Source organism: Monodon monoceros, unplaced genomic scaffold (genome assembly GCF_005190385.1).
Source record: "Monodon monoceros isolate NGI ecotype Baffin Bay Population unplaced genomic scaffold, NGI_Narwhal_1 Super_Scaffold_1, whole genome shotgun sequence".
Lineage (NCBI taxonomy): Eukaryota > Metazoa > Chordata > Mammalia > Artiodactyla > Monodontidae > Monodon > Monodon monoceros.
In genome coordinates, this window is record NW_021703765.1 from 72,405,166 (window position 1) to 72,474,898 (window position 69,733).

The 69,733-nt window shown below is 49.9% G+C and overlaps 3 protein-coding genes and 1 non-coding gene across 6 annotated transcripts in view; 2 read left to right on the forward strand and 2 right to left on the reverse strand.

Annotated features, from left to right (window-relative positions):
- The first annotated feature begins 12,611 nt into the window (after nt 1-12,611).
- On the forward strand, nt 12,612-43,879 carry PLBD2 (phospholipase B domain containing 2). 2 transcript variants are annotated; one of them, XM_029226507.1, is made up of 12 exons: nt 12,612-12,951; nt 24,026-24,119; nt 26,231-26,389; nt 28,171-28,271; nt 28,491-28,705; nt 34,585-34,682; nt 37,369-37,529; nt 38,125-38,220; nt 38,478-38,549; nt 39,212-39,367; nt 39,965-40,127; nt 40,231-43,879. In XM_029226507.1, the coding sequence occupies exons 1-12, from the start codon at nt 12,662-12,664 to the stop codon at nt 40,396-40,398; spliced, it is 1,773 nt and encodes a 590-aa protein (XP_029082340.1). In that variant the 5' UTR covers nt 12,612-12,661; the 3' UTR covers nt 40,399-43,879. The 2 variants fall into 2 exon arrangements, with proteins under 2 accessions (XP_029082340.1, XP_029082346.1); XM_029226513.1 differs by having other exon boundaries at nt 12,613-12,951; nt 39,215-39,367.
- A 157-nt stretch (nt 43,880-44,036) lies between these two features.
- SDS (serine dehydratase) lies at nt 44,037-48,362 on the reverse strand. Its single transcript, XM_029227983.1, has 7 exons — nt 48,210-48,362; nt 47,874-47,913; nt 47,538-47,677; nt 47,348-47,439; nt 46,361-46,588; nt 45,435-45,559; nt 44,037-44,723 (listed from the first exon to the last, which is right to left on the reverse strand). Exons 1-7 carry the CDS (start codon nt 48,360-48,362, stop codon nt 44,515-44,517), a joined length of 987 nt encoding a protein of 328 aa, XP_029083816.1. The 3' UTR covers nt 44,037-44,514.
- A 13,214-nt stretch (nt 48,363-61,576) lies between these two features.
- LOC114902487 lies at nt 61,577-61,708 on the reverse strand. The gene has a single exon (XR_003795510.1). It is a non-coding gene; the product is annotated as a small nucleolar RNA SNORA70 (small nucleolar RNA).
- A 1,846-nt stretch (nt 61,709-63,554) lies between these two features.
- SDSL (serine dehydratase like) overlaps nt 63,555-69,733 on the forward strand; it is a 12,237-nt gene continuing 6,058 nt past the window's right edge. For both annotated transcript variants that reach the window (XM_029233065.1, XM_029233070.1), the window contains exons 1-5: nt 63,555-63,619; nt 66,660-66,739; nt 67,083-67,277; nt 67,449-67,488; nt 68,772-68,911. In XM_029233065.1, coding sequence (XP_029088898.1) covers nt 67,104-67,277; nt 67,449-67,488; nt 68,772-68,911 — 354 coding nt within the window. In that variant the 5' untranslated portion in view covers nt 63,555-63,619; nt 66,660-66,739; nt 67,083-67,103. The remainder of the gene's footprint in view (nt 63,620-66,659; nt 66,740-67,082; nt 67,278-67,448; nt 67,489-68,771; nt 68,912-69,733) is intronic.

Genomic DNA, 69,733 nt, shown 5'->3' on the forward strand with positions numbered 1-69,733 from the left:
GCTTGAATCTTAGTCATCTTTACATTCTAGTTGCCCAGTCCAGGGCCTGGTACAGAATAGATGCTCAATAAATTCTTGAACGAATGGAATACGATCCAGAGATTGTTTAAAGAAAGATCTTAAAGCGTTCTAGGGTAGGCTTCTTTTCTCCTTCCACTATTCTGGGGGAGGGGAGTGAGGAGGGGCTGGCAGAGGGAATGATAGAATCTGAAGTGTAAGTATGGGACAACTGAGGCCCATAGAGGGTAAGAAATAGGCCCAGGATCACACCGCAGCTTGGGGCAGTGCCCAGACAGCACCCAGCACTGATTCTCCTTCCAGTACCCAATTAGCCAGCCAAGAGCCCACTTCCCCAAGGCAACAAACCCACTCCAGGTAAGTGTGATGGCAACAACATCTTGCCTCCAGGAGGGTGGGGTGGACCTAGGCCAGAAGGCAGAGACCTTGGAGGAAGGTAAGGGTAGGCCCTCCGTCATCTCATTAAGGGATGCCTGCAAACAACAGGTGCTTGATAAATGCTCGGTGAGGGTTGGCTGGATGGAAAAGGAGGCAGGTGGTAGCAGCCGCTCAAGTGTTAATGGGATGACCAGCCCTCCCTCCTCTGGCAGGCTGAATGCAACTGAGAACGCACAGCATCTTGGAGGGGGATGGACCACCCGGGGCCTGCGGGTGTTTAGATTAGGGAAGATGAAGGATGCTTCCGGGAACTCCAGCCTGGGTGGCAGACGGAGGTCAGCGGCCTGTTTGGGAGTCTGTCCAGAGCAGCCCACGCTCCTCTTCCTCTCCAGGGCAGCTGGTGATAAACTAGGCAAGGTCAGGGGCAGATTGCTCAGGGGAGCTTTCCCAGAACCGAGTTCTGGCTCCCCAGACAGCTGGAGGGATCTCCCCCCCGACACTGCACCCCGGGGCCCCTGCTACCTCCTGCTGTCCAGGGCCTTTTCCCGGTTGGGCATGATTCTGTTTGCTTCTGCCTGCTGCAGGCTAAAGACAGAGGCTCTGTATAGAGCCAGCTCTGCAGTGCTACCGCTCCAACAGGATGGCTGAGCTCTGGGATTTTAGCCTAGGGTTCACCGATGGCTTTGCAGGGGTCCACGAGCCCTGTCCTCCCATTTACAGGCAAACTTATATGTCTGTGCATTTTTTCTAGAAGGGCTGTGGCTTTCATCAGATTTTTCTCAAAGGAGGCTGTGACCCAAAAGATTTGGAGCTGATGCTGAACAACCTTACGTTACAGAAGGGGATCTGGACCTCAGGGTAGAGAAGAAACTGGCTCAAGGTCACGTGGAAATTTAGCAGCAAGTTGGAAAGAAGAAGCCAAGACTCCAGACTGTATAATGCTATTTAAGGTCTGACTAAATGTCGCCTCCTCCAGGAAACCTTCTCTGAACTCATCGCATCTTCCTCTGTGTTCCTTTGCACATACCTTGATGTGACGCCCTGTGTCACACCTAACCGCTTCAGTGGAATCTGTCCCTGCTAGAGTGAGATATCCATGAGATCAGAGACTGCGTCTTATTCATCTTTGTGTGCTGTGGCTGGTGTTTATTACATAAGCATTGTCGTTTATTGAGTGCCTATTGTGTACCAAGGCACTTACGTAATGCTCACCCCTCTTCACAGTTGTCCTGCAGGGTAGGTAATATTGTCCTCATTTTACAGGTAGAAAAAATCTGGAGCTCAAAGGGGTTAGGTGGCTTGCCCAAGTTCCCACAGGGAGTGAGTGGCAGAGCTGGGATTTGAATCCCAAACCCTTTTGCACCACCCACATCACCGTACTGCCATGGTGTCTGTTCAGCGACGAATGAATGGCAACCACCTGAGGATGTGGTGCAGCGTGGCCCTAATGGCCCCTCTCAACTAGATTGTGGAGCATCTGGAAGTACAAAGCCCTGCTCCCCAGGCATCCTGGGAGAAAGGGATTCCAAGGAGGGGAAAGGAATCTGGCCTTCAAGGAGCTCACAATCCACTGGGGAGATACTCAGACACCAGTGGGGAAGCCAACAGAGGAAAAGCAATCCATCATGAACTCTTTTAAAAATGTATTGTATGTATGTATGACATCCCTAGTAGAAGAATCCCAGGATTTTGTCTCCTGTGTGTTTCTGTCTTGCTTCCTTGAGGCCATGGTACTAGCTGAGGTCATCAGTACAGTGAGTTGGGAAAAGATGACTCTGCCACTTTTCCAGATCTTTGAGTGACACGTCAAATCCGAGGCTGATCCCACTTATTTAACCTGTGTGTGAGTTTCACACGGACTTTCTTGCTCTGTGATCATCAGTGATTTCAAATTTGCTGATGTAGACATGCTTCACCATCACAATTAGAAACCAGACGATGACTCTGGAGCATGACCTAAAGGAACTTGGAGTTTTTCTTTCTTCTCAGCATTGTTGATGCTCTTAAGAGCACTGGCCAGGATGTTCATGTGCACCATTATAGCAGCATGGGAGTACGGCAGAAAGAGATGACTCACTTTTTGTTCTCCTGTCCATCCATCTGTCCACCCAACCATCCAGCCATCCATCCATCCCTTCACCTGTACATTCAACTGTACAAGTACCCTCCCTCCCTCCCTTTCTCCTACCTACCCATCCCTCCATCCATCTATCCACTCATCTATCTGTCCATCTATCCATCCAAAAAATACCAGACCCAGCCCATGAGCCAGGCACTAGGCTATCTAACCCAAATAGCATGTTTCTTGCTCCCCTGTTTCTCAGAGTCTAGTCGGAGAGTGAGCTGTGAATCAAAAAATCACATAAAATATGATTAAAATTTTGCAAGAGCCATGAAGAAGTTCAGGATATCATGAGGGCCTCTACCAGGGGTCCTACCAGGTCTAGGGAGTCAGGGAGGGCTTCTCAGAGGAGGTGACATTTCAGCTACTCCCTGAAGGATCCATAGTCTTAATGTGGCTAAGCCAGTGGGAGGAGGAGCAGGAATGTGCGAAGGCCCAGAGATGGGAAAGAGCTTGGTGTGTTAAAGCAACAGAGAGGAGGCTGGAGTGGCCACTGAGAATGGATCACGGCTGAGCGTGGGGCAAATCGAGGTGGGCAGGGCCACCATGCAGAGCCTAGCATGGGTTTGGGATTTTTATCCTGAGAGCCATGGGGAGTTACTGAAGGGGATTTAATGCAATCTGAGTTGTGTCTGAAAGAGCCTGACAGTAACTAGACTTTACTGAGCACCTACTGTATGCCCAGTGCTGGGCTAAGTGCCCCAGAGGGGGAAGTGAAGATGTGGGAACCGTTTTCTCTGGGACACAGAACCGGATGTGTGACCCTGAAGACCATACCAAGGTCATGTATAATCGGGGCATGAGTCCTGGGAGGCAGATGTCACCCCTGCCCTGCACCCCGAAGGACCAAGTGAGTTCAGACTTTTCCGAATTCTTCTCTCCAGCTCCCTACATCCTGGTGCGTGGACCAGCTGTGACCTTTCCTACAGCAGCGGGGGGAAAGTTTAAGTGGGAAATAAGAAACAGAGCAAGAAAGATTGTTTGGGTGTCTTGGGGACTGAAACAGGGCCCCTGGAGCTCAGAGCGTTCTGCTGAAAACAGGGGACTTCCTCCGGCTTGCAGGATGCAGGTGGGGTGGCGAGTGGTACAAGGTCATTTGCTGCCAGCCGAGAACTGGTGGTGGAATTAGAGAAACCCCAGAATGGTAACATACACAGCTGGCCCTGGTGGGCGAGGAGCGTCCACGGGCACAGCGGCCAGGGTGGGAGCTGCTCTGATGGCCGCACGTCCAGGTCGTGGGGTTGCTGCCAGGTGAACACAGATCCCTGAGCCTCACCCTAACATTTGGATCCAGCGGGACTTGTGTGGGGCTTGAGTATCTCTGAGTGAGACAAATGGCTTACCTTAGAGCTCTGGGCCTCACCCCGGATGCACAGGAGAATCTCCTGGGGAGTGGTTAAAAACTATCCATGTCCCAAGCCCCACCCTCAGGAACTCTGATTTAGTTGGACTGGGGGTCCTGGCATCAGTAGTTTTTGGCCAGTGGTCCTTTCCTGGATTGTGGCGATTGAAACTGAGAGAGGGTTAAATCAGCCCAGGTAATTGGGCCGATAATACATAGTATGAGCTCTCAGCTCTCGTTTTGGGCCATCCGCTTGTTCGTCCAATCAGAAGATGTTTATCGAGCATCTACTATGTGCCACACACTGATCTAGGCACTGGGAATACAATAATGAACAAAAGAGTCAAAAACCTCTGCCCTCCTGGTGCTGACATTCTAGTGGGGTGGAGGGCAGAGATAGACAGTAAACAAAGACATAAGTAAAATACATAGTATATCAGAAAGCGTTAAGTGCTGTGGAGAAAAATAAAGCCTTCTTAACATTGCTGGTGGGGATGTGAATTGGTGCTACCATGTTGGAGAACAGTCTGGCTTTATCTCCTAAAGCTGAGCATGTACGTATCCTACGACCCAGCAATTCTACTCCGAAGTATGCACCGTGGGGAAATGCTGGCCCATCTACACCAGGAATCACATGGAAGAATATTCATAGGGGCGCTGTCCACTAAGTGTCCAAAATTGGGAAACACCCACATGCCCATCTATGGGAGAGCAAATGAATAAATTCCCATGATGAAATATTACTCGGCAGTCAAAACACAGGAACTATAGCCACACATTGCAATGTGGATGGATCTCTGAGATAGAATATCCAATGAAAAATGTCCCATTACATAAACACGATACCCTTCCTATCAAGTTAAAAGCAACTAAAAGCATACACACACATATGCAATAATAAACTATAAAGAGGAAACAAGGGAAGTATCACTATAGGATTCAGGATGAAGATTATGGTGAGGGGATTACCATGGGGCGGGGGGAACCATCTGGTTAGATGCAGGTTCTTGTCAAGGCTATAGTTTTTGTTTCGAGTGGTGGTTTCACAGGTGTTTATTATATTATTAAATTTAATAATTAAATGCTGATGAGAGTAGGCTGTGAATCAAGGGTTATGATTACCCCCTCTTTATTTTTTGTGAACTTGGGTTAAAGAAAAAAAAGCAAGCAAGCAGGAGGGGCTAGAGCACGCTGCTGGTGGGAGGTGGATTGCAATTTTCTTTCTTTTTTTGGCATGTGGGATCTTAGTTCCCCAACCAGGGATCGAACCCGCGCCCCTTACCGTGGAGCCCCTTGCAGTGGAAGTGCAGAATCTTAACCACTGGACCGTCAGGGAAGTCCCAGTTTGCAATTTTCAATCAGTTAATCAAGGAAGGCGCCACAGGGGTGACATCTGAGCCGAGACTTGAAGGAGGGGGTAGTGAACCACAGGAGAGATGTAGGGAAGGGTGTCCTAGGCAGAGGACAAAGCAGGTGCAAACGCCCTGAGGTGGGAGTGTGCTTGGCATGCTCTAGGCATGGCAGCAGGGTCCGTGGGCTGGAGGGAGGGAGTGTGGGCACTTGTCCTGCATGGAGGAGAGAATAAAGCAGGCTTCGGGGAGGGGACAGGGAGCACGGTCCAGGGTTCCCCGAAGAGCCCAGATCCTGGATCTGCTCTTCTCAGCAATTTGCTGTTCGATTTTTTTTCTTGGATTCCATGAGACACTTCAGTTTCCTTGAGGTAGTTTAACTGAGTTTCTATTACTTGCAACCCAGTGAGTCCTACTTGGTTAAATCACTGACACCCTGTCTGGTCCAGAAGACCGTGGTGCGGGTTACTTCGGGAGAGGTTTCTCAAGAGATAAGTGCAAACTCGAGAGTGGATGCTGTGTAGTAGAAAACCACCCGGAGATGGGAGGAGACCCAGGCCAGCATCAGATACAGGGCATGGAATGGTGATTAGCCCATCCACTGAGTGCTTTTTAAGCATCAGGGATTTTATTAACTTCTTTCCAGCCTCCAGAACTTCTTTCCAGCCTCCAGGGTATTAATATAGATTTTACAGGTGAGGAGACTGAGACCCAGGGAGGTTATGACATGCAAAGTGAGCAGCCGAGTGGGAAAACCCCATGTCTGGTTGACGGTGAAGCCCCTGCACCTGGGATACGAGGTCTGTGACTCATTTCCATTGGTGTGTCCCCTCATCTTTGGGTAACTTGGGGGCAGGTGAGTCCTTGTCACTTCTCCCTCTTCTCCAGCCCCTGGGCAATCTGGAGGCCCGCGTGCAGCTGTGGTGGGCGCACTCCATCCCAGGACCCGCTGTGATCTCCAGCATGGAGGGAAGGGACCCAGAGAAAGAACGGAGTTCAGACTCGGCTGTGGCGGGCATGTGGCAGGGATGCGGTGCAGCTCTGGGGTTTATGCAAAGCTGGTCCATCTGAGGAAGGCGGAGAGCAGAGAGGAGCTCTGACTTTCTCCAGGACCCTAGTGCATTTTTTCCCCCTCTAGAAACCGCCAGTTTCGTCCAGGGGAGGGAAGGGCGGGGAGAGCTGCGAATTGAAATGGAAGCATAGCGCCCCCTGGTGGCCTATTTTGGGTCATTGCTCTAATGCTGGAGGGATTTCCAGGTAATTCATTTTATTTTTGTTGTGGTAAAAACGCATAACATAAAATTTATCGTCTTAACCACTTGTAAGCATACAGCTCAGTAGTGTTAAGCATATTCAAATGGTTGTTCAACCAATCTTCAGAACGTTTTCATCTCATAAAACTGAAATTCTATACCCATTAAACACTCTATGAATTTGACTGCTCTAGGGACCTCCTATAAATGGCCTCATACAGTATTTGTCTTTCTGTGATTGGCTTATTTCACTTAGCATAATTTCCCCAGGATTCTTTCATACTGTAGCCTGTGTCAGAATCTCCTTCCTTTTTAAGGCTGAGTAATATTCCACTGTATGTACACACCACATTTTGTTTGCTTCCACCTCTTGGTTATTGTAAATAGTACTGCTATGAACATGTGTGTGCAAATATCTGAGATCAAACTTTCAATTCTTTCCAATCTATACCCGGAAGTGGAATTGCTGGATCATATGTGCTATGGACTGACTTGTATCTCCTCCCCCTCCCCCAATGCATTTGTTGAAGCCCTAACCCCACAATATTTGGAGACATGGCTTTTAGGAGGTAATTAAGGTTGAACAAGGTCATATTGGGGTCCTGATCTGATAGGACTGGTGGCCTTATAAAAAGAGGAAGAGACAGAGTTCTCTCTCTCTTTTCCCGGTCTTCATTCACACATTGAGGAAAGGCCACGAGGCCACAACGAGAAAGCGGTCTTTTTTTTTTTTTTTTTTTTTTTTGCGGTACGCGGGCCTCTCACTGTTGTGGCCTCTCCCGTTGCGGCGCACAGGCTCCGGACGCGCAGGCTCAGCGGCCATGGCTCACGGGCCCAGCCGCTCCGCGGCATGTGGGATCTTCCCAGACCGGGGCACGAACCTGCGTCCCCTGCATCGGCAGGCGGACTCTCAACCACTGCGCCACCAGGGAAAGCGGTCATTGACCAGCCAGGAAGAGAGCTCTCACCAGAACCTCACCAAACTGGCACCCTGACCTTAGACTTCTGGGCATAAATTTCTGTTGTTTAAGCCCCCCAGTCTATGGTACTTTGTTATGGCAGCCTGGACTGACTATTACAGTTTGGTAAATCTACTTTCAGTTTTTGAGGAACCGCTGTATTGTTTTCCACCTCAGCTGCACCATTTTACACTTCCACCAACAGTGCAAAAGGGTTCCAATTTCTCTGCATCCTCCCCAACACTTGTTATTTCCTATTTTGTTGATAGTAACCATCCTCATGGGTGTTCCAGGTAATTTTCCTCCTGACCATTCAGTGAAGGCTTATGTGTGCCCAGTACCGGACTAAGTGGGTTCCATGTTTGCCGTCATTTAATCCTCATGTTAGCAAGTGAAAGTGTTAGCATCATCCACATTTACAGATGAGGAAACTGAGGCAGAGAGGTTGGAGGGACAAGTAACTAACTTTAATGTCACCAGCCAGTAATATTTACATCAAGGGCTCAAACTTAGTTGTGTGTCTCTCTACAGCCCAGGATCTTGACAGCAATCCTTTTAATCTTGGGTGGTGATGATGACAGCTAGTGGTCACAGAGCATTATGCCTGTGCCAGGCGCTGTCCTCCACTTTTTAACATATATTTTAACCCATTTAAGTTTTACAACAATGCTGTGAGATATAATATTACTATCCCCATTTAACAGATGGTGAAACGGAAGCACAGAAAACTCAAGTTGCATGCTCGATGTCAGATGGCCACTAAATAGTGGCCAGGATTTGAAGCCAGTGTTTTATGAAACAGTCATTTATGAAAATCCAAATCCTCCCAAAGTAAAAATGAGGGAGGGAGTATTTGCTGTAATAAAAGCATCACTACCACAACTCTCCCTCCCGGTGTGTATGTGATGCTGTACAGTTTGCAAAGGATTCTCACGGCTCAGAGGGATTAACCCTCATGCCACCTTTGTTGAAAAAGGACTGGTTTTGAGTATGAAAGGGCCCATGACTGACCTGAGATCATCTCTGGGTTTCTGGGAGCTGGTACTCCAACCCTGGGCTCCCAAGGAAAGCTCAGGCATTTGTATCAAAAATATCAAGTTTGTACCTGGCTCCCTTTTTCTTTTTTGTTTAAATTTTTATTTTAAATTCATTTTGGGGGTCTTCCCTGGTGGCACGGTGGTTAAGAATCCACCTGAAAATGCAGGGGACACGGGTTCGAGCCCTGGTCCGGGAAGATCCCACATGCCGCGGAGCAACTAAGCCCGTGCGCCACAACTACTGAGCCTGCGCTCTACAGCCCGTGAGCCACAGCTACTGAGCCCGTGTGCCACAACTACTGAAGCCCGCACGCCTAGAGCCTGTGCTCTGCAACAAGAGAAGCCACCGCAATAAGAAGCCCACGCACTGCAACGAAGAGTAGCCCTTGCTCACCGCAACTAGAGAAAGCCCATGTGCAGCAACGAAGACCCAATGCAGCCAAAAATAAATAAATAAATAAATAAATAATAAATAGATAAAAAGAAAATTATTCAAAAAAATTCATTTTGGACTTAAAGAGAAGTTGCAAAGAATTCAATGAATTAGTGTATATCCTTCACTCAGAGTCTTCAAATATTACCATTTTACCGTATTTGCTTTCTTTATCTCTCTCTCTCCAGTTGATTGGATGAGGCCCACCCTCATTACGGAAAGTAATCTGCTTTACTCAAAGTCTTCCAATTTAAATGCTAATCACATCTAAAAATACCTTCACAGCAACATCTCAACTGGTGTATAACCAAACATGTGGGCACTATAGCCAGGCCAAGGGAACACATAAAATTACCCATCCCAGCTATCAAGGTTCTTTCATCCTTCTGCTTTTCTGTCCTAGATGTGTTGACATTTCAGCCTTAGCATTGTCACCTCAAGTTTACAAGATGGCTGCTGAACTCCAGAAATCACAATCTCAGACAACAATACTGTCCAGAGCAGTGGAAGTCTTTTCTTTGCCCATCTCTCTCTTAATAGACAGTCTGGGAATAGACTGGAAGACAGTCTTCCCAGAATCCCTTAGCAGACTTCTCTTTATGTTTAATTGGACCGAATAAGGTCACATGTCCACCTCTAGACCAATCACTGGAAAGGGCACACAGGATGCCAGAATTGGCTTAGACCAATCAAGACTCATCCCCTGGGACCAGGTGGATGAATTTGGGTAGCAAGGGAAAATAGAGGAATTACTGCTGGGTAGGCAACCAACAGTGCTGGTGTGTACTTGATGCTCATAAACGCTAAGGAGTGAACCAATGGATGACTTAAACTTGGTAGAGGCAAGAGTCCGATAAAGGAAACCAACTGTGTAGAGAGTTGGCTTGGGTCTCCTTTGCAAGCTTAACTTTCGTGGCTTGCCCAGTGCCCTTGACGATGAACAGGCTGTCCGGGAGACCCTAGCTGGTCAGGTAGACAGGGCAGCCCAGTTGCAGAGGAAGAAGGGGCCACCACCAGCCTTTGTCCTCTCTGATGTGACAATCTGGTTCCGTCCCATGGCCTCCCAGCCTGGGCTCTGGCCAACCCTCTGACACCGGGACAGCCATCTGCTGTTCTAGAAGCTGACTCTGCAGGCGGGAGACCGTGGAGATTTCCCCAGCAGGGAGTAGGGGTGGAAGGAGAGAGGGAAGAGGGGGAGCTCTCAACCCCAAAGCTAACAGCCAGTAAGAGAGGTCAAGGGTGGGGACACGGCTCGGGTCCAGGGCTCAGGGGACACGGGTTCGTGCCCCGGTCCGGGAAGGTCCCACATGCCGCGGAGCGGCTGGGCCCGTGAGCCGTGGCCGCTGAGCCTGCGCATCCGGAGCCTGTGCTCCTCAACGGGAGAGGCCACAGCAGTAGAAAAAAAAGAGAGGTCAAGGGTATCCTGAAACGGGTTGGAAAATTCAATCCTCATTTATAGGATACTCTCCAAGCCTTTTCACATTTATCGTCTTAAGTATCCCCACAGGCAAGGGAGACAGATATCATTCTTCTCATTATATGGATGAGGTTCTGGAGGTCCAGAAAGTCAAAAAGCCTTGCCCAAGGCCACTATATGCATTTCCTATTGCTGCTGTAACAAATGACCACAGACTTAGTGGCTTTAAACAATACAAATTTATTATCTTACAGTTCAGGAGGTCAGAAATCCTAAAGTCAAGGTGTTGGCAGGACTGCGTTCATTCTGAAGGCTTCAAGGGAGAGTCTGTTTCTGTACCTTTTTCGGCTTCTAAAGGCCACTGTGTTCCTTGGCTTGTGGCCCCTTCCTCCATCTTCAAGGCCAGCAGTGTGGCATCTTCCAATCACGCCGCCTTTCCTCGCTCTGACCTCCTGCCTCCCTCTTCTAAGGACGCTTGCGATTACATTGGGCCCACCATCTGGATAATCCAGGGCAATCTCCTCGTGTCAATCACATCTGCAGAGTTCTTTTTGCCTTGTGCGCTAACATATTTGTCACTTGTGGGGATCAGGATGTGTACATCTTTGGAAAGACATTATTCAACCTATCGTGGTTACCCAGCTGAGGAGAGACTGAGAACTTCTGAGCCCCTACATTGCTCCTTTGCCCTTCTCCTCAGCAGTTTCACTGTGGCTGCTGTCACTGACAGATCCTGTTTGTGCCTTGCACACCCCAGTGACAGCATTTCAGTGGATCCTGCATTTGCCTTTTTTTTTTTTTTTTTTCGGTACGCGGGCCTCTCACTGCCTTGGCCCCTCCCGTTGCGGAGCACAGGCTCCGGATGCGCAGGCTCAACGGCCATGGCTCACGGGCCCAGCTGCTCCGCAGCATGTGGGATCTTCCCAGACTGGGGCACGAACCCGCGTCCCCTGCATCGGCAGGCGGACTCTCAACCACTGCGCCACCAGGGAAACCCCTAAAGATCATTTTAACATCTTTATTCATGAATTGTCTGTTCACAGTTTTCGTCCATTTTTCTTTCTGGTTTTCACATTTTCCCCTCAAATTTAAAGGGTTATTCATATATTAGTGAGAATGGCCCTTTATCCATGATACATGTTATAAATATCTTCTCCTAGTTTGTCACTTGTCTTTTGACTTCGCTTATGGTGTTTTCGACATGCAAAAGTTATGAAAGTTTTATGTAGTCAAATGTACTAATCTTTTATTGCATTTGGATTTTGAGTAATAGTTTGAGGCCTTTTTTTTCCACACACAAGTTATGGAGGAATTCACCCATACATATACATCTAGGAATTGCAGTTTCATTTTTTACACCTAGATGCTCATCATTTAGGAGTTTATTCTTTTTTTAAAAATAAATTTATTTATTTATTTTTGGCTGCGTTGGGTCTTCGTTGCTGCACGCGGGCTTTCTCTAGTTGCGGCAAGTGGGGACTATTCTTCGTTGTGGTGCTTGGGCTTCTCATTGCGGTGGCTTCTCTTGCTGTGGAGCACGGGCTCTATGTGCATGGGCTTCGGTAGTTGTGGCTCGCAGGCTCTAGAGCACAGGCTCAGTAGCTGTGGCGCACGGGCTTAAGTTGCTCCGTGGCACGTGGGATCTTCCCGGACTAGGGCTCGAACCCATGTCCCCTGCATTGGCAGGCGGATTCTTAACCACTGCACCACCCAGGGAAGTCCCAGGAGTTTGTTCTTGTGTGTTGTGTGAGGAGTGGAGACTGGGTCAAAAGAAAAGAAAAACAGAGAAAGCATTTTTGGGACAACTGGTAAAATTCGAATAAAGACCCTGTATTAGACAATAGTATTAAGTAAATGGTAAATGTCCTGAGTGTTATAATGGTACTGTGGTTATGAAGGATAATGTCTTTTCTCTTATATGACCACCTGCAGTTTTTAGGGTTGATGCGTCACTGTCTTCAATTAACTCTCAAATGGTTGAGCAAAATTACATATAAGTATGAAGAGACACTTAATAAAATGTGACAAAATATTAGCGATTGATGACAGGCATATGGATATTTATTATCCTTTACTATTCTTGCAACTTTTCTTGAGGTTCAAACTTTTGAAAAATAAAAAGCCAGGAGGAAGCGTGCCACTGCAAGGTTTGAGTAGGCTGACGAGGGCGCCGGGCCCCTTTAAGATGGCCCCGTCCCTTACGTCCCGCCCCCGGGCCCCGCCCACCCGGAAGGGCTCGGCCCAAGTCCCGCCCCTCCACCGCCTACCTCCTTTTCCAGCCAGCCCCGGCCCGGCCCTCCGCTGCGGAGTGTAGTCACGTGAGCCTGGCTGCGGCGCCCCGCTCCGCACCGTCATGGTGGACCCGATGTATGGATGCCCGGGCGGCCGCCTGGCCCGGGCGCTGACGCGGGCACTGCCGCTGGCCCTGGTGCTGGCCCTGCTGGTCGGGCTGTTCCTGAGCGGCCTGACCGGCGCGATCCCGACCCCGAGGGGTCACCGGGGACCGGGGAGGCCGGTCCCACCCGCCTCGCGCTGCCGTTCGGTGCTCCTGGACCCTGAGACGGGCCAGCTGCGCCTGGTAGATGGCCGCCACCCTGACGCCGTGGCCTGGGCCAACCTTACCAACGCCATCCGCGAGACCGGGTAAGGGTTGGCCCGATCTCGCGCGGACCAGCCGGGGGAGGGAGTTGCGTGGGCGCCGGACCTCGCCTGCCCCTAGGACCAGCCTCTTGCCGGTGACAGAGTCCCATCCTCGTCTCCCTGGGGGTCAGTGTCCCACCTCGGAGGCTGCTGCACCGTAGTTGGGTGGGGCTGATGCAGCATCCCTCAGCTCATGGGGACCAGTCCTTTGCCTTCAGCCAGGGATGACAGTACCTCTGTTTCCCTAGTGATACAGTAACACTTATCCCCACGTAGGCTGGCACTCTCCCCCTCAACCCTCATCTCACCCCCATGACCAGAGGGGTGGTAATGGCTCTCCAGGAGAGATTCTCACTTCCTTGGTTTTAGCTTACCCCATGGGTGCCAGCCCCCCTGCCTTCTTTCCAGAACCAGAGCAGCAGGACTGAGCTTGGATTCCAGGCCAGTCTGAAAACAGAGGGTCCCTAAATTCACAAAGACCCAGACTGTATCATTGCTTGGCCTCTGCTCCTTGCTTCCCTCCTCTCTCCTGGTCCAGGGGAAAGTCGCTTGGCCAGATACTTAGTATGGAGTCAAGCACTCCATCTTTGGCAGTCACCGTCTCTATCCTTATCACCGGGACCCAGGCTGTCATTCTGTTGTATGGCTCTTACCTAACTGCTCTGCCTGTCTGGGCTCTCATTTCCCCATCTGTGGCTTGGATTTTGATGATGTGCTCTGGCTGGGAAGTTGGGTGGTGCCCCTCTCAGGCCTCGTACCAGGGCTGGTGCCCATTCATTCATTCACTCACCTGGTGCTCTTGGCTATGGGGACACAGAGCTGAGGGGGTCCCCATTCAGTCAGGGAGACAGTGCCAGGAGGGAAAATCCTGGGAGTGGGGAACATCTGCCTCAAAGCCTTGTCAGCAAGGCCCAGACCCTGGATCCACGCTGTGTTGGGGAATCTTGGGGAACCCTGTGTCCCCCCACCCCTCCCCCACCTGCACTATCCCATCCTGGGGTCATCCCAGTGCTTAGAATACGTTACCCCCTCCAGCAGGCAGGGCTTCTCCCACTGCTGCCCCCATCCATTTGGCTGGCTTGCATTCATTTCTGCAGGTGTTGGGGTGACATAGGACACTGTGGACACCCCCGTTCTGGTGCTTTGTGGCACTTGGGAGTATAGTAGATAGACAGACCAGAGATTGTGGGGAGAGGATTTGCTGCAGACACAGGAGCTGGGTGCGGCTAATTTGGGAAGGCTCCCGGGGAGAGGAAACCACAGAGTGGGCTGGCGTCTGTGGCGGGAATCAGAACTCTGTGGCGACGTGACTCTGGAATCTGGTGACCCAGTCTCTGCTGACTCATATGTTTTGGGCCCCCGCTTAGCAGAGCTAAGAGAGATGACAGTCTCTGGATGCTAGGGAGGAGGCACAGAGGTAAGGCTCAGCATGGGGAGGGGCTTTGGCCCCAGCACTTTCCCGCTAGGCTGTGTTGCTGTCAATTATGGAAAACAGAGAAGTGGGGAGAGGGCTCCCCTGCTTGTGCTGGATGGAAAGTTCTTCCAGGCTCAGCTCTGGCGCTGTGTGACCTTGGGCAAATCACTTCATCTCTCTGAGCCTGTTTCCTTCCTGAAGGTGGGGCTCGAAGTGAAATTCGGGGGATCACAGAAAGCACCTCTGTTTATTTACTAAAGGAAGGAGTGAATGAAAGAGAAAGGAGCGCATGTCTTCTGCCCCCATTTTGCAAGTGGGGAAACTGAGAAGTGAGCCCTGGTCTCTTCCACACTTCTTGCTCTCACTTCACTGTTCCAGCATCTTTTCTGTCCAGTCTGCCCCTTTCCCTGTGGGTTTGACAGCATTTGGGACTATGATGTAGGGAAAACTGTATGGGAAGCCCCCATTTTATAAGCAGGGGTACGGAGGCCCTCAAAGACACCCTCTTGAGAACTCAGGAGTGAGATGTAAGAAAGAAATCTGGGGTGTCCTGGCATCCGAGCAACAAAATCGCTGATTTGCAGGTGACTGTCTTATTTTTTGGAGGGTGGAAATCATGGTTTGACTCTTCTGTTCACCTAGAATTGGGATCCTTCCTCCTTTCTGGCTCCCAGATTTCACCAGATCCTGGGAGTGTCAGGATAACTTGCACGTCTCCTTCCCCCATAATCTTTCCTCTTACTTGTGCTGTATCTGACTCTGGACTGACACTCCCCATGGAGCCTGAAACATTTAGGATTTAATGCTAGGGGATCAGAGATGCACCCAGAGGCAGCGCCTGCGCCAGCCTGGCTCTGGTCTTGGTCCTGGGGAGGCCGAACCCTCCAACCTTACCTTTTCCTCCTTTTCTGACCTGATGCCCCCCAACAAGCTGATTGACCTAAATAGCCTTCGAGTTGGGAGAGGAAGTGAATACCAATAAGAGGGAACTAACCTATTAGGAAACTGGGAAACAACCCAAATCTACCACCCAACAGGCAGAAGCCCAGCCCAGTAAAATGGATAAATACCACCCAACCGTTTCTTTATCTGTTTTTTTGTATTTTATTTAATTTATTTTTTATACAGCAGGTTCTTATTAGTCATCCATTTTATACACATCAGCGTATACATGTCAATCCCAATCTCCCAGTTCATCCCCCACCCCCCCACACCCCGCCGCTTTCCCCCCTTGGTGTCCATACGTTTCTTCTCTACATCTGTGTCTCAATTTCTGCCCTGCAAACCAGTTCATCTGTACCATTTTTCTAGGTTCCACATATATGCATTAATATACGATATTTGTTTTTCTCTTTCTGACTTACTTCACTCTGCATGACAGTCTCTAGATCCATCCATGTCTCTACAAGTGACCCAATTTCATTTCTTTTTATGGCTGAGTAATATTCCATTGTATATATGTACCACAACTGCTTTATCCATTTATCTGTCGGTGGGTATTTAGGTTGCTTCCATGACCTGGCTGTTGTAAATAGTGCTGCAGTGAACATTGGGGTGCATGTGTCTTTTTGAATTATGGTTTTCTCTGGGTATATGCCCAGTTGTGGGATTGCTGGGTCATATGGTAGTTCTATTTTTAGTTTTTTAAGGAACCTCCATACTCTTCTCCATAGTGGCTGTATCAATTTATATTCCCACCAACAGTGCAAGAGGGATCCCTTTTCTCCACACCCTCTCCAGCATTTGTTGTTTGTAGATTTTCTGATGATGCCAGTTCTAACTGGTGTGAGGTGATACCTCATTGTAGTTTTGATTTGCATTTCTCTAATAATTAGAGATGTTGAGCAGCTTTTCATGTGCTTCTTGGCCATCTGTATGTCTTCTTTGGAGAAATGTCTATTTAGGTCTTCTGCCCATTTTTGGATTGGGTTGTTTGTTTTTTTAATACTGAGCTGCATGAGCTGTTTTTATATTTTGGAGATTAATCCTTTGTCTGTTGATTCGTTTGCAAATATTTTCTCCCATTCTGAGGGTTGTCTTTTCGTCTTGTTTATGGTTTCCTTTGCTATGCAAAAGGTTTGAAGTTTCATTAGGTCCCGTTTGTTTATTTTTGTTTCTATTTCCATTACTCTAGGAGGTGGATCAAAAAAAGATCTTGCTGTGATTTATGTCAAAGAGTGTTCTTCCTATGTTTTCCTCTAAGAGTTTTATAGTGTCCGGTCTTACATTTAGGTCTCTAGTCCATTTTGAGTTTATTTTTGTGTATGGTGTTAGGGAGTGTTCTAATTTCATTCTTTTGCATGTAGCTGTCCAGTTTTCCCAGCACCATTTATTAAAGAGACTGTCTTTTCTCCATTCTATATCTTTGCCTCCTTTGTCATAGACTAGTTGACCATAGGTGTGTGGGTTTATCTCTTGGCTTTCTATCTTGTTCCACTGATCTATATTTCTGTTTTTGTGCCAGTACCATATTGTTTTGATGACTGTAGCTTTGTAGTATAGTCTGAAGTCAGGGAGTCTGATTCCTCCAGCTCTGCTTTTTCCCCTCCAGACTGCTTTGGCTATTCAGCGTCTTTTGTGTCTCCATACGAATTTTAGGATTTTTTTGTTCTAGTTCTGTAAAAAATGCCATTGGTAATTTGATAGGGATTGCATTGAATCTGTAGATTGCTTTGGGTAGTATAGTCATTTTCACAATATTGATTCTTCTAATCCAAGAACATGGTATATCTCTGCATCTGTTGGTATCATCTTTAATTTCTTTCATCAGTGTCTTATAGTTTTCTGCAGACAGGTCTTTTGTCTCCCTAGGTAGGTTTATTCCTAGGTATTTTATTCTTTTTGTTGCAATGGTAAATGGGAGTGTTTCCTTAATTTCTCTTTCAGATTTTTCATCATTAGTATATAGGAATGCAGGAGATTTCTTTTGTATCCTGCAACTTTACCAGATTCATTGATTAACTCTAGTAGTTTTCTGGTGGCATCTTTAGCATTCTCTGTGTATAGTATCATGTCATCTGCAAACAGTGACAGTTTTAGTTCTTCTTTTCCAATTTGTATTCCTTTATTTCTTTTTCTTCTCTGATTGCCATGGCTAGGACTTCCAAAATTATGTTGAATAATAGTGGTGAGAGTGGACATCCTTGTCTTGTTCCTGATCTTAAAGGAAATGCTTTCAGTTTTTCACCATTGAGAATGATGTTTGCTGTGGGTTTGTCATATATGGCCTTTATTATGTTGAGGTAGGTTCCCTGTATACCCACTTTCTGGAGAGTTTTTATCATAAATGGGTGTTGAATTTTGTCAAAAGCTTTTTCTGCACCTATTGAGATAATCATATTGTTTTTATTCTTCAGTTTGTTAATACCATGTATCACATTGATTGATTTGCGTATATTGAAGAATCCTTGCATTCCTGGGATAAATCCCACTTGATCATGGTGTATGATCGATCCTTTTAATGTGTTGTTGGAGTCTGTTTGCTAGTATTTTGTTGGGGATTTTTGCATCTATATTCATCAGTGATATTGGTCTGTAATTTTCTTTTTTTCTAGTATCTTTGTCTGGATTTGGAATCAGGGTGACGGTGGCCTCATAGAATGAGTTTGGGAATGTTCCTTCCTCTGCAATTTTTTGGAAGAGTTTGAGAAGGATGGGTGTTAGCTCTTCTCTTCTCTCTTTAATTTTTTAAAAAAAATTTTATTGGAGTATAGCTGATTTACAATTTTGTATTAGTTTCAGGTGTACAGCAAAGTGAATCAGTTATACATATATCTACATTTTTTTTTTTTTTTAGATTCTTCTCCCATGTAGCCCATTACAGAGTATTGGGTAGAGTTCCCTGTGCTATACAGCAGGTTCTTATTAGTTATCCAACTGTTTCTTTGAAAAGTCACAAAAGATAAACTTACACCATCAAGAATGGAAAAGGAGTGATAGCCACAGATGAGGTGGTACATCCCGCATAGTAGCGGGTGTCCAGGGCACACTATACACTGAAGGGACAATGATGGTGAGGGGAGATTTGTGACCCCTTGCTCATCTCACAAGAATGGTCTGGCTTTTCCCAAATGTGGCCTCTTCATTAGATCCTGGAGTCATCTCAGAGGTATTAGCTGTCCCTGACATAAAACCACAGTGTGGCCCATACACTTTCCAGAAAAAGAAAAAAAAAAGTTTGGGGAAATAGATTCAGTGCAGCTGACTTTTTATTTTTGCCAAGCAAGTGCATTAAAAACAAACCAGAACATTATTTATTTATTTATTTATTTTTAACATCTTTATTGGGGTATAATTGTTTTACAATGGTGTGTTAGTTTCTGCTTTATAACAAAGTGAATCAGTTATACATATACATATGTTCCCATATGTCTTCCCTCTTGCGTCTCCCTCCCTCCCACCCTCCCTATCCCACCCCTCCAGGCAGTCACAAAGCACCGAGCTGATCTCCCTGTGCCATGTGGCTGCTTCCCACTAGCTATCTACCTTACTACGTTTGTTAGTGTGTATATGTCCATGCCACTCTCTCGCCCTGTCACAGCTCACCCTTCCCCCTCCCCATATCCTCAAGTCCGTTCTCCAGTAGGTCTGCGTCTTTATTCCTGTCTTACCCCTAGGTTCTTCATGATATTTTTTTTTCTTAAATTCCATATATATATGTGTTAGAACAATATTTATTGATCTCTGCCCATTTCATCTAATAAAAGATGAGCTATTTTAGAACCACACAAGCAGGAAGGACATGATCTCTGAATCAAGAGCCGTCAAATGGGGACATTTTGCTTTAGAAACACATTCTTTCCAGTGGTTTGTTTTTTTGTTTTGTTTTGGCCAGGGACTGGGGTAGAGTCTCCCAAAGTTGTCAGCCACCACAGCAGTGAGGGATTCCAGAAGCCATTTGCTGATGTCCAAGCCTTCCCGTTTTACAGATGGGGAAGCTGAGGCTGGGAGAGCGTGGAGATGTGGTATGAGGCAGGGTTTCAGGTTTAACATCAGAGAGATCTAGGTTCAGATCTCTGCCTGGACACTTCCTACAGGTGGCTGTCAGCAACTGCCTCACCCCAACGAGATGAGGATGGCGCCAGCCTTGCAGGGGCCTGGAAGAAAATCTTTTGATGAGGGCTTAGGGCCTGAGGCAACAGAGGGATCTTCAGAGATCAGCCAGAGGGGCTCTAGCACTGAAATTCCCTCATGAATGGGAATCTCTCTCTCTCCAAGGTATTCTGGAAGGATAGGCAGACACCTACATAGCCAGGTTTTCTGAGAACTCGAGCAAAGTGCACAAACTCCATCCAAACTGAATCACCCCAATCGCCCTTTGGAATAAGGCGGTTCAGAGAGGAATGCAGAAGGCACTCTCTCCAACAAGGGCAGTGACTAATTCCATATTTACCATACTGTGGCCTGGCTGGGGGGGGTCGGGGGGGGCATTGTCACTCTCCACTCATCCTTTTCCTTTCTGTCCAGCTTGAAAGAGTCACACTGCTCTCTTTTAAATCTTTGTAATTATTACACAAGTGCTTAACTTTCCATGGTAAAAAAGTTTAGAAAGGTGAGGTAGAATGTGGGAGGTAAACTGCGCTCCCCACTCTTTCTTTTTATATATAACCACTGTTCTTTCTTCTAGAATTTTCTATGCATAAACAGGCCTAAACATACATACATACATACATGTGTATACGTACTGGTATGTGAGTGCGTGTAATGTTTTTGTACATGGGGTTATCCTGAATCCACCGTTTGTCCTTCTCTAATCTTATGTTTTTTAAAAAAACTTTGTGTCTGACATCTCATCAGCACATGGTGGTCAGCCACATGGTTCTAGAAGCCCACCGCATATATGGATAGATTATTGTATCAGGCCCCTAACACTGGATATTTTGGGAGGGTCCTGTTTTCCTCAGCTCTAGTCAAAAATGCTGCTGTGAGCTCTATTTACAATAGCCAGGACACGGAAGCAAGCGAAGTGTCCATCAACAGATGAATGGATAAAGAAGATGTGGCACATATATACAATGGAATATTACTCAGCCATAAAAAGGAATGAAACTGAGTTATTTGTAGTGAGGTGGATGGACCTAGAGGCTGTCATACAGAGTGAAGTAAGTCAGAAAGAGAAAAACAAATACAGTATGCTAACACATATATATGGAATATTTTTTTAAAAATGGCCATGAAGAACCTAGGGGCAAGATGGGAATAAAGATGCAGACCTAGTAGAGAATGGACTTGAGGATATGAGGAAGGGGAAGGGGAAGCTGGGACAATGTGAGAGAGTGGCGTGGACATATATACACTACCAAATGTAACATAGATAGCTAGTGGGAAGCAGCCGCATAGCACAGGGAGATCAGCTCAGTGGTTTGTGACCACCTAGAGGGGTGGGATAGGGAGGGTGGGAGGGCGGGAGATGCAAGAGGGAAGAGATATGGGGACATATTTATACGTATAACTGATTCACTTTGTTATAAAGCAGAAACTAACACACCATTGTAAAGCAATTATACTCTAATAAAGATGTTAAAAAAAAAATGCTGCTGTGAACAAGGATGCTCATACACATCCGTGAGGGCTGTGTGAGCACCAGTCACAGGGTGAGTTCCTAGCTGCTGCCTGTCTTCAGGGCCTCAGCACTGTGGCCTTGACTGAGCCTGCTCCCTGCAGAAGGAGAGCTTTTAAGCAGGCGCTGTCTGGAAGGCCACTGGCCTCTCAGTTATAACCAGGACTTGGCATCTGAACAGCCTTTTTCGTTTTATGTAAGTTGTGTATGTTCTCCCTTGATTCCCCCGCTTTTTTTTTTTTTTTTTTTTTATCACAAGGGGAACTACATTCTGTACCCTGTTTTAAATTTCTTCCCATCACCAAGTCTACTGGATTGCTCCAAACCTCCCCTCTCAGGTTAATGATGAGACACATACTTACCGAGTATAAAACGTTGAGTTCTCTTGTGGCACCTGCCATGGCAACCCTCTGAAGTGGGAATTGCTTTGCCCATTTTACAGGTGAGGAAACTGAGTCCCAGAGAGGTTAAGCAATTTGCCCAAAGGTACACAGTTGATAAGAGAGAGACCTGGGGATTCAGACGATGCCTGAGGGACCCACAATCCCAGACTCTCTTTGTCCTCCACTCTCCTTGAAATTTAAGACCTTTATTCTAGTCTCTTGTGTTTTTCTCTCCATATCTGTGATTATATGTGAGTCATTAGCCGAAAGTTCATGGCTCTTAGATTTGTTTGATAAGAACTAACTCCTTCACCTTCAAGGACAAAACAATCCCCCACAAAACTGAGTTAAGGTAGAGGCTCAGAGCACATCATGCTCTGTGATGTTAGCCTCAGCTCTGTTGGGCAAGTGACTTCACCCCCCTGAGCCTCGGGTCCCACAACTGTAAATTGGGAGAATCAAACTCATGTCGTAGGGTCTTTGGGAGAATTTAGAGAGAGAAGTAGACATGTGATGTGCTTAGCACTGGGGGCTATTGTTATCCACCATAGCAGGGCCTCATTACCAGTCCCCACAGCTCCATTTTATCTTGTAGCTCAAGTTCTTTGCTTTGGAACTCTCAGAGCTCAGGCTTCCTTCTTTTACTTTCCCTCTCCTCCCCACCCCAACCCCCCTTCTCCCTGCAAGCTCCTACTTAAACTTCAAATCCTGGAGCGGCTATCACCTCTTCTGTGAAGCCTTCCTAGATTTCACTCAGTAGCAACAGGAGCGTACCTCCTCGGGGTACTTTATTCCTTTTCTCGTCATAGCAGTTACATATATTCATTCTTGTATACCCTCGGTGTCTGGCACCCAGTAGGTGCTCAAAGAAGCTTGATTGCCAAAACTATTGGGTGTATTTTGATAGTCATTTCCTCTCCTTTGTCTTCTCTGGGGCAGAGCTCTGTCTGTCCTGGAGCTCTTTGGTGACTTTTTAGCCAAATTCCTGTGAGACAGTCCTGGCTGAGCCTGGCTCTCCGCGTTGTGTAGCCTCTTAAAGATCTCATTAGTGTCTTCTGTTGCCCTCATTTTCTTAATAGAAATTGCCTCCACAAGTGTTTTCCTTAGTTACAGAAGTCACCTGGGTGAATATTCTTTGTGTACTTGGAGCAAGGATGAAATCCAGAACCATAAAGGAAAGACTGATAGGACAAAACTGAAAACTACCATATGGCAAAAACAAAAGCAAAAATCAATTAAAATACAGGTATTTTCAATATTAGTGACAAGCCAAGGGCTAATATGTATATAGAGAATTTCACCAACCAATAAGAAAAGGCGATGGGAATTCCCTGGTGGTCTAGTGGTTAGGATTTGGTGCTTTCACAGCCGTGGCCAAGGTTCAATCCCTGGTTGGGGAACTGAGATCCCGCAAGCCACGGTGCAGCCGAAAAATAATAATAATAGTAAGATGAAAAAAACCACGGTAGAGAAAAATGAGTAAAGGACATGAACCAAAGAACTATAAATGACCAATAAGAAATAAGAAAATATATGTAACTTAACTCATTAAAGGATTATAATTACGTGATTGAATTTTTCAACTGTCACCTTAGTAAGGGTGAAAAAGATTGATCCTAAGCAGGGAAGTGCGCAGACAGGAGTTCGTATGTTGTAGAAATGCAGTATATACCCCAGGCATCACCTGGGAGCTGGCTAGAAATACAGAGTCTTGGGCTTTACCCCAGACCTCCTGATCAGAATCTGCTTCCTGGTAACCAGCCTGCCTGGAATTGAATCCTAGCTTTGCCCTTTCTTAGCTCTGTGACCTTTGGTGTGTGTTATCAGCTAGTACTGGGCAACAGTGCTGCATAACAAACTGCCCCCAAACTCAGTGGCTTGGAATGACAGCCGTTTATGCTCATGGATCCTTGGAGCAGTTGGGGCAGCTCTGCTTCATGCTGTAGTTCTGCAGACCTGGTCAGCAACATGTGTCTCTCATATTCTTGGGACCAGCGAGCTGGCCAGGCATGTTTCTCTCGTGGCCATAGCAGGGACACAAGTGGAACCACGGGAGACCCTTTGAAGGCTAATCTCATAACTGAGACAAGTCACTTCTACCGCATTCCATCGGCCAGAGCAAGTCATATGACATGACTGAGCCCAAATCAAGGGGACAGGGAAGGACATTTGGCCAGTGGTGGGAGGGATGTAAAGCCACACAGCAAAAGGCATGGACGTGGGGGGAAGAGGCTGCGATGCCATTTACCACTGCAGGTACGTAACTCTGCTTGAACTACCTCCCCTTCTGTACGATGGAGACAGTAACGGTGCCTGCCTTGCAGGACTGTGGGATTGTCATGAGCACTAGTACATGAGTTAATAGATATGGAAGTGACTAGAACAGTGCCTGGCTCAGAAGAAACCCTCAGTAGATATTAGCTGGTATTATTATCCTGGGGGAGGGGCGGAGAATGAAGGTTAGTACAGCCCTGGGGGAGGCTGTTTGTCAGTATCTATTCAAATTAAAAATGCATGTGTCCTTTGACCTAGCAGTTTCTCTTTTAGGGATTTAGCCTGACACGTGCACAGAGACAGACCGACAGACATTCATGTGAATGGCAGTTTCGTCACTGCGTTGTTTTCTATGGTTTAAAACTGCAGACAGGTGCATGCCGAGCTGAGGGCCCGTTTCACGCTCACCCCCTCACTGACCAAGTGTCCCCTCTCCTACCCCTGCAGGTGGGCCTTTCTGGAGCTGCACACGAACGGCCACTACAACGATAGACTGCAGGCCTACGCAGCGGGCGTGGTGGAGGCCGCCGTGTCCGAGGAGGTAAGGGCCAGACGCGGGACCCCGGGGTTTCCCCCGCCCATCAAGTGTGTTCCCCAGGGAGCTTTGGAGGGTTCTGAGATATGTGTAGAGGGGGCTCTCCCACCCCCAGCCTTCCATCTAGTTGGGGAGAAAAGGTCACATGTATTTGTTAAAAATTTACACTGGGTGCTATTTGATGCATATAAAAAATACACAACACATTCCAAGTTACGAAGCTTAGTAATAAAATGAACACCCACCCAAACTAAACCCTGGAATGTTACTAAAACCATTGAAGCCCCCTCTCAACTCCATTCCCCTGCCTCTCCTACCCCAGAGACACCCACCACACTACATGTGGTGGCTGTCATTCCCTTTCATTCATTCATTCATTCATTCATTTATATTGAGATAGAATTCACATGCCATAAAATTCACCATTTTATAATGTACAGTTCAGTGGCTTTTAGTATATTTATAAGGTTGCACAACCACTACCACTATCTAATTCCAGAACATTCTCATCACCCCAGAGAGAAACCCCATACCTGTTAGCAGTCACCTCCCTTTTTCCCCACTCCACCCAGCCCCTGGCAACTGCTCATCTACCTTCTGTCTCTACGGATTTGCTTATTCTTAACAGTTCCTATGAAAGGAATCATCCAATATGTGGTCTTTTGTGGCTGGCTTCTTTAACTTGTTTCCAGGGTTCCTCCATGTTCTAGTGTATGTTAGTACGTTATTCCTTTTTATGGCCGAATAATATTGCATTGTAGGGATAGACTATTTTCTTTATCCTTTCATCAGTGGGTGGACATTTGAGTTATTTCCACTCCCTTCCTTTGGTTAAACTAGTTTTACTACATGTGATGAAACCTTAAACAACATATTATTTTGCATTACCTGCTTTTGGGCTTTTTAAAAGTGATAATCACAGATTTCAGAAGGCAGACCGCATCAGGAGTGGGTGAGGCCGTGGTGGGCTGGCCATGCTCCCACACTGTGCATGAAGGTGTGACACCCACGTTGGGATGTAATTTGGCGTTAACTTGTAGAGTTGAATACACACATGCCTTAGGACCCAGGGGCCCCACTCCTTAGGTGTGTACCCTAGAGGTGACCCAAGGGGTTCAAAGCAGCCCCGAGGCAAACACACTCAAATGCCACCGGTGGGTGCATGGGTAACCGGATTGCAGTAGTGTCACACAGTGCAGAATCAGAAAGCAGTGAAAGTGAACGAGCAGGTGGATGCGTGTGAGATGCATGGTGCTGAGAGGGACAGAGCACGTCACAGGAGACGGTGTACAGTGTGACAGCGCTTAATAAACTCCCTCTCCTCATTCTGACATCCAGCTGCAGTTTGAGACGCCCTCCTGGGACCTCGATGTCTGGGGAGGTGTCAGACACTGGGTCAGGCCACGTGTTTTGGGTGCTTGGTGGTATTTGAGACAAGATTCCATCTCTCAAGGGCCCCGTAGCCTGAGCCAGGAGCACTGAGGCAAGGCCTGACGTGGTTCTCACGTGAGGAAGCCCAGACACACGTGCCAGAGGCTTTGCCCACGTTACCTCTCTGAGCTTGCACACCAGCCCCCGAGGGAGGCTCTCCGTCTGTTGGGGTGACGGGGACGATGGGCTCATATGGTCTTTCACCCCCCAGCAGGCTGGCCCAGCTTGTTCATGTGACATCGGGGTGGGGAGGTGGGGAAGGCCTCTTGAGGGCTGGTGGAACTGCCACAGGATTCTCTTGCCAGGTTCACTGCTGTGTCCTCAGTGCTCAGGACAGGACATGGTAGGTGCTCAAAAAAAAAAAGGTAGTTGAGTGACTGAATACGTGTACAGATGGGGGTGGCGGTCCCCAGTAACAGAGGAGGCGTAATCTAGGACAGACTGTGAGTGCTGACGGCTTTCAGAGGAGGGAGGCATCCAGAGGCATTGGGCCCTGGTGGGGGTGAGAGCTGGCTGGGTGAGAGAAGCCAGTGTGAGCAGAGGTGCTGAGGTGCCCTCACCAGAGCTCCTCGACTCTTTGGAGACCTGGAAAGGAGTGAGGACTCTGAGCCCGAGTGGGGGCCAGTGGGGTCCTCAGGGAAGAGTGCAGGCCTGCTGCCCCGCCCCTGTCCTCGCCCACCCTACAGCTCATCTATATGCACTGGATGAACACGGTGGTGAATTACTGCGGCCCCTTCGAGTATGAAGTCAGTTACTGCGAGAGGCTCAAGAAATTCCTGGAGGCCAACCTGGAGTGGATGCAGAAGGAGATGGAATTGAACAATGGCTCTGCTTACTGGCACCAGGTGGGCATGGCCCCCATGCTCAGAGGGCTGGGGCAGCAAGCTGAGTCTGCTCTGGGGACCTGCTACCACTGCAGGTGCTACTGTTCCAGCTGGCCAACCTATCTGTCCCCTGCCCCTCTCAGCCAGCCCTTCCTCCCTCCCTCCCTCCCTCCCTCCCTCCCTCCCTCCCGCATCTATCCACCCATCTACGTACCCATCCTCCCATCCATCTACTCATCCATCCACAGATCCATCCAGTCTTCCCTCCCTCCCTCCCTCCATGTCCATCCTTCCCTTTCTCCCTCCCATACATCCATCTGTCCATCCACCCACCCACCCCTCCATCCGTCTACCCATTCATCCATCCATCTATTCATCCATCCATCCATCCATCTAGTTTTTCAGCACATTCGTCCACCCACCCACAAGTCTATGCATCTTTCACTCTCTTCTTCCCATCTTAGCCTAGTTGTCAGATATTCTATCCACCTGCCTTGTCGATATACCCCATTTGGTTGCCTGTCTCTCTCTCTGTTCATCATCTACCTGTCTGTCCATCTACCCTCCCATCTACCTGCCTAGCCATCTTCCTGATGGACCACGTTCCCTGCTTCATTCCACCTCTTCCTTCTGGCCAGAGCCTAGGCATCTCTCAGTCTGTCCATCTGTTGGTCCATCCCCTCTGCTCTGTCTCTGCTGCTCGTACATCTCGCCAGGGGCTGCCCAGTTCCCCAGGGTGATGCCCACACTCCTTAATGTGGCCTCAACACCCCCCTGCACCCTCTCCCTCCCCAGCCTCATCTACTGGCCTTCTCAATCTGTGCTCCGGCCTCCCTGGCCTCCTCCCAGTTCCTTGAACAAGATGTTACCTCTTCACTCAGGGCTTTAAAGTGTGCTGTTCCTTCTGCCTGGAACACTTTTCCTTCTCCCCCTCTGCCCGGCTCATCCCCACCATTCCTCACCTCCACGTCCCCTCCCTGCAGTTCTTTGTAGCCCTCTTGTGAGGCATTCAGATTCTGTCTTCAACTGGACTTGGGCCCCATGAGGACAAGCCAAGGACCACATCTGCCTTGTCCACTGTGGTATCCCCAGTACTTAGCACAGGGGCTGGCACATAGTAGGCGCTTTATAAGTGAAGGTTTGTTGAGTATTTACAGATGAAGGAGTGAATCCATCTGGTCCCGTCCATCTACTTCAGCACCTGCCTGAACATCTGTCCTTCTCTTCACCCTCCTGTCCATCTAGATGATTGCCTTTCTCTCTGTCCTTCTCTCATTTAACTCAGTAGCCACCATCCATCCATCTGTCCTTTTGTCTATCCATCTTACGGATGCTTGCTAAGTGCCTGGTGTATGCCCAGCACAGGCCAAGGCCCGGTGGGGGACACAGTGATATACTCCATGGTTACAGAACAATGACAGTGACAGTGGGGAGAAGTCAGCCACATGACACAAGTTCACTGAGCCAGCAGCACAGCCAGTAAAACTCAGAACGGGGAGCAGCCAGCAGCGGGCCAGGGCAGGCTGGGAGGCTTCCTGGAGGAGGTGGATTTGGGTTGGGTTCTTAAGTGGGGTGATTTGGGGTTGCCACAGGATGGAGACATATAGTTAAATGATGGCAGGGGGGTGCTTGGCATGGAGGGGTGGGTGGTGGTTAAGGGGGGGGTCAGGGTTGGCTGGAGCCTGGAGGGTGCACCTGAGCCTCCTTTGCTGAAGCCCCTCCCATTGCAGAAGGCATGAGCCTGGGGGAGAGGCCTCACCCTCCCTCTGCCCCCTGCCCCCTCCCCCTCCCCCTCCCCCTAGGTGCGGCTGACCCTCCTGCAGCTGAAAGGCCTAGAGGACAGCTATGAAGGCAGTGTGACCTTTCCAACTGGGAAGTTCACCATCAAACCCTTGGGGTTCCTGTAAGTGCCACCCCCAGAGTGGACAGGGCAGGGGAAAGTGCCACACACCTTATAGTCAGACAGACCTGGGTTCCAATACCAGCCCTGCCACTTCCTGGCTACATGGCCTCGGACCGGTCGCCCAACCTCCCAGTGCCTCAGCTTTCTCTTCTGTGAAATGGGTATGTAATGGCACTCCCAGCAGGCATGGTAACCCTCCGGCACTCTGACCCTCCTCAGCCTGTTGCAGATCTCTGGGGACCTCGAAGACTTAGAGCTGGCCCTGAATAAGACCAAGACCAAGCATGCTACGGGCTCTGGCTCCTGCTCTGCCCTCATCAAGCTGCTGCCTGGCCAGAGTGACCTCCTGGTCGCCCACAACACCTGGCACTCCTACCAGTACATGCTGCGCATCATGAAAAAGTACTGGTTCCAGTTCAGAGAAGGGCCCCAAGGTGGGTAGATGTGGGTGGGTCTGTGTGTGAGCATGTATGTGGGTACACAGTGGGCATAGTACTGGGAGGTGTGGGCCTCAGCCCCATATACACTGGGGTCACCATAAGGCCAGTCTAAGAGTTCATGTTATTTTTTTAATTTATTTATTTTTTTGCGGTACGCGGGCCTCTTACTGTCGTGGCCTCTCCCGTTGTGGAGCACAGGCTCCGGACGCACAGGCTCAGTGGCCATGGCTCACGGGCCCAGCCGCTCCGTGGCATGTGGGATCTTCCTGGACCGGGACACAAACCCGTGTCCCCTGCATCGGCAGGCGGACTCTCAACCACTGCGTCACCAGGGAAGCCCGAGTTCATGTTATTTTTAACGTGTTTATTTCCTTTTAATTTTTATCTCACAAGGCGTATCAGTAAGCTACTGCTGTGTAACAAATCACCCCAAATTTAAAACAGCAAAGGTTTAAAACATAGCCATTTAGTTTTGCTCACATGTCCATTGGTCTGCTGGGTGGTTTTGTTATTCTAGGACGAGTCTGCTGATTGTGGCTGGCCTCACTGATGCTTCTGTAGTCAGCTGGGGTGAGCTGGCTGACCTAGGATGGCCTCGTCTGCACGTCTGGGGGTTGGCTGTCAGCTGGGATGATGTGACAGCTGGGCTACATGGTCTTTCATCCTCCCACAGGCTAGCTCAGGCTTGTTCATGTGACATCTGGGCAGGCAAGTGTGGAAGGCCTCTCGAGGGCTGATTGAAATGGGCACAGCATTCTGTTGCTCAAAGCAAGTCAAGTGACCCGTGCAGATTCAAGAAGTGGGGAAATAGACCCGACCATGTAATGTAAGGAACTGCTGAGTCACATTGCAGATGACGTGGATACAAGCATGGGGAGAGTTACAGCCATTTTTGCAAACAGCTACACAGAAATGGATGAATACGTTCTTCCTGTCAAATGTGAAAACCTTGCCACTAAGGCCCAAGTGCCGGGTAGTGTGCCCGTCATTCCTGGCCCCAGTGTTAAGTCTAGAGGTAGCCACTGCCAAATGTTTGCAGTGCCTCCTTCTTGGGCAAACTTAAAAAAATTAATGTTGCCAGGAGGTGGCGAGAGGGTGGGGAAATGTATACCCTCATTCACTGCTAACGGGAGTGGGAGCTGGCACGGCCACTTTGAAGAGGAGCCCAGCTGGCGTCTAACAAAATTTAAAATCTGTCTCGCCTGTGATCCAGCAACCCTCTGGCTCAGATCTGTCCCTGGAGAAACATTTCTATTTCTACAAGGGGATTGTGTACGTGGCTGTCAGCTGCATTAGTGGTTTGGAAACAACCTAATGCCCATTAATTTAAATTTAAACTTCTAAATTGACATTTGTGCAGAAAAGTGTGCACATCATAAGTGTGCAGGTGGAATTTTTGCACTTTGAACACACACCTGTGTGTGTAGCATCCAGACAGAGAAACAACATTCCCAGCCCCCAGAAGCTTCCTTCCTGCCCCTTTCCAGGCACTGTCCCCAGCCCGTAGTGACTTCTCACAGCCTGGATTAGGTTTGATGGATCTGGAATGTTTTGCGAATGGAATCATGCAGCATGGGCTTGTCTGCGCCTGGCCTCTTTCACTCGGTGTAACGTCTGTGAGTTTCATCCACGTTGTCCTCTGTAGCTGCAGATCTGTCGTTCCCATTGCTGTGTATCCACTATCATCTTAATATCTGAAAAACCTACGTAAGTCATACATGCATGTTATAGAAAATTGGAAAATGCGGCAAAACACACATACACACAATGAAAGTCACAGGAACACCCCACATCCCACAAGAGGTCATTTCTGCAAACACTTGGTTATGTTTTTTCAGACTTTTAAAAAACGTGCCTCACTTTTCCATTTGTTGTAACTTATCAATATTTTTATTATACTATTTATATGTAAATACATCCTCACTGGCACAGATTCCAGCAACAGAGATGAAGAAATACATCTCCCTTGATACCTTCGTCCCAAATTCCAGATCTCTCCTAAGAGGAAAGCACTGATGCCATTTTGGTTTGGATCTATCTAGATTTGGGGGGATACATTTATATGTGTGTATATATGGACCTTTTAAAAATTAATAGACTTTATTTCTTAGAAAAATTTTACATTGACATAAATTGAGTAGACAGTACAGAGTGTTCCCATATATCCCCCTTCCCACTTTCCCCTGTTACTAGCCTCTTGCATTAGTGTGGTTCACTTGTTGCAATTGATGAACCAATATTGATACATTATTGTCAACTGAAGTCCATGGTTTACATTTGAGTTCACTCTTTGTAGAGTTTTATGGATTTTTGATGAACGCTCAATGACATGTATCCGCCATTACAGTATTTACAGAATAGTTGCACAGCCCTAAAAAGTTTGCTTTCTGGGTTTTTTAAAAAAACATAAATGAGATCATGTTATATGGGTTGTTTGCCACTTGTTCCTCTTGCTCCACGGCCGGCCTTGGAGAGCTTTTGATATTGTCATGTTCGGTCCACCTTTTAACAGCTGGACGTTAAATTTTTTTTTTTTTTTTTGGCGGTACGTGGGCCTCTCACTGTTGTGGCCTCTCCCGTTGCGGAGCAGAGGCTCCGGACGCGCAGGCTCAGCGGTCATGGCTCACGGGCGCAGCCGCTCCGCGGCATGTGGGATCTTCCCGGACCAGGGCACGAACCCGTGTCCCCTGCATCAGCAGGTGGACTCCCAACCACTGCGCCACCAGGGAAGCCCTGGACGTTAAATTTTAATTAGTCCCCAGTTGAGGATGTGGGCCATTTCCAGGTCTTTACTCTCCCTCCCTTCCTTCCTCCCTCCCTCCCTCCCTCCCTTCTTTCTTTTTAAAAAATATTTATTTCTTTATTTGGCCACACCGTGAGGCTTGTCCAGTGAGAACAAGGAGTCCCAACCACTGGACTGCCAGGGAATTCCCAGGTTTTTGCTGTTTCAAACAGTACTACAGCAAGCAAGTGGGCCCCCAGATGTGTTTCCTGGTGGAAACGCTGGGTTAAAAGATGAGTATAATTAAAATTTTAGTTTCTAGATAGATAACAGCCAAATTGCCTCAAAAAGTGGTTGGGCCAATTTACACTTCCACCGCCATTCTGTGAATATGTTGTCTTTCCCCACAGCCTTGCTAGCACTGGGTATTATGGTTCACTTCACATTTTTTTGCCATTCTGCTGGGTGATAAATGATGTCCCGGACTAAGTTTGTTCTGTTTTTTTTTTTTTAATTCACTTTATTGATGGATAGCTGAAATACACATTTAGAGCATATAATTTGATGGGTTTGGACAAACATGCAGTCATGTAAACACCAATGGAACATTTCCATCACCCTAGAAAGTTCCCTGTGACCTTTGCAGTTAGCCTCCACCCCTCTCCCCAGGCAACCGCTCTTCTGATTTCTTTCCCATGAGGTTAGATTTGCCTGTTCTAGAACTTCATATAAACCTGCACTAATTTTTAAAAGTTTTCTAAGGGACGTCCCTGGCGGTCCAGTGGTTAGGGCTCCGCGCTTCCACTGCAGGGGGCGCAGGTTTGATCCCTGGTCAGGGAACTAAGATCCTGCGAACCTCACAGTGCAGCCAAAAAAAAAAAAAAAGGTTTTTTTTCTAGTTTTATTTATTTATTTAATTGAGGTGAAATTCACATAACAAAATTAACCGTTTTAAAGTGAACAATTCAGTGGCATTTAGTACATTCACAGTCTTGTGCAACTGCCACTCAGTCTAGGTCCAAAACGTTTTCATCACCAAGAGAGGAAACCCTGTACCCACTGAGTAATCACTCCCTTTTCCCCCTCCTCCCAGCCCCTGGCAACCGCTAATCTACTTTCTATCTCTGTAGATTTACCTGTTCTGGACATCCCATAAAAATGGAAACATACAATGGTGGTTTTCTTACGACTGGCTTCTTTGACTCAGCATCGTAATTTCAAGGCCTCTCCATGTCGTACCAGGTGTTAGCACTTCATTCCTTTTCCTGACTGCCTAATATTTCGCTGCATGGAGATACTACAGTTTGTTTATCCATCCATCTATTGATGGGTATTTGTGTTATTTCTTTTTGTATTCTAGACTAATTTTCAATAATTAAAACAAATTAATCAAGTCATACATGTTCACCGTAGGAAGTTAGAAAACAGAGCACAAGGAAGGAATAAAAATCACTTGTAACCCACCCTGCCACCAGCCCCTGAAAAACCACCATTGGTGTTGGTTGTTTTCCCTTCCAGTTTTAGCTGTTCATTGATGACTTTGCCCTTTTTACTTTTATCTATTCATCAGTTATATAGAAATAGCTCCTTTGGTCCGTCCCTCATCCCTAGTGGCCCTCATCCCCACCCCAGAACACTTTGTACCAAAAGTCCATCCCTTGACAAATGCTGGTCTGGTTACGCAGTAACCTTGATTGTAGGCCTACTGGGTACCCACTGTTGTGCTAGAAACTACCTCCACGATCTTATAAATTAAATCTTTACAACTGCCCTGTGTGGGATGAAGGATTATTATTCCCAGTTTGCAGATAAGGCTCAGAAAGGCTCAGAAAGGCTAAGTAACTTGACATAAATCAAACAGTTGATAAGGGCCTGAACCGGGATCCTGCCCAGGTCTCCTCCGCACAAAGCCTGTGCTCTCATCTGATCCATCCATCTCACTTCCAGGAAATAAAATCTTGAGGAAGTGTCTGCACTCCTATGTTCATTGCAGTATTCACAATAGCTGAGATATGGAAACAACGTAAATGTCCATAGCCAGACAAATGGATAAAGAAAATGTACACGTACACACACACACACACACACACACACACACACACACACACAATGGAGTATTCAACTGAAAAAAGCAGGAAATCCTGCCATTTGCGACAACATGGGTGAACCTGGAGGCCATTATGCTAAGTGAAATAAGTCAGAGAAAGACAAATACTGTATGATCTCACTTTCATGTAGAATCTAAAAAAGTTGAACTCGAGGGAATTCCCTGGCGGTCTGGTGGTTAGGACTCTGTTCTTTCACTTCTGTGGGCCTGGGTTCAGTTCCTGGTTGGAGAATTAAGATCCCGCAAGCTGCGTGGTACGGCCAAAAAAAAAAAAAAAAAAAAAAAAAAGTTGAACTATTATAAGCAGAGAGTAGAATGGTGGTTGCAGGCGGCTGGGGGGAGGGGGAAATGGGGAGATGCTGGTCAGAGAGTACCATCTCCCAGTTAGAAGACAAGTGAATTCTGGAGTCTAAAGCACAGCATGGTGACTATAGTTAACAACACTGTATTGTATACTTGAAACTTGCCAAGAGAGTAGAACTTCAGTGTTTTCACCACACACACAGCAGAGGCTGTGTAAATTAGCTTGGCTGTGGCCATCCTTTCACAGTGTCTACGCCTATCCAAACATCACAGTGTGTACCTTAAACACAGACAATTTTTATTTGTCAGTTATACCTCAGTAAAGCAGGGGATAAACCCTCCCTCCACCCCCCAAAAAAACAAAGTCCGTGCTCTCAGATTTCTGGGTATTTGCTCTGTGAATGATCTTTTTCACAATAGGTTTTTGCAATTAAAAAAAAAAAAAAAAAAGGAAAGCCAAAATAAGGTACAGTAATCAAGACAATTATATATATATATATATATATATATATGTATGTAATGTATGTATGTATATATATTGCTACTAGCTTTTACATGAATGGCCTGGTTTGCTGATTCTCAGAAAGAATGGAGTAGGGGCTTTCTCTGAAGCCTGCTGTTCCACCTGGAAACTCCCAAGTCTTGCTGGGAGGGGGAGTGGGGTTCTCCGTATGTGCTTGTCTGACCAGGCCCCCTTCCCCCTCCCCTCCCCCCGCCCCGGGCTCACTCTCCCGCCTGCAGAGCAATCTACCCGGGCTCCCGGCAACAGGGTGATCTTCTCATCCTACCCTGGTACCATTTTCTCCTGTGATGACTTCTACATCCTGGGCAGCGGGCTGGTGAGTCATCCTCTGGTGTCACTTTTCTCCCCGGGGCAGCTTTGCACCCAGCAGCTTAGGCACAGCAGGGGGACGCAGACTCCCCCATTTCCGCATCACCACCACCCCAGGGCCGAGGCCAGGAAGCGCTTGTAAAATGTCGCTCCCCAGGTCACGCCTGGGCCTCCAGACCCTGCAGCTGGCCTGGGACTCTGTATTGTCCTGCAGTTCCTCAGAAATCCCTGGTTTGGGCCCTTTTGAAATATCCGTGGCCCCAGTGACCTCATTTTGTGTTTATGTATTTAGGACAAGCCATCTCTCTCCCTACCATGACTCTGCTCTTTCTGCCTTCCCTTTTGCTTTCCACAAAACCCCCTCTAAACCTGGCTGGGTTTCTGAATAAATGTTGTTTACAATGTGGTGTTTTTATCGGTTTTCCTGGCTGGGCTCCAAACTCATTTAGAAATCTGTTCCTGGCACCCCTCTAGACACAGCAAGCCCTGTAGTCGCCAGGGTAACACTGCAGAGGAGAAAAAACATCACTTAAAAAAAAAAAATCCTAGATGCAGAAGACGCCAATTCTGGGGAGGGGAGGGGAAGGGGCTCTTTTTCTTCTATTACTTTGTGAGAGGAGCGTGGGATTTAGTTCCCTTAAATGTGGGAAGAAGCATGAAAGGGGCCAGGCAGTGGGTGAGGGGACCCCCTTGCTGCGGTCTGGGGTGGGGAAAGTAGGAGTGAAGCCTGGGGAAGGACAGTTGAAATAGTTTCATCCAGTTACAAAAAGTGTCTGGGAAGGAAATTTACCTTCTATTTGTGTTCTTAACTATTTTTATGCCACAGACTCCTTTGGCAGTCTGGGGAGGCGTGAACCCCTTCTCAGAATAATGCTTTTAAATGCACAAGCCAACATATATGGGATTATAAAGGAAACCAAGTATATCGACATGCATTTATCGAAATATTATATAAGTAAACTTTTAATGTAATATACAAGTGTACCTCGTTTTATTGAACTTTGCCGATATTACAGATTTTACAAATTGAAGATTTGTAACAACCCTGCATCGGGCAAGTCTGTCAGCACCATTTTTCTAACGACATTTGCTCATTTTGTGTCTCTGTGTCACATGCTGGTAATTCTCACAATATTTTAAGGTTTTCATTATTATATTCGTTATGGTCATTTGTGATCAGTGATCTTTGATGTGAGTATTGTAATTGTTTTTTTGTTTTGTATTTTTTTTCTATTTTTAAATTAAGGTATGTACATTGGGTTTTAAGACAATACTATTGCACACTTAATAGACTATAGTATAGTGGAATCATAACTCTTATATGCACTGGAAAATCAGAAAATCCATGTGACTTGCTTTCTTGTGGTATTCGCTTTATTGCAGTGGTCTGGAACAGAACCCGCGATATCTCTCGGGTCCGCCTGTATGTGCTGCTTTATTAGCACGTTAAATAAGAAACTCCAGGAACTTCCCTGGTGGTCCAGTGGTTAAGATTCCGTGCTCCCAATGGAGGGGGCACGGGTTCGATCCCTGGTCGGGGAACTAAGATCCCTCATGCCACAAGGTGTGGCCAAAAACAAAAAGAAAGAAACTCCAGTCGCAGGTGGGCTACCTGCCATAATTTACAAATAATGAGGAGCATAAACGATATCTTGAGATGTGTGCAATCCTGTCCTGTGGTGGGAAAACATCTGTGATTTCTGTTGGTGACGATCTCAGGTACCGCTAATAATACTGTCATGTGTCACCTCATTAGCAGTGGAAGGAGATGCCGCATTTCGGTTTGACATTAGTGGAAATAAAGATGTAATGTTTCCCCACCCAAGTCTGCAGACTCCCCGAGCACTGCCCCAGGTTGAGAACAACCCCTGGCGCAGAGAGAGGAAACTGCCCTCCAGGGCTTCTGAGGCCATGCGGGTCTGAATCCTGGCGATGACGTGGGACACTAGAGGGATGAGGAGGGTACAAGTGTGGAGGGAGTAGAGAAGCTCTTCCTACCTGGGCATCGCTATTGAGAGGCTTGCTTTGCACATTCCTCTTTGAAACATCATATTTATGGCTACTGCTGTCTCTTAGTTGTTTTCCAGCTTCGTATAAAAAAGGAAGAAGCATGCTAATATCCTGCTGTAGGGGAGCAAGCCCCGATTTAAGAGTTGGAAGTCTGAGGGCCAAATCTTGGCCCATCCACGTAGCGGCCATGACCTTTTGGCAAGTCTTTTAGCTTCTCCAGGCCTCAGTTTACCTTTCAAGAAGAAGGGGGCTTAATTGCAGTGCTGTGTTTTCCCCCGGAGGGCTGTAAGAGTTGATGGAGATTGTCCACCAGGCTACCAACCCCAAGCCTCCCAGCTTTCCCTGCGGAACTGCAGGGAAGGGGTAGAGATGGGATGCTATCTCTCTGGGGAAAGAGTTGACCCACTTGGTAGGGGGAGTGGGTCCCGTAGGAGCAACACCCTGGGCTCTCTTAGGGGCTGTTTCCCAGGGCAAAGGTGGATGCATGATCTTGATCATGAACCCCCTCGATGCTCATCCAAAGAACTGGTGAGGGACATGCACCTAAGCCAGGACATGAAGTTTTAAAAAACGAGTCAACAGATTTGAACCACGATTGATGCAGCGCTGCCACTTGGTGGCACCATGCCCCGGTTGTGAGTTAGGGGGCCCTTTCGTGCAGCGCCCCCTCGGCTCTCCCACAGGTGACCCTGGAGACCACCATCGGCAACCGGAACTCGGCCCTGTGGAAGTACGTGCAACCCGAGGGCTGTGTGCTGGAGTGGATGCGAAATGTTGTGGCCAATCGCCTGGCCTTGGACGGGGACTCCTGGGCCGATATCTTCAAGAGGTTCAACAGTGGCACGTGAGTGGGCTTCTGGAACTGCGGCCGTCCCACCCAATCTCCCCGCTAATGCTCAGACCCTGGGAGACCTGATGTGGCACCAGGGCCACACACCCCACACCCTCTGCTGAGTCCTCTCCTTGTTTTATACGTGGGGAAACAGGCACGGGGAAGGAAAGGATTTGCCCCCCTCTTGCAGGCTTCTCCACCCAGGGAAAGGCTCCCAGAGGAAGGACAGGAAGACACTTGGAACTTGAGAGCTCTGCGGACAGTGGAGAGGGCCGTCCGAGGAGATGGACGTGGGTGGATGGGGGCCCCATGAGCCAGAGACGCGGGAACTGGATAGGGCAGGGTCTTAGAACATTGCACAGAATTGACCTTTGTTCCAGTAAGCACTAGGGAGCCGTAGACTCCTCTGGAGCAGGTAAGCAGCATGATGAGAGACAAGTCTGAGGACACCTGGTCAAGCTAAAGTGTCCGGGTGACGGTCGGATGGCCGGACGCGCCCAGACCACCCCGGCCCCGTGATTCCTGACTGTGTGTGGCCCTGGGGGCAGGGGGAGGCCGGGGCAGTGACCCCAGGGTCTGTTCAGCCCTCCTTCCTTGGGCACGGCAGGTACAACAACCAGTGGATGATCGTGGACTACAAGGCATTTGTCCCCGGCGGGCCCAGCCCTGGGAGAAGGGTGCTTACCATCCTGGAGCAGATCCCGTGAGTACCCGGAAAGGGGCAGGGCGTTCCAGCAGAGGGAACTGCCAAGGCAGAGGCCTGGAGGCAGCTGAATCGTGTGTGGGAGGGGAAACCTCAGGAAGACAATACTGGAGAAGAAGGCAGCCCCTGATTGCTAAAGATTGGGGACATAATCTAGCTCCAGGCAATGGGGAGCCAGCGAGGGTCCTTGAGCAGGGCAGCACCCACAGGAGCCCCCTTTCTCACCACTCCTGCCTCGTGTCCCTTCCTGGTCGCAGGGGCATGGTGGTGGTGGCTGACAGGACCTCGGAACTCTACCAGAAGACCTACTGGGCCAGCTACAATATCCCGTATGTCCCCTCTTCCTGGTATTCCCCACCCTTTGCTCAGCTCTCCGTGCTGGGGGGGGGGTGCTTCCCAGGTGATTCTTTAACTCCACAAAGAAACCCACCCTTCCCCCTTTTTCTCCAGGAAAGCCCTGATGGTTTTAGGGTACAGTTGTGAGGTCGGCATCCGTTCGGCCTCCCAGTCTGCACCCACCCACCGCAGGGTGGTGGGGGGCGGCCTGGCTCAGGTGCCGACCCCTGCTGTGGCTCTCCAGCTGGAGCTGCTTTAACTGGGCTGCACAGCCAGCACCTCTTGACCCTCACTGTGCTTTACCTGGGTTATCCCCTTTGATCCGTACAGCCACCGTGCGTGGTAGCCACTGCTCCTATTCCCATTTCACAGATGATGAAACTGAGGCCTTGAGAAAGTACCTAACTCTCCCAAGGTTCCATAGGTGGCCAACAGTGAAGTCAGGATTTGAACCCGTGCCTCTTGGACCCCAGAGCCCTAGCTTGGCCACCACCAAGCCACCCCACAGCACAAACACAAGACGTGATTATTGCTATCCCGACTGTTGTGGTTGTTGGTGTTAATGTCGTGGCACGACCACCCCCTTCACCTCCCTGGCCACGGTCACGGCCGGGTGAAGTCAGTGGAGGTCGTGAGTGACCATCCTCGTTCCCAGCAGGTCCTTTGAGTCTGTGTTCAATGCCAGTGGGCTTCCGGCCCTGGTGGCCCACTTTGGGGACTGGTTCTCCTATGACGGGAGCCCCCGGGCCCAGATCTTCCGGCGGAACCAGTCGCTGGTACACGACCTGAATTCCATGATCCGGCTTATGAGGTACGCGGGGGACCATGAGCCCAGAGTCACGTGGTGGGGCTTTGTTGTAACTCGTTTCAAGCTCCCAACAAGTCCGGGGGGGCGGCAGGGGTGGGGTGCAACTGTGTAGCAGCCAAGACAGCAGAACCGAGGCAGCGCTCAGCTGAGCCCTGTTGCTGCCCTCATGTCGTGGGTGAGGATGACGGACAGCCGTGGAGTGACCGCCCTGTGCCGGGCTCCGTGCTTGGGACTGGGAAACGGGCACAGAACGTGTCCCCACTGTCCTCGGGGAGCAGAAATCCCTCCCGTACTCACACTGATGTGGACGTGTAATGAGGACTGTCTGAGCTCCAGGAAATGCTATGAAGGGACAAAACGGGGTCTCTAGCCTGGCCTGGGTTGGGGGCCCAGAGGGATTCCCGGAGGGGGAGATGGCAGAGCCGAGGCTGAGTGATACCTGTGGAGTGACCAGCTGAAGGGGGATGTGGTGGCTGAAGCCCAGGCGGCGGGAGGAAGCCGGGCACACTGAAAGCAGGCAGCTGGGTTAGGGGCTGCCGCTAGCAGTCTGGCCTCCCCCGCTCCCCCCACGACTGAGGTTTCCTCTCTTTCCGCATCCAGGTACAACGACTTCCTGCATGACCCCCTGTCATTGTGCAAAGCTTGCAACCCCAAGCCCAACGGGGAGAATGCCGTCTCGGCCCGCTCTGACCTCAACCCAGCCAATGGCTCCTACCCCTTCCAGGCCCTGCACCAGCGCTCCCATGGGGGCATCGACGTGAAGGTGCCAGGCCTGGGGCTGTGGATGGGGTCAAAGTTGGGGCGAGGAGCAGCAGAGCCTCCCAGGTTGGGACAACTCAACGACCTGCCCTCCCCTCTACCCCCAGGTGACCAGCATGGCACTGGCCAAGGCCTTGCGTCTCCTGGCGGCCAGCGGCCCCACGTGGGACCAGCTGCCCCCGTTCCAGTGGAGCAGCTCGCCCTTCAGCAGCCTGCTGCACATGGGCCAGCCCGACCTCTGGAAGTTCTCACCCATCGAGGTCTGGTGGGACTGAGGCTCCATCTCTACTCTGCTGACCCCAGCGGGGCCACCCGACTGGCTGCCACCCTGCCCTCCTGCTTGGCCCCCCGCCCCGGTCCCCGTGTGAGCGTTGCCACTGTGCCCAGGTTGGGGACCTGGGTCGGCCAGGTTCACTCCCGTCTGGGTGGCCTCCTGGGTGGGGAACGGAACCCGATGGGACCCAGGACTGACTCTGTCCCCCTAAGTGGGTGATGCCATCCCTGTCTCCCTCTGCCTCTCTGCGTCTCTCTCTCTCTCCCCCTGCTTTTCTCTCTCTTCCAGCCTTGGGCCCCCTCCTCATGCCGCCCCTTCCTGAGGGCGGGAGCCGGATCCTGGGGCCAGGTTCCGGGGCCCCTAGTGGGGCCGGCAGGAGAGGCCTGTTCCAGTGCCTGCTTCCCAGTGCTGTTTCTGCTGGCGGCTCTGGAGCTCCAGCCCCTGAGACCCGGGCGTTGCCTCCGGTTGGCATCTCTCCTCCCAGCTCCCGATCCCATCCCCACTCTGCTCCGTCCCGGAAGTAGCTCCCCTGTTTCTCCTCCTGGACAGCCCCCTTGAGGACAGGAACTTGAAACCAAACAAGAACCAAAGTTTCTGGCCACTTGTGGCTGGAAAGACCCGAGTGTCCTTCTCTCTCTGGGGGCAGGCAGGAGTGTCAGCCCCCTGCTCCAGCCTCGGCCCGTGCCCCCCCAAACCCAGGCCTGCCCCTGGCCTCAGGGCATTGCCCACAGGTCCCCTGCTACAGGAGCCCTATCGCAGGCTGTGCCGCCATTAAAAAGAGAGGCCATGGCCCCCGTGCTGTGCTTCTTGGGGCAGTGGGGCAGGCTGGGTCGGCGCCCTCTCTCTTCTCAGGTTTGGGTTCTGACCATTCACCTATGCATCCTCCTGTCCATCCTTCTGTCTGTCCATCTATACCTTCATTCACCTGCCAACCCACCCACCCCTTGTCCATCTGCACAGTCATGCATCCATCCATCCTTCCATTTTCCAATCTTCCATTCGTCCATCCGTCCATCCAGATACTGACCCATCTACCCATTCATCCATCCATCCATATCTATCCAACCATCCGTCTATCCATATGTTTATTGAACACCTACTTTGTTCTGTGTCCTGTTCTAGGGCTCTGTTAACCACCAAGACCTTCCCAAATCCTACTGGGTGGGGTGGGGACAGATCAACACAACACAGAGTCCCTCCCCACCTGATCTTACCCAAAGCCTACAGTGGAGACTCGCATAATGCGATGTGCTTAGGGAGAGGAGAGCACACAACCCGGGAGTCTGAGGCCTGGGTTCGAATCCTGTCTCCACCTCCGACTAGTTATGGGACTTAATCTCTCTGAGCCTCAGTTACCTCATCTGTAAAATAGGTATAACCATGTGAGCAGCATTTCCCCGCGCGTGTGTGTGCACGTTTGGTGGGAGGAGGGTGAGGATTTGCTGCAAAGGTGGCTGTGACATAGCCCACACGGGGCCTCACACACGCAACATTCATGCATTAGCGAGAATTTATAGAATGCTTAGAAGATTCCAGGCACTGTTATCAGGTCCTGGGGATACCTCAGAACAACAGGTATCTCCCCCACAAAAAAAAAAATCCCTGCTCTTGTGACATTTACATTGGGGAGGTAGATAGTGAAAATAGACATACAGCGTGTAAGATGCTGGTAGATGCTCTGGAGAAACTAAAGCACAGTTCAGGGCTGGGGATGGATTTGCTTTTTTTTTTTTTTTTTTTGGCCTCGCTGTGTGGCTTGTGGGATCTTCATTCCCTGACCAGGGATCTAACCTGTGCCCCCTGCAGTGGAAGCATGGAGCCCTAACGACTGGACCACCAGGGAAGTTTGCTGTTTCTCACCATAGCTTTACAATTCTTGTTATCTGGGAATTGACAACTTGTGGTTCTAAAAATTAATTTTTCTGCCGGTACATTTCCCAGCTCCCTTAAGAGTGTTGTCTTTCCCAGGTCTCTTGAGCTCACAACAGCCCTGTTAGGTGGGGTAGGCCGGGATGTTCACATGTGGTTAAAAGGTGAGGATGCAGACTTGGAGAAGGGAAGTGACGTGCCTGAAATCTCAAGTCTTGGGCCCTTCAGAACTAGGACGGGGGCCCAGGTCTGCAGACTCTCCCACGGGACACAGCTCTCCCTGCCCACCTCCTTGTGATGGCGCAGACCCCAGCAGGACAAAGGTCACCACCCCCCACCACCGTGCGCTGGCCACTGGATCTTCCCAACCACTCTTGAGGCTGAGGCTTTTATGAGACCCGTTTGGCAGATACAATCAGAGGCTCAGGCTGGTGGAACTCAAACAGGGCCACTCTGTAGGAAGGGGCAACTCTTGTCTATTCCCTAGAATGATTCTGGTCCCTCTTGCGGCTTTTCAGGAGTTAAGGGTAGGCGTGAAGCTAAGGTGGCTGAACAGAGAATGGGGGGTCATGCAGATGGTCCCCCACTGGAGCTTCAGCTGATCCAGTAAAGGCAGGACCCACCTTTGCAGGGGCAGCCTGAAAGGCAGTTTCCCTCAGCACCGTTGCCCTGGGAGTTTCCCACAATCCTCAGCTTTAAGATGGCAGCCGCAGGCTCATCTGTGACTTCTGCCCTCCCCTGCAGGACAAGGGTCTGGCCAGCTGGTCGGCCCTGGCCCACAGCGGCTCCTCCTTTAGTGGGCAGAGATGTCTGCCTCCCTTCTTTGGGGATTTTGTGCCTGATTCAGGCGGGACAGTGGAAGCTGGAGACTCCTGGGGCTGATGATTTCCCATCCCTGCCTGCCCTTTCCTGCTGTCCTCTCTTCTGGGTTTTTAAAGTACATGTGCTGTCCCTCCTGGCTGGAAATCATGTAGGCCTGTCGCTGGGATGGGTTTTCCCTGAAATTTCACAGCACCTGCTCCTTGTCAAGGCAGGTGGGGGACTGCAAGCCCATGTGGATCTGTGTGGTATCCCAAAGGGTTAGGTTGGTTCTCAAACTTCACTTTGAACTTGGGGATCCACTAGTGTCCCAGGGGCTGCTATAGGTAGTGCAGGGGTGTTCCTGAGTGGCTATGCGGGACTCCAGGACCTCCAGGCAGCCCCGGCAGTTCCTCTTCTGTCTGTTTATAGGCTGGCTTCAGTAATGTGCTGTCCTTGGAAGAGAGGGTTTGTGTTTGAGAGGGTTTGCTTGACGTTGACCAGAGATGGGTGTCCAGTGTCAGTTTACAAACCCCCACGAATGGGGGGCTCACTACTCCGCTCCCAGTGGTTCTGTGATAAAATCATTCTGTTATCAGGAAGGACTTCTGAACAGAATGAGGTTGGACTCTTCTGCCTCCACTGGAGGCCCGCATCCCATCCCAAACCCCTCGTGTTCAGCACAGCTCCCCCTCACCTGCTCCCTGCCGTGCAGGGATGCCCCCTCCTGGCACACAAGCCCAGCGGGAGTTGGGATCCTGGCCTCCAAGTGGGAGCCCGGGGTTCCCAGGGGTGGGGGAGGGGTGGAGGATGTAATGGTGCTCAGTGTTGAGAGCTGGGGGTGACAGCAGGCACGGTGGGGTGGGAGGGAGGGAGGGAGGAAGACAGCCATGTTGGAAAAACTCAAAGGAGCTTCATTTCAATAAATAATGCTTTTCTTCTTCAATGAAAGTTTGCACATTAGAAAAGTGAGTAAGGATGGACTTTGGGCTTTCTGGGAGGAGAGACAAGTTGGTTCTTCCACCCTGGACTGTGGCCCTGTCCACCTTTCCAGGGAGAAGTTACCACACCTGCAGGAGATGATGCTGGGGCATCTGTGCATCAGGGGACATCTCATCTTGAGGAGGCCCCGCTGCTGTGGTTCCTGTCCCTCCTGCCCACCCTCCTCTGGGTACCTCGTCTATTCCATGTGGGCAGTTGTCACCCTAGCAGGGGTGGATAAGAGCGGGGGCGGGGAGAAACCACAGAGCAGTCACACAGATACCAAAGAGTTCAGTTCACAGCCTTGCTAGCTGCTTCCCTTCCGGGCCTTCTGCACAGTGTTCTCATGAGAATGAGGTTACCGGCTGGCCTGGGCCGCAGGCTCCCAACAGACACGAGAATAATATTTCACAAGTCACTGGATAAAACTCCAGCCCTTCCAGGGGTCTCCTGGGTAGGGGAGGCGTCCTCACTGGGGCAGCCCGCTCTTCATGCCCAGCTGTTTCTTGAGCTCCGGCAGCTGGGCCAGGCTAATGTTGCTACCCCCACAAACGATGACCACGAGCGAGGACAGTGGGGTACAGAGCTTCCCCTCTCCTTGCAGCTTCTGAACCACGTTGCTGTAGATGGCGGCCAGGGCTGCCCCACAGGCGGGCTCCACCAGGATCTTCTCCTCATCTGCCAGAGGAGGGGGATGGTGAGGGTAGAGCCAGAGTTCCGCAGGGTGCAAGGAAACAGTTGGGCCACTGGTAAAGCATGAGCCAATCAGCTCTCAGCCCTGGGCACAGACTCTGGTCCAGGACCAACCCCACCTGCCATGATTACCCTACACTGAACTTCCAAGGTTTGAGCCAGGGCTGAGTTTCATCATCAGTGCTAACACTGAAAAAATGAGTGTAATTTTCTGAGCACCGTGTTGAGGATTCTGAGGAGTCATCTGAGCAAGAATGCCAGGGTTGATTAGCCAAACTAACTGTGAGTATAGGAGAATTAAGTGGCAGCCTAAGTGCGTGTGTATGTGTGTGTGTGTATGTTTGTCATCCCTGTCCCAGGATGAACCCGGTAAGAGTCCAACTTAGTTACAGACCCACCTCTGAATCCAGCACTGAGGCCCAGAGTTTCCTTTGTTACCCTGGCTACCAGGAAACTCAGAGCCAACATTTTAAATACTTCGTTATTTTTCCTTGCTGTTATGTTATCAGACTTACTTCTTCATTTGTCCCTTTGGTCTTTCTATTTTTACCACTGCATTGCATTAACTTCCATTAATGGGAAATTCCAGGGAGGGACGGGAGACAGAACTGTGAATGGGATCCCTTGGCACGCCAAGTGGACAGCCACTTAGGTCCTGAATCAGAAGGTGGGGTCTTGAAAGGACTTGGCACATACCCACGAACTTCTCAACAGCAGCCACAGCCTCCTGGTCCGAGACAACTTCAGAGAAAATGGGGTGTTCCTGAAACACCTTCATAGCCTGTGCTGTCACAGTGGTCACGCCCAGGGCTTTGGCAACACTGGGAGAGGCAAGGATGGAGAAGCGGGGGAAGAGATAGGAGAGAGGAGGGAGGCAGACCATGTGACTACCTTCTGGCCAATGAGAGGTAAATGGAAGTATCATGTCTTTAAAGGGAGGGGGCATAGCTTCTGCCCTGACTTCTTCCTGCTAGATGGAGTATGGGTGTGATAGCTGGCACTTAAGCAGCTATTTTGGGCCATAAGTCTACACGATAAGGATTATGGAGAACAAACTCAAGGATCCTGGGCCCCTGGCTTCGTGGAGTTGCCCCTGGACTGCCTACCTCCAGATTTTTTTTATATATGAGAGGAAATAAAGTTCAATTTTGTTTAAGCCATTGTTATTTTGGGCTCGTGTATAATGTGGCCAAACCTAATCTTAATCAAACACCATCTGTCAGAAGTTTGGGGCTGGGATAAGAACTCCCTGGGGGCAGGAGCTGTGTTTATTCACCACTGTCTCCCCAGGATCAGCCAGTGTCTTGCACATATGAGGGGCTCAGTAAATGGTTGGTAAATTAGTGAGGTGTGTAAAACCCTGCCACAGGGGAACCCAATAAATGATTAATCTTAGACTTTTCATGCAAGGAAGTGTGATGTTCATGGTCCAGAGTCACACAGACTTGGGTTTGGTCCCAGCCGTACCACTCACTGGCTTTGCGACTCTGGGCAAGTGACCAAAGCCTCAGTTTCTTCACCTATAAAATGGGACTGGCATCGGGATCTGCCTCACAGCCAGCACCGAGGGGGGAGCTCCCCGACGCTCACGGAACATAGTGGCAGCACCCCTGCCTACTTACCTGGTGATCTGGGGCAGGGTGACAAGTTTGCCGGCCTTGGTGGAAGCGTGGAAGCTGTTGGCTCCGATGGTCTCCATGGTGATGATGGGCACGTCCCCCCAGCCCACCTCCACCAGCCCCTGGGCCACTCCGCACAACAGCCCTCCACCCCCCACCGCCAGCACGATGGCCCCCGGCTTTGTGCTCATCGTCTCCTTCAGCTCCTTCACGATAGAAGAGTGGCCTTCCCTGGAGGAGGTGGGTGGGGGGGGGCAGGTCAGGGCTGGGCTTCCTGGAGACCCCAGGCAGCCCTGAAGATGCCACTTACCCTCTGTATTTGCCCTCATCCCAGGCGGCTAATGGGCCTCGGGGCTGGTCACCTCGTCCCCGACTCCGCCCTGATTTCCAGCTGGTAGAATCTGCACCTCTACCTGAGGGCTTTCTCTGACCACTGGAGCACTATGACTGTGGCGGCTGGCGGTGCCAGGAGACGAAACCCCCTGAGAGCAGCCCTCAACCAGCTATGGGAATTCAGAATTACGGGAGTTGATGCACAGATGCCCCAGCACCATCTTCTGCGGGTCTTGGTAACTCTGGTTCCTGTTCCACACTGGCTTCCGGGGCCCCCGCGGGACTGAGCGCCAGCTGCCCACAGTGGTCACTGGCCCATCAGTGCCCTTTATTGGCTTCCCTCCTCACTCCTCTAATGAGTCACCTCCCAAGTCAACTGCTTTCCCTGAAATCTTTGTCTCGGGGTCTGATTCTGGGGGACCCGATCGCACACACCTGTGTATCTGAGCCCATGTGTTTGCTCACGGTCAAGGAGAATGGGCATTGGTGCACGTGTGTGTGGGCACCAGCTGCCATGCCTGTGTGTGTGCTTCTACATGATGATGTGCACACACGTGTACACCGCTGTGTGTGATGGTGTGCATCATGGCAGGTGTCTACTCAGTGGGGTGGTGGGGTGGTCACTACCCACCCCGGGTGACCCTGGGCTCCACGTACCAGATGAGGGGGTCATCGAAGGGAGGGACGTAGATCCAGCCTGAGTTGTTTTTCGTCAGGGCCTTGGCCACCTTGACAGCCTCATCCAATGTCTGCAAGATCACAGAGGAGGCGGGAGGGGTGAGGGGCTGGGGGACCTGGCCCTGCTACCAGGTGCCCTCCGTGGCCCCTGCCCCAGGTTGGCACTCACCTCACCCACCACCTTGACCATGGCGCCCTCATTCTTGAGCCGCTGGATGGTGAGGGCAGGCGTGGTGCTGGGCACGACGATCGTGGCGGGAATGCCCAGCTTCCTGGCCGCGTAGGCAGCTGCCATGCCTGCGTTGCCTGCTGCCAGGGGTGGGGGGTGGAAAGTGTTAGTGGGACTCCCTGACCTCCAGGCTCTGAACCCTCCCTGGGTGACTGCTGGCCTCCAGCTGGAATTCTAGATTGGGACTTCTGCAGATGTTTGCAGGGCCCAGAGAGGTGGAGCCCCTGGCCCCAGGACACACAGCAGAGGACAGGAGGAGGCATGCAGGCCACTTACCCGAGGAACAGACAAAGTGTTCACAGCCTCGCTCAGCCCACTGTAGAGACAAAGAGGGAGGGGATCAGGCCGTACATCTTCCCTCCCCAAAGAGACTGGCTCAGGGAAGGGTGAGGGAGAGTCAGGCCACTGATGGCTCTGGGATCAGTCCACAAGGGGACCCTCTGGACTGGCGCCCCTTAACCAGAGGAGGCGTTAATGGTGGGTGCTCAGGCATTGCGGGGAAGTTGCAGGGCCTAGCCTGTAGCTCCTAGGATTTCACACGGCACTGGCCCTGGCCTGTCCAGAAAGAGGACCTGCTGCACTCTCCCGGATGATGCAGAGCCCGTGCTGTACCGTCTTGCAGAGGTGTCCGATGCCCCGGATTTTGAAGGAGCCGGAGGGCTGGGCACTGTCTATCTTGAGATAGACGGTGGTGCCAGCCACTTTGGACAGGGTCATGCTGTCACGGACGGGGGTCTTCACGTGCAGGGGTTCGCCTGACATCATTGCTGGGAGAAAGGAAGGAAACCCAGAGGGTCAGGGGAGCTGGGCCTGGTGGCAGCTGCCATTCAGTAGGCAGTGCGGCTGGGAGGGACCCTGTCCCTAACTTCCCAGGAGGCCAAGGACAAGGCCCAGATTATAGCAACCTGGAGAGCTGAGCTCAAATCTCAACTCGGCCACCTACTTGACATGGGACAAGGAATCTCCCTTCAGCCTCAGCTGCCTCATCTGTAAAATGGGCATAAGGGTCATCTGCCCCCCCCACCTTGCCCACCCCAAGACACACATACGCTATGCTGGGAAGCTACGAACATCAGAAATAACATCCAGGGAATTCCCTGGCGGTCCAGGGGTTAGTACGCCTCGCTCTCATTGTCGAGGGCGTGGGTTCAATCCCTGGTCAGGGAACTAAGATCCCACAAGCTGCATGGTGCGGCGAAAAAGAAAAAAAAAAGAAAGAAAGAAAGAACATCCAGACTTTGTAACTTTTGAAGAGCATGAGGTGGAAATAGATTTGCAGGTGCTGATTCAGAATGAGCCACAGGATGGCTACGTGGCTGAGGCAGGGGCGGGATATCAGGTCTAGTCTGTGCAGGGACACACGCACACACACACAATCCACATGCTCCTGTGTGCACAGAACATCTCAGCAAACACACAAGGAACCAGTCAGGGTGGGCACCTCTGAGGAGAACTGGCACTCGGCATCCCCTTATGTACAATTTGAATGTTTTGCCATGTGCATATATATTACTTATTTAAATATGCATTTTAATTTTATTTTATTTTAAAAACTATTTATTTATTTATGGCTGCATTGGGTCTTCGTTGCTGTGTGTGGGCTTTTTCTAGTTGCGGCGAGCCAGGGCTACTCTTCATTGCGGCGCGCGGGGCTTCTCGTTGTAGTGGCTTCTCTTGTGGAGCACGGGCTCTAGGGCACGTGGGCTTCAGTAGTTGTGGCTCGCGGGCTCTAGAGTGCAGGCTCAGTAGTTGTGGCGCACGGGCTTAGCTGCTCCGCAGCATGTCGGATCTTCCCAGACGAGGGATCGAACCCGTGTCCCCTGCATTGGCAGGTGGATTCTTAACCACTGCGCCACCAGGGAAGTCCAAAATATGCATTTTTCAAAAACTAACCTTCAGAAAGCCCTATACCCAGTTAGGGGAAGCTTTTTATTATTGTTATTTTTTATTTTTTAAAATTTTTATTTATTTTTTTTGCAGTACACGGGCCTCTCACTGTTGTGGCCTCTCCCATTGCGGAGCACAGGCTCCGGACGTGCAGGCTCAGCGGCCATGGCTCACGGGCCCAGCCGTTCCGTGGCATGTGGGATCTTCCTGGACCGGGGCACGAACCCATGTCCCCTGCATTGGCAGGCGGGCTCTCAACCACTGCGCCATCAGGGAAGCCCTATTGTTATTTTTTATAATAATTATGATATTATTTAATAATCACTTCTAAAGTGATTACCATGTGCCAGGCACTGTCTTAAGTTTTACAGATATTAACTCACTTAATCCTTTTAACAGTCCTAGGAGGTGTCATTATTCTCCAGTTCTGGTGAGGAAACGGACTCTGACTCTGTTTTTCAGGTTGACAACATGTACCTCTTACGATGCGACATTGACACTTTTCTAGATGGGAGGTGGGGTGGGGTCTATGCTTCCTCCTCTTGAACTGGGTCGGAGGTGGGAGGGGCACTGTGGCTGCAGTGGAAGTGACACTATGTGACGTCCAAGCAGTGAGGTGCTGGTGAATATTTAACTATGGCTTCTCCAAAGGAAAAGAAAGTCCTGATTTCTAGTGTGTGGCTCTAGCCCAGTGTGGCTCTCAAGGCTGGTCCATGTAAGGTGACCCAGCTTCCACCTGGCTGGTAAGCTCCCTGTCCCAACCCAGATGCCATGATGGGCGCAAGCCCAGGCCACACGCGGAGGCCACAGGTAGATGTCCCGCCCGACAGTTCCAGCTGAGATTCCAGCTGATGGCCAGACATGGGGTCTGACTTAGGGATGACTCTAGCCCAGCTACCGTCATCACACTGCAGCCCCCAAGTGAGACCCAAGTGGGAACTGCCTGGCTGAGTCCAATCAAGCCCCAGAGTCATGACAGGTAAAGAATGTCTGCTGTTGTTTTCAGTCACTCACCTTGGGGCAGTTTGTCACACAGCAATAGATGCTGGAGTATTGACTTGCCCAAGGTCACACAACTAGGGAGTAGGGGAGGCAGGACTTTTATTTTTTATTTTTGGCCATGCCACGTGGCTTGTGGGATCTTAGTTCCCCAGCCAGGGAGTGAACCTGTGCCTTTGGCTGTGAAAGCGTGGAGTCCTAACCACTGGACCGCCAGGGAATTCCTAAGTGGGGGAGACAGGATTTGAACCAGGCAGTCTAGGCGCAGAGCCAGGCTCTCTCCAGGACACATGGGTGTGGCTCAGGGTCTCCTGTCTGCACGGATTCTGGGTGACTGAGAAACTAAGGTGGCCCAGATTCAGACCACGCCCCCTTTCCATCCTGCCTCTCCTGCTGAGTCACAGGGGAAACTGATTTCCCCAACTTGATCGGAGCCAGAATTGATCAGCGGGTGGTTGAACAGCCTATTTGCTCCTCCCCTCGCCCCCACCCCAGAAGGCCAGGCAAGGGTGGCTACCCCCTCCCATCCCCCCACTACATTTCCAGTGACTCCACTGGTCCAGTCCCTGGACCTGGGTACTCCTGGCCCAGGCATCCCCCCTCCCGGAATGGTCCAGATATGCCTGGCTTGGAAGAAAAGTGGGGGATGGCGTTCTGACCACCCCAGCAGCCTTAGCACCCCCCAAATATGGGCCTCCCATGTCTGTCTGAATTAACTGACATTCAGGGCCTGGGAGGGGGGGGCCCAAACACACACCACCTCTCCCCTAGATCTGCTGAATAAAAGTCAGAGACAGGAGGCACTCCAAACCAGGGGTATCCCCACATCTGTTTGAATTAACTTTTAGTTCCTGGAGGTTATTCCTCAAACAATGGCACTCTTGTTCTGACTGACTGGACCTTAAGGTCTTATGCAGGTCTTATGCAGGTAGCCAAGTCCTGGCCTCAGGGAGCCCTCCTGGTTGGGGTGGGGGAGGCACCCACCCCTTTCAGGTGGATTCGGAACACCCGCCCCCAACCCGTCTCCCACTGTGCCATCGGATGCCCTCAGGTGAGGGGGCAGGGCCCCTCCAGCACAGTGCCCTGTGGAAAGGGGGCATCTGTAAACTGCACTGGGCAGCCGTTCCCACCTGCTAAGGAAGGTAAGACTTCAAAAAAGGAGGCTGAGCCAGGCGCAGAGGAGGAAGAGGGCGCGGGAAGCTGCAGTCTGCCTACCTGTCACCCGGCAGTCAGAAGTTACAGTCTCACGTGACTCACAGTACGAGCTCAGTAAAAATGAACTATTATTATACATGGACTTGAACACTTTAAGTGCACTATCTCATTTCACCCTCACAACAACCTTAAGAGGAAGGTTCTGTTATTATTACCCCCACTTTACAGATGAGGAAACTGAGGCACAGAGCTGGCAGTGCACCCAGACAGCCTGGCTTCAAAGCATGGGTTTTTATGCTCAACTGACTCTACCTCCCCCTCTTCCCCTGGGAAAACCCAGGCTGGCCGCAGGCACTCCAGTCGCAGGGATGGAGCTGAGGATGGATGGGGCCGCTTACCGGGCAAAGGCGATGAGCTGGCGGCTGCACAAAGCGTGCGAGCAAGGGAGGGATAGATTGGAGATGGTCTAGATGGGTAGACGGCCCACGGACAGATGAAGTGCAGAACAGGTAGAGAGTGTCTTCAGAATCGTCCCGGGGCTAACGGGTCCGGGCTTTATCCCCCCAGGCGCCTCCGGGCAGCCAATGGGGCCCCAGGACAGGCCACACCCCCTCCAGGCCCCGCCCCCTGGCCCAAGGCCGGGGGCTTCCAGGAGGGGAACCAGCAGCCAGCTGCGCCTCTCTGGCAGCTGCTTCAGTCTTTTTCCCAGTCCCGCTAGCCACCTCCCCTTCCCCATCCACAACCTCACTTGCAAATGAGGACAAATACCTACTTCCCTAGGGCTTTTAGGAGGCTGCTGGAGGAGGGTGTGCGATAATGCACTTAAAGTCGCTCGCGCGCGTGCTTGGCACTTAGTAGGCACCCAAGAAACAAACAGTGGAGAAAATGGATACTATTATTATCCCCGTCTTACAGAAAGGGAAACTGAGGCACACAGTAAGAGGGATGAGCTGGCACTTGAATGCAGCAGTCTGACTCCCAAAACTGCAATCTAAACACAGTTTTTAAAATTGCCGTCCCCTGTCATCCTTTATGACCCCTTTGTCCTAAAGGGGCAGACAGCCTTATGGGTAAGACCCAGGAGGGTCAGGGTTCAAATCCTGGCTCTGCCCTTTACTAGCTGCGTGGCCCTAGGCAAGTCACTTTGCCTCCTGGGGGCTCTGTTTGCTCATCTGTAAAATGCGGATAATGGTACCTCTCTCCTAGGATTAGATGACATGATAACGTATGTATGTATGGAATTGAGTGTGAGTGTTCAGTAAGTGCTGGCAGCCATCACCATCATCCTCACCATCGTCTTCATCATCACAGAAGTGGAAGGTCTTGCCTCCCTGCCCCATGCCAAGCCTCGGATCTGTCGCTGGCTCTCTGCAGGGGTCTGTATCCCCACAGGGGTGGTGCGCATGTGCGCGCCTGCACGCGCGCGCGCGCGCGCGCGCGCACACACACACACACACACACACACACACACAGTCGGCTTTCTCCCTGGCCCCTTCAACAAAGCTTTCTTGTCCAACTGGCCAGGACGAGAATATCGATGAGACAGAGGGCAGAGAGGGCACAAACAGACCACACAGCCATCCCCCTCCATACGACAAGCTGTCCCCCTCTGACTATCCACAGGCCATCCCTGTAAGGCCAGCAGGTCCGGGGAAGGGCCCAGGGAGCCAGATGGAACCCCCGCCAAAGTGGCTGATGCAACCGACACCTGACATTGCCACAACACCCGAGAGATTACCAAAAAAGGGCTGCTTCACACAGCAAGCACCTCCCCTGCGTCCACCCCTATAAATTTTGTTCGCGCCCACACCCGGGCGCGACTTCTCTGGCCCCTTTCTCTCGGACCAGTGAACCTTGCCCGGGAGCGTTCCCAAACAAAGCTTGCTTAAGCTCTCCTCCATTTTTTGGTGCCGTTCCTTACAATCCCGAGCCCCCCTTCCTAGTGGGACATCCACAGCTGTGTGTTGGGGATCCAGGGTGGCGGAGCTGAAGGGATGTGAGCATCAGGAAGCTCACGTGTAGCCACAGCCTCCTGGTGTGCATCTGAGTGTATACAGCTGGCGCTCACTTTGCCCGAGTATCTGCTTGTGCCTGATTCCATGTCAAGTGTTTCCTATGTGGGTTTTCACTTAACCCTCAGACAGCTAGGGGAGTGGGCATTTTGAATCCCACGTCACAGGTAAGGAAACAGGCTCAGAGGTGAAGTAAAACTGCCCAAGGTCACCCAGGAGGCAGGGATGAAATGAGTCAACTGAAATAAAACCGCACAAAGTGAGAGCTGTGAGTTTCAGTTTTATTTGGGAACTTACTGAGGACAGTAGCCTGGGCGGGAGACATCCTCCCAGATCGCTCTAAGGAGCTGCTCCAAAGAGGTGGCGGGGGTGGGCGGGGGGGAGGTCAGTACATATAAGATTTGGTGAAGGGGGAGCCTGCAATCCAGCAAACATCTCGGTACAGCGTTGCTGCTAGTCACCAGGAACAGACATCTCCGTTAATGACTCTGGTGCTTTTCTAGGTATGAGAAGATACAAGAAATTGGGTTCCTAAAAATTTTTCTTGAAAATATCCAACTGTCTGAAGGCCCGTTCTGCCAATTTTCCCGGAGCACAGAGCGCCTCATTCCTGATCGCAGCCCTGAACTCCTTTTGGGCAGGGTGTGTTGAAGGTCAGAGATTGCAGTGGCTAGCAACTTCATTCTTGTAGAACCAGGTGACGAGTGACGTTTTTTAGTTGTCAAATGCAAATTCAGGAATTCTGAGTCCTTCATGGATACAGGGCTGATGGAGGGGTTGGAGGTGGGGGTCAGGGAGGGCATCTGGCCCAGCCTGGTCACAGTCAGAAGTCCCAGACTTAGGCTTTTGATGCTACATGCACACGGGGAAGGCAGGTATTTTAAGTGCTGGGTTAAGCTCCAGTCCAGTGGAATAGGACCCTGACTGGGCGGTGGGAAGCTGCAAGTGGTGGAAACAAGACGATTAATTCTTTCTTTTGACCTCCATGTATTGTTCCATTTATTTCAACAAGAATGGATCACGGCTGTGATTTGAAAAACACCAAATTAAGAAAATCCATCCTATAAGAACCAAAAAGAGAGGAAAAGACAAAATAGATATCATTTTTGATATACCGTCTGGGCATTTAAAAAAAAAAAGTAACTTTACTGGGACTTCCCGTGCTTCCAATGCAGGGGGCATATGGGTTCCATCCCTGGTCGGGAGCTGCATGCCATACTGCACAGTGCAGCCAAAAAAAAAAAAAAAAGTAACTTTATTGAGGTATAATTCACAAGGCATACAATTCACCCATTTACAGAGTATCAGCTTTAGAACATTTTCATCACCCCACAAAGAAACCCCCGACCCAATAACAATCACTTCTCCTTTTCCCCCCCTCCCTCCAGCCCCTGGCAACCACCAATCTGCTTTCTGCCTTTATGAATTCTTCTATCTGGACATTTCATATAAATGGGATCATATACTGTGTGGCCTTCTGTGTCTGGCTTCTTTCACTGAGTATTCTGTCTTCAAGGTTCAACCACATTGTAGCATGTGTCAGTGCTTCCTTCCTTTTTATTGTTAGTTATTATTTATTTATTTTAATTTTTTTTTTTTTTAAATTCAAGATCCATTTATTCTCTAGTTCTGCCCACACCCTCCTTGAAAGGGCGTTGGATCCTTCCGTTCACTTTAACACCTTGTGCTGAAAACACGTGTTCCGAGGTTTCGACTATGAGATCCACATTCTTAAAGCACTAATTCTTAAACCTCATCTAGATTTCTCCCCTTGGATGGGAGGAGATGACCCAAACACAGCGAAGAACAGCTTAGGACTGTGGGCTCTGCTCGCCCAGAAGACCTTGCGGCTGGAGCCAGGATTAGGGCCCTGAGACGAGGGGCACCTGCTGGGCTGCCGCCCCCGCCCCCGCCTCCTGTCCTCTTCACTAGGCTGGCCGTCACCTCTAGTTTCCCTGGAGTTCGGGCACTCCAGACGGTCTCTGCTCACACTTCTGTAACACGCCTGCTACCTCAGCACCGCTGATCCACACCAAGGGGGAACAGCACACAGAACTGCTTTTCAGCACACCAACGTTCCACACAGAAGTTAAGCCTGCAGGTTCTTTGTCATCAGAGGACATTTGCAAGGCCATGGCTTTCCCGGGCTCTCCACTGCCCTTGCCGGCAGACGGGATGCGCATGGCCATGGTGCTGAGTGGGCACACACCCCTGGCTCCACTACAGTTCACTCTCCTGGAGAACTGAGGGCGGCTCTACCCTGAACCCAGTCCTAGAGTGACAAGAGCCACACCTGCAGGTCCGTTCCACTGACCAGCCGCACAGGACCGAGCTGAGCCCACGGACCTTGGTCTGGATTGTGTTGGCTGGTCGTTCTTGCCTAGGTTCACAGGCCAACAGCCGCTGTCCTCCCTTTCCTGCTCATCACCACACCAGTGGCTCACTCCTGCCTGCTGCCGTCACACGCCTGCCAACCTCGTGTTCGGGGGCCAGCCAAGAACTGAGACCCCAGCAGGCCCCCAGTTCCCAGCAGGCAAACTCCCCATTAAACTACTGCTGCTTAGCCGTGCTCCCGAGGCTTCAGAGCCGGGAGAGTGTGGAGAGCTGCTGGAGGGTCTTAGAGGGAGGCTGGCCGCTGTCATTGTACAAACCTCAGAGAGATCAGTTCATGCCCATGACTCTAGCATCCAAGGCGTGTCTGTTTCCAGATAGCAAGTGAGTCAGCTTCCTGACAGAACCAAGTTCAAATCCAACTTTTGCCATGAACTTGCTTTAACGGATAGTAGTATCCACCCCTTAGATTTGTCGTGAGGATTTAATGACTTAATTGATGTAAAGCTGTAAGGACAGTTGTAAGCCCAGCATATACCAAGATATTTGCAGGGGGTTTCAGTCTCAGAACACAAACCCCATGTGCAACAAATGAAGACTTTTTTATTTTCCTCTAACTCCGCTTAATTTTTATTTCAAGCGGATAAATAATTGGAGGCCATGAGGGGTTTTCCCTCCCCCCTCCCCACTAGGGGTGGCAGTGACATTCCAGGGCTGAGTCAACACAAGATGGGGTGGGGATGCTGCCTGGTCCTCACTTGTCTGACTCCCGCCCCAGCTTGCTGGGAGGCCCTTCCTCATTCCCACCCACGTGAATCCTTGTCCCATAGTCTGGGGTCCACGGGCAACCATTCCAGAGAAAGGTTGGAGGCTCAAGGTATCTTCACTCCCCTCCCTGTTTTGGCCACTGCCTTAAACTTTCTCTTATCTCCATTCCCTGAGGCAAAGTGCACGGCCCCTCTTCCGGCAGCCGAGTGTGGAGTAGATGCCTATCAACCGTGCATCTGCAGGAAAGTTTGAATAAGTTGTTAAACTTTGGTAGCTTGAAACTATCCTCTGGGGACTATTGATACCATGAACATCAACAAATGTCACAAATGAGGACTCCTTCCTTCTTTCCTTCCTTCCTTCTTTCTTTTCCTTTCTCTTTCTTTTTCTCTCTCTTTCTCTCACTCTCTCTGATCTGTCTCTTTGTCTCTCAATGTCTCTCTTTCTTTGCCTCTGTCTCTCTGTGTTTGTCTCTGTCTCTCTGTTACCCTCTGTCTCTCACTGTCTGTCTCCTCCCCAGGGGAGGGAAGTGAGGGGGAGGGAGTGATAAGTTAATATTCTCAAAATATTATTCCTCCATGATACATGCCTCTGCTATGCATTTCCCCTGATTATACAGAAAAATAACTATGGCAAAAGGGAAAAACTTGTTACTGCTGATCCCAGACTGGCTCCTGTTCATTGCCCCCTCTTTATTTAATGGTTGCAGTCAATTTCTTTTCCAGCTTTTTCTCTGTCATCGGCTAGCTTCTCAACATCTGGCTCCATGCAGTGGGCCTGTTTCTCCCTCCATTTCAAAACAGAGGACTTTAGTCAGTTAAGCTTGCTTTGAATGAGAATGAAAAAAATAAAAAAAGCACCTCGTTATTTAAGCACCCTCTGAGGAGAATCTTTCTGCAAAGCAAAGAATCCTCTTGTAAGAAATATTGTTATTTTCCGCTACTTTTGCAGGTTTGGGTATAGGGACTTAAAAAAAAAAAACCTTTTTATTTTAGAATAGTTATAGATTTACAGAAATGGAAATCTAAAACTGCGTAGATAGTACAGAGTGTTCCTATATACCCCACACCCAGTTTCCCCTATTATTAATTTACATTAACACGGTACATTTGTCACAATTATTGAACCACTGTCGATACATTATTATTCAATGAAGTCCATATTTTACTCAGAGTTCCTTAGTTTCTCCCTGACGTCATTTTTCGGTTCCAGGATCCCATCCAGGACGGCACGTTACATTGAGCCATCCTGTCTCCTTAGGTTCTTCTTGGCTGTGACAGTTTCTCAGACTTCCCTTGTTTTTGATAACCTTGACAGATTTGAACAGAACTGTCGTGGATTTTATGTTTTTTCTCATGAGTGGAAGGACGGGGGTTATAGGATTTGGGGAGGAAGGCCATGGAGGCGATATCTCATCCCATCCCATTAAGACCATATGCCAACTACCAACATGACTCATCACTGTGGATGCTGACCTTGATCACCTGGCCCAGGTGCTGGTTGTCAGGTGTCCCCACTGTAACGTTCCTCTTTCTTCCAGGTGTGGAGTGTTTTTGAGTTGCGTCCATCTGTATGGCGCACAGATCCCATATTTACTTGGGGGACTTCCTGTCCCTGTGTCGTGATTGTCCTTCTGTCTGCATGTCACTTGGATCTGTCTGTCTCAGTGGGGGAATCATTACACAAAGCCCAAGGACTGACTAACACACTTCCCCCTCCCCTGGTGACAATAACGCCTCTCATGTTGGGTCCACACTGCCTCCTAGACAGATTCTCTAGCTCATGCTCTGCAGTATGGTAGCCCCTGGCCACCGCTGGTTATTTACATTAAAGTAAAATTTTTATTGAAGTACAGTTGATTTACAGTACTGTGTTAATCTCTCTTGTACAGCAAAGTGATTCAGTTATACATATACATATATATATGCATTCTTTTCCATATTCTTTTCCATTATGGTTTATCACAAGATATTGAATATAGTTCCCTGTGCTATACAGTAGGACCTTGTTGTTTATCCATCTTGAGGTTATTTACATTTCGATTAAACAAAAGTTACAATTCAGTTCCTCAGTGGCACGATCACAATTCAAGAGCTCGGTATGCATGGGGGGTGAGTGGCTACCATATTGCACAGCGGAGATTACGGACCATTTTCATGTCATGTTTCCATGATGGCCCCCGCCTCCTTGCCCCACTCCGCCCTCATCCCCACCTCTCCCATTTCCCCAGGACAAATGATGTTATCAGTATTGTTCTCCATGAGCCTACAGGTATTGATGCAATCATAGACTGGTGTATCAGGAACTTTTTGTTATTGTTGTCTTTTTAAAAGCAACATTGTTGTTTGTTTAAAAAAAAAAGTCATCACACCCCTGTTTGAGGAAAGCATCCTAAGAAGTTGTTTGGAAAATCTGGGATTTTTGAAGAATGCACTAATCATTCCATCTCTAGACTGCTGTTCTAACCTACAGATCCTGGACTTGAGCTGCAGCATCTAGATTTCCAGTCTCCAGCCACCCTGCTCACTTCCGACTGGCCCCCACTGCCAATCCTAATTGGCAAGAGCCAATTCCTTAATATCTACCCTGCTGCTACTGTCTGTCTTGAATTCAGTGCGTTTTATGTACTGACCAACTCCGCGGTCTCAGGTCTGAATTCACAGGGAGCTTCTATCGGTAACAGAGGACCACTCAGTTCAGTCCTGGGTTTTTCCTCCAATCGCATGGCTTGTCCCTATACTTGTGCTATTAAATGTATACAAGTATATCGAGTTGTACCACCTCCTATATTGTGCAATATTTAATGCACTGCACCCTTAAAGCTGTCTATCCATTTATCTTTATTTCAAAAATCTGAACATGGGGCCAGAACTGTTCCCCTTTTTCCTCTGGGCCCCGTTTTCCCCATCCACTATAAGGATGGCTTAGATGGCCCTGACAAATTCTTTCAGCTCAGATATCATGGCTGTGAATTTGTAAGTCTCTTGGGACAAGAACACCTACGTTGGATGTGGGATCCCTCAGTGATTGGTCCCATGGGCTATTTGCTGGGCAAGTGACTTAACCTTTCTGTGCCTCAGCTTCTCCCTTAATAACTGACTCCTTTCCTTATCAGGGCAAGAGGAGAGAGGGGAAGTTCCTCTGCACAGGGTTTCAAACTCAAAGAACTCCAGGGACCAGGCAGGAGCCTTCTGGGTCTTAGGGATGCAATAGAGAAAGATGGGGACAGTGGCAAATAGAACGATCCCCCACGGGGTAGCTCTACAGAGGACAGAGTGAATCAGCTCCAGCCAGCAAAAACGTGGCCCCCTAGTTTGAAACCCTCTCTGCTCTGGAATGATTGATCATCTTGGCAAGGGTCTGAGACGTTAGCTAAGACGTGCTGGGTGTTAGAAGATCCAGGGCAAATCCCAGCTGGGCTAGTCAGCAGCCAGACTGGGCGCTTGGCTGCATGAACTCCAGCTCTTTTCCCTGCTAATGGAACGGAACCTCTGTGCCTTGGAGAATGTATGATGCAGAGTTAAACCTGCAAATTCAGAGGGCCAGCTAACTGCGTCCAAGACTCCATCCCTCCCCTTTACGCAGTTCCCTTGCCCTGGGAACAAGAAGGCCAGCTGGGGGCGAAGACGGTGAAATGAAGCTTAATGAATAATCCGGGAGACTGGCCAGGGTGTTTGGCAGCCTGAGGTGTCAGGGACAGGGCCTGGCTAACAAATGTGGATCTGGGAGGGGATGGGTCAGTGACTTGGACCCCTCTGCAGCCTCATCTGCTCTCTGATGCAGCCACTCTGGCTTCCCCACTCCATCCTCTTCCAGGTCAGGAGCTCTGGGTCTAAGCCCTGGCTCTGCCCCTGCTGTGTGACCTCAGGAAAATGACCTAGCCTTTCTGAGCCAAATCTGATTCCACAATGTGGAGCTCATTACCATACCCACCTCCCCCAGGGTGTTGTAAGCGTCCTGTGATAGAACGATGTCATGTTCCCAAACTTCGGACATTCATGAGCTGCCTTTGCGATTTTTGCCACACTGTTGTATCACACCTTTTATAATACTCATAGAGCAACGCTAGCAGAACAGCAGCAAACACAGGATACTTCCTACTGTCCTAAATAGCTTACATCTGTTCATTTTATTTTTTTTGGCCGCACTGTGCAACATGGGGGATGGTTCTCTGACCAGGGATCGAACCCGTGCCCCATGCATGGGGAGCGCAGAGTCTTAACCACTGGACTGCCAGGGAAGTCCGCATCTGTTAACTCTTTTGATCCTCACATCAACTCCACTAGGGAAGCAGTATTTTTTCTTTCTACCCACCAAATGGAAATTCAGTATTATAATCAAAACTTCAAAGTCTTCCTCCCATACTGCTTTAATGTAAGGAAAAATAGCTTTTAATTTAATTTAATTTTTGGACAGGAAAGTAGTATTTATTGGTGGGCGTGAGTAAGGAGAGGACAGCGCCAAGGCTCTCATGAATGCAGGACCTGCCATTTGTCCAGGGGGCCACGATTAGGGATGTATTCGACCCCCCAGTCATCTGGGATGAGCCACTTTTCTGCCACCATGTTTTCAAATTCATCTGCTTAAACTTCGTAAATCCCCCCTTCTTGGAGATGTGAATCTTCTGGGGGTCAGGGGACTTGAACTCAGCCTGTGGAGGGCCTCAGTCACATGCTCCTTGCTCTGCGGCTCGGTGCGGATGGACATTATGACCTGGCCAATGCGGACCCTGGCCACTGTGCCCTGGGGCTTTCCAAAGGCCCCGCGCATACCTGTCTGGAGCCTAGATTGGGGACTGCATGCCGGACATGGATGTCCACGGGAAAGGGCTGTCTCCAGGGTCCCTTAGGGCAGCCCATACAGGCAACAGGCTGCATCCACTACTGGGGAAGTAGTATTTTATCCCCATCTTACACTTGAGGAACCAATGCACGGGGAGGTTAAGTAACTTACCCAAGCCACAGCCAGTAAGTGCAAAGCTGGTATTTGTACTAGAGGCTGGCTTCAGGGTCTGTGTTCTAATTGTTACTGCCTCTTCATGCCAGAAACTTACTGCTACTATTTAATATTAAAAAAAGAAAAAAACCTCCATTTTTAAACTTTAATACCTGCCTTAGCTTCTTCCTAAGCAATAACATCCATAAAATTATGTGTATTATTTTATATGCACACAAACACACACACACACACACACACACACAGAGGATATAAATACCCAACTAGTAAAAAACCTTTGGGAATCTCTCATCAACGCAAAAGGGCTGGCATACAGTAGGCATGCAACAAATGCAGCCATCATGCTTCTTGTCCAAACCTGAACTATATGCTAAGGCCCCACTCCTCCAGGAAGCCCTCCCTGATCACACCCCACCCTCAGCTGCCCTATGGGGACCTTCTGCTCTCTGTTCTCCTAGGGGGTGTTAGGGTTGTCACTGAATTAGTGACTTTCTCTCCCTTCCAGGCTGGGGGCCACCTCAGGGCATGAACTGGGTTTTATCACCTCTGTGTCCCCAGTGCCCAGACCAGGACAGGACACCTGTCAAGGATGGTGTTTGTCTAATGTGAGGATGGGGATGAAACTGCTAAAGTCCTCATCAAGGATCATGACCAAGCAGTTCCACTTGACCCCAAGTGGCCAGGAGTTAATCATCAAACCCGGGGAGGTCACACACAGGTCAAGAAGGGCACAGGCCATCTGGGCTGCCAGGTGCTTCCTGGACCTCACCTCCCATTTGATATATAGGGAGACTGAGGCCCCCCCCCCAAATTAATGTGACCAGCTCAGATTCACCCAGTGAGATGCTGATAGAGACAAGACATGAATGTGATCACGTCATTCCCCTGCCTAAAGCCTTCCATGGCTCCCTAGTGCCCCTGGGGTGAGGTCCAGACTCTGGATTGGCACAGGCATCCAGTGGACTCTGGTCCTTGCCCACCTCCTCAGCCCCAAACCCACATGCTGTCCCATCCTTGCCTTTTCTCGAGTCCTCCTGCACATGTCTCTGTTCCTGGAACACCCCATGTTTTTCAGTTTCAGACCTTTGCTTTCCCTGTTCCTGATTCCTGACCCCTCTCAGTCTCCTCCTCCAGGAAGCCTTCCCAGCCCTCAAGGGCCAGGTGAGGTCCCTGCTCTGGGCGCCCACAGCCCTACCCCACCTCTTCTTGCCAACATCTGACAGCATTGATCATAGCTGCTCTTCAGTGGTATCTTGGGGCTTCTTGAGGGCAGGGGACATGCTGTCTTGTTTGAGGCTAAAGGTCCCAGGACTTGACACATAGTTCGTGTCCAATAAATATTCTTTGAGTGAATGAATCGGTTGTCAGAGTCATTCATTTGAACAATAAATAATTGCTTGAGTCCCAATGTTGGGTATAAAATATCACAGATGAGGAGGAGCTCCAGAAGAAAACATGCCTTTCTCATGTGACAGATAATAATTGTTCCTTTATCCTTGTTATCTTGTCTCAGACCTAAGTTGACCTTGACAGTGGTCCAGGGGAAGGGGCTTGGCATTCGGCACAAGCACTGGGCTTGGAGGTGTCTGTGTCACAGCAAAGGTGGTCCAGGGTGAGAGTTAAAGGGTGCCCCTCGCTGGCTGGGTGGCCTTGGCTGAGTGAGTCCCCCTCTCTGGGCCTCAGTTTCTTCATCTGTGAAATGGGACCAGGTAATCACATGTCTCGGGCAGCAAACCGGGAGGCAGTGAAGGCTGATCTTGTCCCCTTTCTCCTTCAGTGGGGAGCTGTCCCTTTAATACAAGAGGAGGGGCCAAGGCCACAGGAAGCTGCAGGAAGCTGGCAGAGCCAGTGCCCACTCAGACTGGTGGGCAGTGGGCTGGGGCTGAGCTGGTCTGGGGACTGTTGAGAAGGAAGGTAAGGGGGTCTGGGGCCCAAATAGGGCCCTGGGGCTCTATGTACATTTGTGAATGTGAGTAGAGGCTAGTCTGGAAAGTTCTGGGGCCAAGTTCCTGCTGAGTGGACAGAAAGTGGGAGGGTGAGACTGTCCGAAGTCCTCCCAGGAACATGGGTTCAGCTCAGGGTGCTTGTGGCCCATCTGCCTTGGACTAGAAGGCTAGGGATCTGGGACCCTGAGGATTGGGGAGCACATCCTGATCCCAGGGGGGTGGGGCTGACATTCTGCCAGCCAAGGGGTGGCTGAGGTTTCCCAGCCCTGGCACCAGAGATTTGACTGTTGAGCATCACCCAGGTGGCCTCTGGGGAAAAGCGTGAGGGACAAGGGAGGTGGAAAAGGTAGTCAGTTGGTCTTTTACCCCAATTCATAGAAGTAGCAGGTGCCCTCCTGGGCGTCTGGGCTTGATAAGGCTGTTGGCAACTTGGGGTTCATTCGACTGACGCCTGCTGTCCTCTTCTGGGCAGTCGGTATAACCAAGAGGGCTGGGGGCGCCTGGGGACTGAGGCAGGAGCATTTAGCTCCTAAGGACAACTGGCAGTTAAGTACTAAATGCTCACACCTTTAATGATAATAATGCTAATATAAAAGAGAAAGTAAAGCATCGTGGGTAAGAACACAGATGCCAAAGTGCACTGCCTGAGTTTGAATCCTGGCCATGCCATTTCTAGCTGTGTGACCTTGGACAAGTTACTTAACCTCTCTGGGCCTCAGTTTCATTGTCTATAAAGTGGAGTTAATAATTGAACCTATCTCAGGGTCATTGTAATGATTATATGAGGTAAAATATAAGGTGGTTGGTATAGTGCCTGGCTCAAAGTAAGTCCCATATAATTATTAGCTATTATTATATGTGAAGCAGAGTTGATGCCTTTACTTTATGGTCTCACGTAATCATCGCAATGATCCTGTGATGCACAAGCCCTTCTCCCCGTTTGTTGTGTGGTTGGTTCCTTTTCATTTTTCAGGTTTCAGTTTTAATGGTCACCTCCTCCAAAAGGCCTTTCCTGACCTCCTGACCCAAAGTAGGTCCCCTGTTCTTCTTTTCAAGACTCCGTATATGCCTGTTTCCCTTTTAGCAGTTCTCACCATTTCTGATTATTTTGTTTGTCTATACAGTTATTTGTTGAATGTCGATCCCCTTCTGAGATTATAAGTCACCTCCAGGAGTAGATATCTGTCTGGTTCACCATGGTGTCCCCAGTCCCTAGGTCAGGGCCTACACCTTGTAAGCATTCTAGAGTAACAATGAGCCTACCGGCACTGTTAAAAGACCTCAGTGAGATAATGCCTCCAAAAGACTCAGTCAGTTTCTGGTAATTGGATTCCACAAAGGATAGCTATTATTATTATTACTATTATTATTAATCTGCCCCAAAACCTGTGAGTTGGGATGTTATTATTCCCATTTTACAGAAGGGGAAATAGGCACACAGAGGTTGAGACACTTGTCTGGGTCACACAGCCAAGAAGTCATAGCTAGTTTCTAACTCTGGTCTCTGATTGACCCCAAAGCTCACATTCTTGGGCTCTGGGGCTGAGGTGAGGCCCAGGGCTGGGTATGCGGGATTTGGATGACCCGTGGGCTACCCTCCCCCAATGCCATGCCCTGCTTAAGAATTGTCCTGGATGGAACTGGGTGGAGTTCCATGGCTTTGCCATGCCTGGGGAACCCCAGGGCCATCCCAACAAAGGCCCAGAGTCAAATCCAGGGACAGGAGACCTGGAAACCTCTGAAGAGGGGAACCCAGCTCTTGACTAAGCAAGGGTGGACGAGAAGCTTGGGCTTGTGGTGGGCGGGGGAGGTTGCAGCGCTCCGCCTAGTGGCAAATAGTGGAACTGCAGCCCCACTATTGGGCGGCCCAATGCTTTTCTGCGCCAGAAAAAACAAAGGGGGGTGGGTGGGAGGGCAGAGCGTTTGCTCCTTAAAAAAAAAATCCTTCTGCTGTTCTCCCTTCTAATGTCCTCCCTCTCTGCTTCTCGCCCTTACACACTGGTTCATTCACTCACTCACTCACTCATCCGCACTTTGGCTTAAAACTTCCCAGCGGCTTCCCATAGCAAGTAGAATTAGAATAATATCCCAACTCTTCACCGTGGGCTGGAACACCCTCCCCAACATCCCCGACCCCCTCTCCTTGCTCGCCTCCTACTCTCACCTCCACCAGTCCCTTCTCTCAGCACCAGGAACACTCTAAGTTCATTTCCTTCAAGGCGGTGGTTCTACCTGCTGTTCCCTCCACAGAACGCTTTTCCCTTGCTTCTCTTCTTGTCATTCATCTCAAAGTTTCCCCTTTGAGAACTTGCAGGTCAAAAGAAAGTAAATTACCTCTCAACCAACCAAAAATGCACAAAACCCTGAACCATCACCAACAACAAGATGGGTGGTTTATTACATTTTTTTTTTTTTGGTTTATTACATTTAATGAGACGATTGGAGATTTGAACACTTAGCAGATATTTGATGATATTAAGAAATCATTTTAATATTTTTAGATGTGATAATGGCATTGTGATTACATTTTAAAAAATAAACCTCAGTGAGGCATAATTTCCATAAAATAAAATCAGCTTGCTCAAGGTTAGAATTTGAAGAGTTTGGACAAACGTATACTGTTCTGAAACCGTGGCTACAATGTTTAAAAAGAGTCCTTTGCTTTTAGAGCTACATGCTGAAATATTTACAGAAGAAATAATATGGGAGGAAATTTATAATAATCATAAAGGAGGAAAAAACAATAATACAGGAAGGAGGATTAGGCACAGATATGGAGAAAACAAGGCAGGCCACACGTTGATGATTGTTGAAACTAAGTGATGGCTACACGGGAGCTTCGTCAGACAGTTCTTGACACTTTTGCTGTGTTTAAATTTTCCATAATACAAGTTTTAAAAAAAGTTTCTTTCCTGGGAGACGGCTTTGCTGACCACCCTTGCTAAAATAATACCCTCCCCTCTAGGTCACTCCTGTTTGAAATTCTGTGTTTCTGTCTCCCCAACTAGACCGTGAGCTCCGGCAAAGCAGGGGCTGCCTCTGACGTGTTCCCTGCTAGGACCCAAAACCTGGAACTGCCTGGCACATAGTAGGTGCTCAGTAATGTCTTTTGAATGAATAATGAATGATGAATGAATGAATTCTCCCACTCTCATTCATTCATCACCACTATTGGCCACGTTCTCCATCCCCAGCGCTGTGAGCAGCCACAGTTACAGAAGAAAAGAGCCCCTAGTCCAAACCTCCTTGTCCAGCTGGTGAAACTGAGGCCCAGAGAGGCGCGGATACTTCCCTGGAGCCTCACGGCTTGACAGCCATATGGCACTAAGGGCGCCAAGCGGAGGAGCTTCTCCCTCTCCCCGTTCCCTGTTCTGGTTACAGGGACTCTTGGCTGGAGCTGCCTGGGCTATGATGTTTGTGCCCTCCTGCAGGCCCTCTAGGTGGTTGCTGGTATGGAGGGCCCTCTGGCGGAGTGTGCCAAGGGTGAGCACTTCCACATCGTCACACCTCTGCTGGAGAGCTGGGCACTGTCCCAGGTGGTGGGCATGCCTGTCTTCCTCAAGTATGAGAATGTGCAGCCGACTGGCTCCTTCAAGATCCGTGGCATTGGACGTTTCTGCCAGGAGGTGAGGGTGTGTGGGCAGGAGGGGAAAGTGAGGTTGTACAGATGGAAGGGGACAGCTGTGGGCAGGACGAGGGGTGGGGAGAGTTGGAGTGGGAGGGTCTAACTCCATCCCACACAGGCCTCCATGACACCTGCTTGGGTCAGCCCCCACCCACATACCTTGTCTTCCCAGGTGGCCAAAAAGGGATGCAGACACCTGGTGTGCTCCTCAGGTGAGCCCACCCCTTTCTACTTCATGCGGGTCCTCAGGGCTGGGTTGGGGGAGGAGGACCTGGCTGGAGCAGCAGTAGATGTCCAGGGCTTGGCCTCTTTTTTTTTTTTTTTTTGCGGTACGCGGGCCTCTCACTGCCGTGGCCTCTCCCGTTGCGGAGCACAGGCTCCGGACGTGCAGGCCCAGCGGCCATGGCTCACGGGCCCAGCCGCTCCGCGGCATGCGGGATCCTCCCAGACCGGGGCATGAACCCGCGTCCCCTGCATCGGCAGGCGGACTCTCAACCACTGCGCCACCAGGGAAGCCCCTCTTTTCTTTTTCTTTTAAATAAATTTATTTGTTTATTTTGGCTGCACGTGGGCTTTCTCTAGTTGCGGCGAGCGGGGGCTACTCTTCGCTGCGGTGCGCGGGCTTCTCATTGCGGTGGCTTCTCTTGTCGCAGAGCACGGGCTCTAGGCGCCCGGGCTTCCGTAGTTGTGGCACGTGGGCCTCAGTAGTTGCAGCATGTGGGCTCAGTAGTTGTGGCTTGCGGGCTGTAGAGCACAGTCTCAGTAGTTGTGGTGCACGGGCTTAGCTGCTCCACGGCATGTGGGATCTTCCCGGACCAGGACTCGAACCCGTGTCCCCTGCATTGGCAGGCGGACTCCCAACCACTGCGCCACCAGGGAAGTCCTTGGCCTCTTCTTAAAGGTCCAGTCTCGTCAAGGTCATGGTCAGATGGCTGCTTTGCATGTCCTCTCTCAGCCCCCTTCCCATCATTCAAGCCTCCTGGTAGTAAGTGATAAAACCCCAATCATGCGGGTTTAAGTTACAGGCTCCAAGAATTGAAGAATTCTTGGGATAATTGGCTTTCAGGCACAGCTGGACCCAGGAGCTCTCCTCTGTACCTCTCCTTTTCTTGGCTTGTCGTTCCTCTGTACTAACTTTACTCTCATATAGACCACATGGTAGCGAGATGGCCATCCGGAGTTTTAGGCTTGCCTCCTACCATCCTACCAACCCTGGTGAAAAGGGAGTACCCCTTCCCAATGGCCTCATCAATCCATGAATTGGTCTTTTTGGCCCAGCTTGTCCCATGTACTCATCCCTGAACCAATCATGGTTCAGGTGAGTGTGTTCTCTGATTGGCTCCACATAGATCACGTGTCCACCTCTGGGGCCAATGGTGGGGCATATAAGTGTCGGGAAGGCGTGACTCCCAAAGGGGAACGGAGAGGGTGGGAGAGCAGTGTGTCAACAGGCTAATACAAATGCCCACAGCCCCCCCTTCTACTGCCTCCACAGGGGGTAACGCAGGCATCGCTGCCGCTTACGCTGCTCGGAAGCTGGGCATCCCAGCCACCATTGTGCTCCCCGAGGGCACCTCTCTGCAGGTGGTGAGCAGGCTGCAGGGGGAGGGGGCCGAAGTTCAGCTGACGGGAAAGGTAAGGACCTCAAGAAGGGGAGACCAGCTGAAGGGAGCTGTTCCCCCTTTACTCCCACCTCAGCCCTAAGAGATCCTGTTTCCTTTTCCGTTTTGTGAACTATGCCTGGGACCCAGTCATCCCTGAGGATGGCTGAGCTGAGGGGTGAGTGAGATGTGTTGTATATTAAGGGCTTGGATCTGTCAACTTGCCTCTCCCCACCTTGAGGAGACTTTTCCTGTGTGAACCCAAGAGAAGCAGGAGGCTGGTGGTTACCAGGAGTGTATCTGTCTCCCTGCACCCTCACTAACACGTGGTGCTATCCACTTAAAATTTTTGCCTTTCAATAAGACAAAAGTATAAAGAAAGATGATGACAGCATCATCCCCCATTCTGAGGCCACCCCGATAATGAAAGGATATTCATCAGATAAGGATATCGTTGGTTCACTTTGTTACCCAAGAAACAGAGACCCAGACATGTCATGCTTCCCCCCTCCTGGGAAGAAGAAGAAGAAAAAAATCCATCCATCCATCCACCCATCCATCCATCATCCCTGGAAAACAGGCTTTTAAAAACCATCAAGGTTAAAACTAAAAGCCATATCATGGTACCCAAAAGCTGGTCTCCAAATACTTAGTGTATACAGTTTCCTTCCTGCCTGCCTGCTTTTCTGTCTTCCTTTCTCCTTCCTTCCTTCATATATTCATCCATTCATTCATTCATTCAGCATCCTTCCGTCCATCACCCTTTCTCCCTCCCTCTGCCTTCTTTTCCGCCCCTCCATCCATCCATCATCCATCCAACAGATATTCATTGAGCACAGACCATGTGCCTGCACTA

Bases quoted from the DNA above. Each gene is read 5' to 3' on its own strand.
- PLBD2 (XM_029226507.1), top strand. From the start codon at position 12,662: ATGGTGGACCCGATGTATGGATGCCCGGGCGGCCGCCTGGCCCGGGCG. The intron at 24,120-26,230 runs GTAAGGGCCAGA...CCCACCCTACAG, and splicing joins AGGCCGCCGTGTCCGAGGAG to CTCATCTATATGCACTGGAT. The intron at 39,368-39,964 runs GTACGCGGGGGA...TTCCGCATCCAG, and splicing joins TCCATGATCCGGCTTATGAG to GTACAACGACTTCCTGCATG.
- SDS (XM_029227983.1), bottom strand. From the start codon at position 48,362: ATGATGTCAGGCGAACCCCTGCACGTGAAGACCCCCGTCCGTGACAGC. The intron at 46,589-47,347 runs GTACGTGGAGCC...CACCTCCTCCAG, and splicing joins TTCGATGACCCCCTCATCTG to GGAAGGCCACTCTTCTATCG. The intron at 45,560-46,360 runs GTAAGTAGGCAG...TGCCTCTCCCAG, and splicing joins ACCCTGCCCCAGATCACCAG to TGTTGCCAAAGCCCTGGGCG.